The sequence below is a fragment of the Netta rufina genome (genome assembly GCF_964035555.1).
Source record: "Netta rufina genome assembly, chromosome: 17".
Classification (NCBI taxonomy): Eukaryota; Metazoa; Chordata; class Aves; order Anseriformes; family Anatidae; genus Netta; species Netta rufina.
Genome location: NC_140141.1, coordinates 5807145 through 5863943, shown reverse-complemented (window position 1 = coordinate 5863943; position 56799 = coordinate 5807145). Strand labels below are relative to the sequence as shown.

Below are 56799 nucleotides of genomic sequence, written 5' to 3'. Positions count from 1 at the left end.
ACTCAGCCCCACTATGTTTTTAGCATGCACATTAAAAGAAAAAAAAAATCATCTGCAATCATATCATTCACTCCCCCTGGGTAATGGGTAGGGGTGTGATTTTGAGCTTACAGCACAGACCTACAACTCTACTGCCTGCACAGAGTAAGTAGGAGTAATGGAAAAGCATCCTTTCTAAATGTACGTGTCACTAGAATGGGCAGAGATGTTTCTTGTCAGCTGTTAAGATATTTGCTGGCAGCACAGGGATGAGTGTTGAGATGTGGGAATAATGGGTTCATTTCCAAGTTCTACAGCGGATGAATCTAGATGTCCTGCTGCTTTATTCTGTATAACGTTATCACAGTGTATGACTGCTTCCTCTCTCCCTGTCCTGTAGCACAGCTTCCAGCTCCTGGCCTGTGTTCATCTTGATCTCCACAGCATGGTTCCTTACCCCCCAGCTCCTCCCTCCTTGCTGCTTGCCCATCCCTTTTGGCCTGCATCTCTCTTCCCTCTCTCCTGCTGGGGATGGCTGTAATCCCCAGAGGAATGTGGCCCACAGGCCTCTGCAGGACCTGGGCGTGTGACTCCAGAGAGCCTGTGATGGGGAATGCAAAGCAGGAAAAAGCAATCTCGTGTCACCTGGCAGCACAGGGAGGGGAGAGCTGGGGATCTGCAGGCTGCTCAGTGTGCTTGGCTCTCCGGTTGTCTCATCAGACAGAAAAATAGAGGCTAGACTTTTCGGCTGCATGTGTTATTTCCCTATTCATTGTGTCTGGGTGATGTATTCTCTGCCTGTGGTTTTAATAAATGTCTTTCTAAGCTACTTTCTGCTTCAGTCCCCCTTGGGATAGCTCTTTCCAACTCAGCTGCATCAGTATGCTGAAGATGTTAAGTTGAACGTGTGGAACGGGAAAAAGGAGAACTTCCCATAGAGCATCTAAGGAAGCTTTAACTTTAATATCACTATGAAGCTGCTGTATGTTACAAACCTCACCTGAATTTTAAGTTGCACAAAGCTCTCTCAATCATATTAACTCCTCCTCCCTCTCCTTTTTTTTTTATGTATATGTCCACAGAGCACTCAAAAGCATTTGCAAGGAGAATCCCAAACTGCTGTTAGGACGCAAACTTGTGCTGGGTTCTAATAATACCTTGCAGGTAGGATGTTGCTGTGTTTTAGAGCATCCTGAACATTTCAACAGGGATATGGGGGGGGGGGGGGGGGGAAATCATTGTTCTGTGTTTGGAAACTAAGCTTAGTTCCATGTAGTAAGCACCCATCTTAACCCTGCTAGAGCAGAACAACACCCCTTTTCTAGCAGAAACCAGAGTTGTTGTTAATTAATGTCTTGCTGAAAACTAAGTCTTTGCCATCTGTTCCGCCCCCTCACTACGAATGCCACTCTCATTATGTTGATTATGTAATTAAAAATGAAAATATATTTTGGTAGAGTGCTGCATAGGCATCTGTGCTGATTCTTCTGTTCCTATTCGCTGCCCCCTGCCCCCCAGCCCATACAAAAAGGAAAAGACAACAATTGTTTGGCTCGCCAGGAGCTTTATGCTGAAGCTGTGGCACTGGCTGCCAGACTGGTGCACGTCATGGGAGCAGCCACTTGAACCCTGCTGTGTTTGAGCTGCGAATCCTTCGGAAACCCTGGTTATTAGGTTCATGAGAAATCCGTGGCAGGAAGCTGCCCCTTAAACTGAAGCAGCTTTTAGTTCTTGTGATGGGTTAACTTGAATCCAGATCAAGAAAAGTGAAAAGAAAAGAGGCCTGGCTACTTTATAAGTGATAGCGTGACCTCTGAGATCAGCGAGGCTGCTCGTGTTACAAATATGGCCTGTGTCTATCTAAGGGTGGAGGAAGAGAAAAAGAGGAGGGGTAGCTTTCCTGTAAGTGGGTTAGAGCAATTACTGAGGTCTCTTACAGCAAATGAAGTTGTCAGTGTGAGTCACATTCCCTTTTTTTCCTCTCCCTGCCAAGTTTTAAGCAGTAACCAGACAGGGAGGAAAAAAAAGGGAAAAGTAACAATGGAGAAAAGTTGAACTGAAACAACCCTTCATTCAGGGTATTGTTTGACATTTTAGTTCTGATTGTACATAGAGATAAAGGGTCTATAAATATCCTGTCTGCTGAAATTCCTTATCACAACATCGCCTGTCAGCTGAACAAATAGGTTAGGTTCTCCAAATACTACCTAATTACGTATGTAAATACAAAATTACTGATTATATCCCTGCACCACGTGGAGTGAAGGCCTGATCACTGGAAGGGACATTAACCTTGTCTGTTTTACGGAGAGATGCCCCAGTCTCAGGAGAGCAAGCGCCATGTACAGCTGTTGCTGCTGAATTGGTGCAAGCTCCAAGACCAGACTGAACGAAGCAACAAGATATTTATCTGGCTAACGAGACTAGATGAAAGCATATTCTGATGCTTTTGAAAGTATCTTAGCATTTAGTTCTGTTTAACAAATGGCTGGAAGCTTTTCTACTCTGCTTTAGAGCTTTTAATGAAGCATTGTGATTCCCATTGTGGTTGATTGTTTGACACTTTTATTATTACTGGTATGCATAGCGTTTTTTAATGTTTGACAGCTGGAGAAAGAAGTATTTTGTGCATTCAAACTTTTAGTACAAAGCTGCTGTTTTCCATTCTGCCTTTGTCTTTTATTCTTGCTGATGCAAATCAACGAAAGACAGAACTGATGAAATTACGTTTGTTTACTTTTTACTTGATAATAAGACACAGCCAGCCTTTTATAAAAGACAGAAATAGGGGATGTGAATGTTTCTACAGTATTTCTAGAAAGGGTTTTTTTCTTACAATATAAAGGCATTTATTTGTTTTATATGTCTTGATTTATAAGATAATGTGCACTTCCTAATGCATGTGGAATAAGAATGGAGCAATGAATGACAGTTAGCAACGGATTCCATTTGGAAAGCTCATAGCTTGTTGTTTTTCTTAATTCAACAGTATAAATGATCATAGCACATCACAAGATAAACGCACCAAGATACCTCTGTCCTTCACAGTAGGACTGCCTCTGATCATTATTGCTTATTTGTATATAGCTATACAAAAAATCCACTCCATCAGCTTTGGCTTTATATACAGGTAATTGTTATTGGGTACTGGCTTTGATACATTGGTATGATATTGGAAAGAAACAATCACCGAGAGGCAGGGCTGCAGAAATTGGATACCCATGATTGTTTTGGTGAGTAATGCGCATGTCTTGTGGATTGTGTAATACTTTTTTTTTTAAAAAAATGCTTGTTCTGAGAAAGAAGGCTTGCATTTATCTATCTGGCTTGTGAGTGTGCATGCAAGCAAAAAGGTCCTGGATTGGGAGTACATTTCTAGATGTCAGTAGCTGCAGCAGAAAGATTTTGGAAGGAGTAAAAGGCAGAAACAGGAGAGGAAGATAATGAATGGAAAGGAGGTAGCAAGAAAGGCACTATAAAACTGCTCTCATGATCACTGTTTCCTGCATTCTGGCCAGAAAGGACAAAAGGGCAGCAAATGATGGCAAAGGCAACAGAGGTGTCTGAAGGCTTTCCAGTAGTGTAGCCAAATCTCCCTGTTCTGCAGACAAAACTAGACTGACAGAGTGATATCACATGGCAGCTGAGCCAGGTCTAATGAATTGCTGGTATCAAAAAGGGCAGTTCTGCTCCCAGCCTTGCTGCTTTCTTTATACAGATCTGGTGCTTGTCTGGACCCTTTGAGTTTATGCAGCTCAATAAATGGTAAGAAAATGAATTCAGCAAAAATTAGTGAAGTACCAGCCCAGGAGGGAAGGAGGGTTAGACACTGTGAGAAGCAAAACTGGAACTGCAATGAGTGGGAGAAGCGTGGATGTCAGATTTTTGCTGCAGGTGTGGGGTGTTCTGGAGGATGCCTTGCTGCTACCCTACACCTAACTTCCCACTTCATCTCCTAGGTGGTGCCTCACTAAAAAGGGTATGAAATGAGCATGGACTGATCAAGAAAGATGCCTGGACAGGTGAAGGGAGGTAATCCAGCAGTGCCAGGCCACACGGCAGAGAAGGGAATGAATTGCTGCAGGACTGCAGGAGCCCAGGAGGGTGTTGTCATGGGTATGAGTAGTGGAAGAGGAATCAAGAAGGAAACAGGACGTGTTCAGAATGACTGCAGAATGCTGCTGCAACGAGCACTGAGAAAATGCTGGAATATGGGGCAATGGTCCCATCTTGCTTATCCAGCTCTCGAAGGCTTTTTCTCATGTATCCAGGTAGCAGGCCTGGAAAGGGGAGTCCTGTTTATTTCCATTATTTAGGTATACATTTCTCCAAATTGAGATTTGATAAGAGGACAGCTGCTGCATTTTTATTATTTGAGACAAGCGGCAGTAAAAGCTGTTCAGAGTTCACGATGGAAATGTATCCACATATTGGCATTTATCCAGCTGCACTTCACAAAGGTAAATGGGACGTGAGAGTGGTATGCTGCCCCCTTTTAATCCATTTTCTATAGAAGGGGGTACTTTGCTTCTCTGCGGGAAAGGCCAGCATAGCTACTGTGCTAATAAACGCTCGTTTCTCACTGCAGCATATGGGCTTCCCAGACTCATAAATCCAAGCAATTTGTAGTTGAATTACAATTAAATATCCACACACATTTCCATACCGTGGTCTGGTGCACAAGGCACAGGCCTAAGTGGCTGGACATCTGCTGTCTGCTCTCCCATACATAGTGTTTGGCAGAGCATAATTGCTTAATCTTACCCTACCTCCATTACCTGTAAAATTGGACGTAGAGCATCATCCTACAGATGTTTTGGCATATTCTTCAAGAAGAGCAGCGTCTTCTTTCTTGCTCTTTTTTCTTTCCCCCCCCCCCCTTTTTTTTTTTTTTTTTTTTTTTTTTTTTTTAAGCATCCCTTATTGTCAAATAGTCAAAAATACTTTTCAGTGCTGTTGATCTTTCAGTCAAATGATTTCCAGGGCAGGGGTTCAGTTTGGCTCTGTTAATGATGGTGGGAAATGAGACGTCGTATTAAAAAGCTGGTTGAGATGCAGGACACTCAGAGATCCTCTCAACAATTTTGTGTCATTTGTACAAGACCCAGAGACTCAGTAATGCAATAAGATAAACGTGGTGCTTGATTACAATGGATGTATTGCACTTAAAAAGGCATTTTATTGTTAGGCTCTGCATATTTAAAGTAATAACCACTGTATGTCAGGCAAGACAATGGTAAAGTAAGCCGGATAATTTTCCCATTGTTAAAACTTTCAAAATCCAAAAAGCTATAAATGTCTTAATTACATTCAATTTAGCTAGATCTAGTGCTGGTGGCTGGAGGGAACATCTTTCTGAGGTTCAGTCTTTCCTCTGGTCTAACTGATAACATTTAAAACTCTGTCACTTACACTGTTACAGCTATTTAAAGAAGAATTATATGTAGTCATTACCCATCTAGAGTTTCCACGCAGCAGGGTTACTATATAAAACTGCAATTTAGTTGTTTTCATTTGTCCCAGAAAGCTTGAACAAAGATACACAGTCTGCCCTGAGCTCAACCAGCATCCTTCAGTGCTGAAGCTCCATGAGGCACAAGGGCTGTCTTCTGCACTGTTGTATAGTTACCTAACAAAATGCTTATTCCCTGTGGATTTGGTAGAAACTTTGAATTATGCCCCCCTTGACTCCAGCCCCATGTGCCTGTCTGCTTCAGATTAAGTTCTACCTATGATCACAAGAACATCCTAAATCAGTCTCAGTAGTTTGTATTTCCTTGCCAAAGATCATATCTGCTGTGGGTGCAAGTTGCACCATAAAGAGTGCTGGTGTTGAAAATTCTTCACCCTTCTGTTTCACAACCCTACCTTTTCAGGCTAGATTAATTTATCTAGAAGAATTGAGACAAAGCTGTCAAGTGAGAAAGGCCACGCAGCAAGACAGCACTGTTCTGAGCATCTGCACAATTTGTATATTTGATTAGGTTCCTCAGCACTTGCAGATTATTGTTGGTAGAAGCAAATCCTACTTTTGCCATTTTTTTATAAGGCTCTGTGCTGCATCTCTGTGAATGTTCATTCTCTTATGTTCTTTACAAAAATGACAAATGCTGATAGTAAAAATTACATTTGCTCATTAAAACGTATCACTATTTATATATCACAGATATACATGTATATACGTGTGTGTGTGTATATATATATATATATGCATGCAGTGGTCCAATGACCTAATAAGAGATGTGGCATGGATTTCAGTGAGACATGAGCTCTGCCTTGAAATCTGCTTCTCACATGAGTAGTGAGAATATATATATGATATATATCATGAAAACCTTCTCTTGTTTATAATGACAGATGCCACAGGGGGTTGTATATTTGGAAATATGTATTTTTTTCTTAGTGTTTATTATTAAATGCTTGCAAGTTCTATGGTGTGGTAAAAACTCTCTCTCTGGATAAACAGGAAGCACTCAGAGGTATTGCATTACCCACGTAACGCAACACAGATTCCAACAGCCTGGCTCTTTTTTTCAACATGCTGTGACACCACTTCCTTCAGGAAATCTCGTCTGCAGAGCTCATTTCTGCTATAGATATGCAAAACTGCAAAAGAATTGGTTGTTTTAAAACTGCATGTTGATTTGCCAGTTTCAGACTGTGGAAACTGATGTCTAATTGATGTAACGTCTTTAAAAATATGCAATACAAACTCTTTGGGCTCTTCGGTCAGTGGGTTGAACAAAGTGCAAGAAGTGACTGACACCATCCCTCCCACAGCACAGGTACAGCTTAGAGAGCAACGATGCAGATTTTCCCTGAAGGAACCCAAAATGTGTCTCAGCTGTAAATCTGGAGGTGCCTCTTCTGCAGTCCTGCCACGCAGTGTCAGCAGGGCCTGGGTCTGCCCCGTACAGGAGGACCGGCAGTCCTGGTTCCAGTCAGGTCTTGTTATCTGCCAAGACTAGTAGCAGGAAAGCTAAGTATGTCTGTTTGTATGTGGAAACCTGTACTCAGAATAGCTGTGCCAAGGCAGTGTGATGTATCAGTTCAGGCTGAATTTTGAACCCCAGTGGCTTTTATGTGAAAATCTTAGAATGCCATAAGTGTACTGTTTCCTGCACCTTGTTTCTGTTCAGACAGTGCCCATCACTTAGACGAAGCGTAACAACAGCAGACAGTTGGAACTATACTTGTGCCACCACAAAATCATTAGATATGTGTTTGTGACAACAGCATCACTTTAAAGGAAGGCCTAGTAAGGTCTTGTTTGAGGGTTTAATATCATTTCCCAAACTGCTTCTCAGTGAAGGGACTTTTGTGTCTCCAAGTACTTCATTTGCACAAAGCCAGATGCAGTTGGGTGTAGATATCAGGACTGATGCTTTCTCCTCTGCCCTCAGCTATAAGCAAGAAATATTGAAAACAGAGTTGCTGCAACATCTAGACAACATAAAACCTCAGTGATCCTGTTTCTGCATTCTTTGACTTCTGCCTTCGTTGGAGGCATTGCTTGTCCTGCCAACAGCTGAACTGAGAACAAGTGGGGGAAACAGACTGCATATTTTAGTGTTTGTAAATCATGAGACTTCTGAGGTTTTCTAGTAATCTTGTCTCTTTTCTGTATTTTATTGTATTTGCCTAACAATCAATGATTTCAGAAATAGGTCAAGAGACTGATATTACACACTAGCTAAATCAAATTTGTAAAAACTTAAAAGCCTTTCAGTGCATAAAGCTTTGGCGCAAGAAAAACGTTAATGTAGCAGGATTTCAGCAACATCCTCACAAGTCACTCCAATATTCTATCTAAATATTGGCTGCCCATGTGTTTTGTTTTGCCAGTCCTGTAGAATAACTTTATCTTGTTCAGTTATTTTTTCATCTGTAGCTTGTTTACTGAATTTTAAGTCTTGGGCGAGATGAAGCAAGCTCATGAGGAGAAGTCGGTTTTCAAAAGATACAAGCTCCAGATAACTGAGGACAAGTAAAGCACACAGCAATATTGAAATCACTCAGTTTTATTGCAGCTGACTGAGACAGAGCGTGCTTTGAAGCTGGGAAATTTCCATTACTGAAGTGCAGGACAGTGCCTGGATACTGCTGCTACTGCAGTTGAGAAATAAAAGCAACTTAATTTTACTTAGCCGTAAAATGTCGGTATATTAGTTTAAATTGTTATAATTATATAATAAGCTTTTAAAGTTGCTGTAAAATGCATTCCTTCTAGAATATTTATAATATAGTTGTAAACTACTTGTACGAAACTAAAGAACACAAAAATGAGTTGAAATTGTACCTGAGCTTTCAAGCTATATCGTATTTGTGAACAGCAAATCTAACAAGAACATGATAGATAATACATCCCCTACAGTGCTGACAGCGTGACAGTGACAGAATGATATCCAGTGCAAAATCAAGGCTGTTTCTGACAGAACAGTTCTGCGATTAATAATCCTTTGTGCTCCCCTTGTCACGTACAAAACAAACATAGCAATCTGTTTATTAATTTTAAGCCCATAAGGTATAAGCCACCATAAGTTTCCTGCAAATTCAGTCAGAATGCTAAATGGGGGAAAAAAGAAAATACCAGGGCAAAAAGAATTAAATTTGTTTTGTCATCAAGTTATCCAGCACTTTGGGCATGAAACTTTTAACTTCCCAACAGCATAAGATTACAGAGAGATTCTCATTTATGCTAAGGTCACTTCACACAGCCAAAGCAATGGCCAATATTTAAATGGAAATTAATCTGAAGGGATTTTGGCTGTATGTCACCAGTTAAATCAAGCCCAGGTAGATACTGCCTAGAAGTTATTAGCATCTGATGCTCTTTATGAATCTTAGGGTAGTTCCCAGTGGATCAGAGCTCATATCTAAGCAATTTAAGTTTGTGTCTCATACATCACCATGGTTCCTGAGTGCCTGAGAAGTTAAAATATATCTTTATGAAACATCTTACATGTCTTATTTCTCTTTTTTTTTTTTTTTTTTTCTCCCCCACACAGAGGCTTGAGGTCTCTTTAACTAGTGCTGGGAAAAATTGTTTTATATATGTAACACCTGTAATTTGTTTCAATGATGAGGGTGGCAGGTCAGGGTCATACTGAGGTACTCTGAAAGCAAATGCCATACTCCTGCAGCAAATGCTATAAAAGCTGCATCTTCAGTATCTCCACACAAATAATACAACTGTCACAGTGGTGATGATTTTAGGAGATGCAGCTTTAATTAAAAAATAAAAAAATAAAAAATGAACGCCCTTCCACCCCCAAAAAAATATGACACTGTAGGGCAGTTGTGTGTTGTTTGTTCTTTGCCTAAACCTGATCATGCTGTTTCCAGGACTCATAGGGCCTTTCCTAGTATGACATTTGCTTTTCAAGAGACCTATTTACGGAACACGAAGTTAACAGTTAAAGTAGATGTGTATAACTGTACAGAGAATTTGCGGACCCTGATTGTAGAATGAACTCATCCATGTGACTCCTGAACTTGATATGAAGATGGAGATGGTCCAAACCATGGCATATTTAAACTGACCTATTGTATGGCTTAGCTGTTTCCTAACATAGCTTTCAAACAGAAGGGACTGCATTTCTCTTTGGAGAAGCTCTTCTTAGCAGTGTTTTTGTTTCTGTTTGAGGCATGGAGACAGTTTTACCCCCTGCTTTTCATTATCTGCTGTAATTTTGTAGTATCACTTATCCCCACCAACATAACCCATTATTTTGATTGTCAAACTAATAATTTTTGTAAAACACATTTACATTCTTTTCAGAATTGAGGCTCTAATGTCACCTTGCTAAAGTGAAAGACCCAGACCCAACGTTGAAGTGCAGGTAATGGCAGTATATTTAAATAGGCTGAAAAGCAATTGATAACATTTCTATCCAGCCTGCCTGACTCGCTAACTGAAATATGTACGCTAAGTTCTGTCACAAGAGAAATTGTTGGCAAAGTACACCATAGCCTTTTGGTTGCCTATTTGGGTTTAGTTGGCTTGAACATATTTGAATACAGCATTCAAAGGTGCTGATGGTCTTTCCACAATTTCCTGGCCTGCCTGGCTGGTTTTCTTTTTGTTCTGATGCATCTTTGTGAAGGTAGAAAATAATGTAGATACACACCAGTTTTTAATTAAATTTTGCTATGACAGGTTGTGTTTAAACTAGATTCACTATAATCATTTGTTTTGCATTTGCTGATGACAGATTTATTTATGTAAGAAATCAGAACTGTAACCATAATTTCATTTTTGGAGTTGAGAACCTTTTAAATCTTACTTTACTTGTTTTCAGAAAATTTAAACATTTATTCACATTTACTGCTGTCTAAAATTTCTGAGAAAAATAATGCTGGGTTTCTAAAGTGCAGAACGCATCATGAAAAGGATGCAAGGAAAAATAAATGGAAAGCACTCTCCCCCTCAAATACACAACAAAAAAGCTGTGTAGCTCAATGTCTGTTAAATACATGGAGGAGTTTATTAGATTTTGTTGGCCATCCCTGACAGCTTTCACTCCATCAAACCGAAGCCCTGACCTGCGGGGCAGGGCTGCTTTAAGGGGAGACCTTGGGCTGCAGATGGCCAACCAGCTGCGCAATGAAACTGGTGAATTCCCTCGGCTTCTGGTCAAACAGAGCCTGATGCTTTGGAGGATGCTAATAAGTTGTAATTTGGAGAATGTACAGTATCTAGAACCAGCTACAGCAAATTGCAAGTGTTTGGTCAGGAGGTGATGCCTCAGGTGCCCTCTGGTAGCTGGGAGGAGGAGGGCGATGGCTGCACCCACAGGGGTGCCAGAAGGCAGAGAGGTGGGAGATGGCAATGGGAGGAATGTCAGCAGAAAGGGACTGCAGTGTCAGAGCTGAGAGAAACGTTGAAAAAGAGGGCAAAGTACAAGCGGTGAGAACCTCGGAGGAGCTGAACCGTCAGCTAACAGCTGCTGGGCGAGCGCTGTCAGCGGGGAATGCAGAGCTGGTGCCTGGTTATGGGGCAAGGCACCAGGGGGTGGGCGGGTGGGTCCGTGCTGGGCTCCTCAGGCAGGGTTTGGCCCTGGGGATGGTGTGTGTAGGTACAGGCACACCAAGAGGTGTCAAAGTATGTATTTGGGTGAATTTTGGAAGGAGTGGGAGAGAGCACAGCTCGAGCAGCACTGGTTAAATGAAGGAGCTGGGGGATTTCACATCGGGGCTGCTTTTTGGCTCAAAAATCACTGTAAGACGAGCTGGTTACGGAATTGCAGCGTGAAATCAGAGGAGTGAGCACCTCTGCGCGCAACTCTGGTCAACTCCCGGCCCAGGGGAAGGCTGCTGGGGGCGAGGCGAGCCGTGAGGGAGCAGACAGGCGGAGGTCGCGGCGCCTTCCCCGCCCTGCACGGGCAGCCGGCAGCAGCGAGCGCAGCTCGGTGTGAGCACGGCGCTAAGCAGCGCCTGCACAGCCGCGAACCCAGGACAGGAAGCGCCGCACCGAGCTCAGCCCCGCTGCCCCCGGGCCGGGCCGTGCCGGGCTCCATTTCCTGCCCCGCCGCCCCCTCACGCCTCTAATGGCGGCGGGCGGCCCGCAGCGCCGCCGCGCCCACCACGTGACCCGCCCGCCGCGCCCCCTCCCCAGCGGCTGCGGTTACCGCAGTCCTCGGCGCCGCCCCTCCGCCCCGCCCCGTCCCCACCCAGCCCCGCCCCCATCACCTCGAGTTCCCGCCCCCTCAGCGCGAGGCCCCGCCTCCCCTCCCCCCCCACCCCCCCCGCCCCGCTCGATGCGCGCGCGCGCGGCCGGCGGCGTCTCCTCAGAGCGGCCGCGGCGGGCACGGCGCTGACGGGGCCCGGGGCCCGGCGGGCGCTGCTGCGGAGCGGGCGACGCCTCTCGTCCTCCCGGCCGCACTCCGCCTCCTCCCGCGCCTCTTCCCCCGCCGCCTCGCCGCCTCCCGTCCCCCCTCCCGCCTCTCTTCCTCCTCCTCCTCCTCCCGTCCCCCCCCCCGCGCCCGGTGCCCGCGGTTCCCGGCGCGGACACAACATGGCGGCGGTGTCGGGGGCCGCGGCCGCGGGCGGCTCCGCCAACGCCGGGGGCCCGGAGATGGTGCGGGGCCAGGTGTTCGACGTGGGGCCGCGCTACACCAACCTCTCCTACATCGGCGAGGGGGCCTACGGCATGGTGTGGTGAGTGCCGGCGGCGCGGCCCGGCCCGGCGGGGCAGCGCCCGAGCCCTCCCCTCCCCTCCCTTCCCTTCGCCTCCTTCCCTTCCCTTCCCTTCCTTTCCGTTCCCTTCCCGTCCCTCGCGGCCCGCCCTGGCTGCGGGGAGCGGCCCCGGGGCAGCCCCGCGGCCCTGCCCGGCCCCCCCCCCGCCATCGCCCCGCCGCCTCCCCCCGCTCCCCGCCCGCCTCAGCGCGGCCGGGCCCGGCCCCAGCCCCAGCCCCGCGCTCCGGGGCCCGGCTCCGTGAGGGGGCCGTGGGGGTCCTGCACCTCGCCGTGTGCCCGCCCCAAAAAAAAAGCCTGAGCCTCCCCCCCAAAAAAAAATGGGGTCTGGGCGTGCTGCCCCTGTCGGGGCGCGGTGCGTGCTCCGCCCGGGCATTGTGTGCGGGCAGGTGGCACCGCGCCTCGGCCCCGCTGGGTGCCGGCAGGGCTGGTGCCGAGTCCCGCTAACGAGCAGCCGGGCGGTTGCTCCGGCTCACGGCAGCCTTAGGGGGCTAAAGGGATGAGCTGCCAAATTCCGAAGGACGGCGGTGAGATGGTGGCAGTGGTTTTTCCTTTTTTTTTTTTTTTTTTTTTTTTTTTTTTTAGTAGCCTAGATGTGCAAGGGTGAGCTGAGATGCTGCTGCAAGATAGTGTATCTACTGACTGGGTGATGCCTGGCGTGCGCGGTGATCTCGCCTCGGGTTCCTCGTTCCGTCCTCCTCAGTAGTTAAAGAAACTTAATTCTGCAATAACTGGAGGGATTCAGATGGAAAGCTTTTTCAGAGGTTGCTCTACCAACTTTGTTCCGACACTGCTGCTGTTCTTTCGGCACATTTTTTGAGGTGCTAAATGAGGTTTATGGGCCATGACTTCATGAAAGCTGTATCAGCATTAATTTCTCTCTCTGATGTTTAATCTTTTGTACACCAGTACACTTCTCAACAAAGGCTCTTCACAGCCTTCAGCTATATGTTGCGGATTTTTATAGCTATAGGTTTTTGTGTATAGTCGCCGAATTGTGCTGGCCTGTTGAGATGAAGTCATCCTGCCTTTCAGAATGGAAGCTTTCATCTAGGCCCGAGCTTAGCTGAGAGATAAGCCTCTGTTAGAAAGTTCTGAGTCGTGGCCTTCACTTTTCTGCTGTGGGAACAACCTCCAAGGTATTAATCAAAAATGCTGTTAACTGGGTAAAAATAACTTTATTTTTGGTTTAGTGTTAGAAGTCACAACACCCCACATCCAGTCCAAAACTTGCGCTGCTGAAGCTTGTGGTGCAAATGTTGTTATTGTGTGCTTTATCACCCGAGCTAGCACAACTAAGCCAGCGCAGATAACCTCGGCGCTAACTGCGCTGGTTTACACTTGCAGCCTGATTTAGGAAAGTACACGGGAGCTTTCAATATGTGTGCTGTGCACCGTCCCGTTCGTATCAACGGGGTGTTAGAAAGCGGTAACACACAGGCATCATGTGAAAGCTGAAGTATTTCACCACCGATCACAGATTGCAAGAAGCAGCACCACGGCGGTGGATGCCCTTTTTTGGCATCACTATGCTGGTGAGCAGATAGAGGGAAAACAGGGTCACTTTCTTCCCCTCCAAATCATATGTTGCTCTGGTACTGAAACCGTTTTTTCTCCCAAACTGCAGAAGGTTATCTGCTATTTAAAAACTTACTCCCATAAATCATGTCTGCTTTGGATGCTGCATGTAGTTGCTTAAAAAAATACAAATCTCCAGTGTAATTGAAATACGCATTTGGCTCCTGCATTTTCTCCTCTTAAGATACTAATTGGAAATACAAAGCTTGTTATGCTGTGCTCTTGATTATTGATCTCTGCCTTGGGTGTGAAATGACAGGGAACAAAGTCTCAGTTTACGCTGTGTACTCGATAAGGAAAGTGTTGGATGCACATGTTCTAGCTAAATGCCATAGCAACTGTAACGTGCTGTAGTGCATAGCACACAAGCAACTATGATTAAGTAGCTTTACTTACAGATCAGCGGGGTATAGCTTGTGCAGATTAATGCTGCCTGTTTCTTACCTTGCTTTGATTGCTAATGCAGTGAGCATCTGCAGAAGCATCTCCCTTTGGGGTGGGGGGTGGTAGAGGGCAAGCTGTCAGGGTGCAGGTGGAGATATTTCCCGCTAGTGTAAAATCCATTTAAATCTGTACACTTAAGTGAAGGACAGCAAAGCAGGCCTTAATGGCTTTCTTTTAGACCTTCAGCTAATGCGTGTGACTGGGGAGATGCTCGTTACTTACAAGTGCATTGTGCTGTAAGGCACAGGGTGGAAAACAAGTGACTTAACTCTTCAAATCCTTCACTCTCTTTCTTGTTTTTCCTAATGTGCATATTTCTGGATTATTGAATTAGGGAGTTTATAACAAAAATATTTTAATTGTATTACTGCGAAAAGGGCAAATGAAGTATTCTTAGGATGCTGCTGTTACAGTCAGCCTTCCATTTTGATTTTGCAGTACTGAATAATGTTTGACAAATACTGATCAAAACCTAAAATAACAGCACAGGAAACAGGGAAATGTTGACTGAATACACCGCACACGAGCGTTCTCTTATCTTATTTGAAAACCCGTAAAGGCGTTCAAGGATTTCTCTCCATTTTCTCTATTGCATCGTCATTTTTAACCTAATTGGGTTTTCAGTTAGAGAATAAATAAAAAGCCTCAACAGAGCAATGTATTTACTGCTGTGCTGTGGTTGCACTGTGTCAGCAGAACAGCATATTACCAGGCAACCCCCCACCTTAGTGTCCTCCAGTGAAACTCTGCCAAAAATGTTCATCCTTTGGTGGAGGTTTGCATCTTACTCAGCACTTTTGCTGCTGGGCATGAAGTGGTTAATTAGTGCACATCCATGCGAGCATCCCCTTCTGAACTGTTTTTTTCACTTTTGGTGTTTTTGCATGTGGAACTAGGGAATGAGCACAGTGCAAACCAAGCCTCAGCTGAAATCCTCAGCACTTTGTAGGACTGCAGGACATTCTTTGAGCAATTCTTTAGTCATACTGTCATGTTTGTTGCTCTAAATTAATTTATCCACATACATGCAAATGTGTTTGTTTTTTTTTTTTTCTTCTTTTCTTTTGCTTAAAAGTTACTTTCAGGGGTTTTGGTGTGAAGTTCTTGTGACGTTCCCTTTCTTCCAGTGGTAGGGGATTATCGACCTGAAAGTCAGCTAGAAATGACTTTCAGACTGAAAGTTTCAGAACGCGAACACAAACTGAAAGGTTTCTGAAGCTGCCATCTTCCTCCCCATTTTTTTCAAGGAGGCCTGTTAGCAGGCTGTATTTTAAACACATTGAAACAGTGATAAAAATGGGATTGGATTGAGCCTTGTACTTCCAGCGTATATTGTTCTTTGTCTGTTTGGTTGGTGCTATCTTGGCAAGATGACCAGTTGATGGTTTAAAACAAGTCCTTTCTGGAAATAAATGGTTAATGGGAATGCAATAAGGATGTTCTGGTTTATGTTCTGGTTTTTGGAAGCTCTTTTTGTTATCAGGCTTATGTGAGCACAAAGTGTTATCACTGCTGCAAATCCTGTACATAAATAATAAAGGTGAATGCAGACAGAAGAAAATGATCTTGAAGCTCAAATCTTGCCTTTCTCAACCTGAGTTTTACTGTGTTGTGAGATGTGTTTAATATTTTCTTTCAAGACTCAAATTAGACGACAAGGTAGCATTTGCCATCCCTCTGTGAGGGTCAGATTGGTGATTTGGGGGCGACTGCTTAGTGGCAATGGGCAGCCTGTAAATTCTTTTTCTGTTTATTAGTCCTTTGATCTGGAGAGGGTACACTGTAATGATGGAGCAAGGATGGCTTTGTGTCCTGTTTATAAGCACTTTCAGGGAGTGCAGGTTGCACATAGGTGTCGATACCTGTTAATTAGCGCGTTCTGGTCTGCTTGATAAGGCAGACAGAGCTGATACAAGTCCGCCAACCCTAATTCATCCTCGTTAGTGCAAGGATCAGAGTAGAGAATTAGGGAATGTAATTAGTGGCTGGTTATCAGGTTGTTCCCTCTGGGGAGAAGGCAGGTAAGCATTTCCCTTCAGTCACCCCAGCCTCCAGCGCTGGCTTAACCCAGAGACAAGGACAAGAAGGAGCACTGGAGCTGCTCTCCTTGCTCGCCCTGGTGGCACCACGGGCAGGCAGCGGGGCCAGGGCAGCAGCTGCTTGTTCTCTGCTCCTATCAGGGCTGTCGGGAAGGTTTATGGGGAGAGGCTGCAACTTCTCCTCTCTGCCCAAAGTAATGGGATACTGGCCTGAGTTGGGGAGTGCAGCTCAGGGACGCTTGCATTTCATAAATGAATTCACGTTTTCTTAACGTGGCGTGGTTCAGCCTGCAGAAGCAGATAACTTGTGGGTTTTTTAGCGTGATGTATTAAGGAAATAAGCCTTATGTGTTCGCAGTAGCTGCGTGTGGTTGCGTCAGTCTGTCTCCTGCACCCCTACATGTGGCTCTTAAACCTGCTGCCTGCCATCGAGTCTGACAGATGGTAGAGGTCTTCATCTTTGCAAGATGGAAAGGTTCTTCGTGTTTCTTAAACACTGGTATTTTGCTAGTGCTAAGAAATGCTACACGCTGCTCTGCTGGGGAAGAGACGAGGTCAGGAGGTCACACGTGAGAAGAGCCGTGCCAGATGCCCTGGTTTCAGAGATGGGTCTGTTGGTAGCTCTCATGGACAGAAACACGGCCCTGCAGGACAGCGGGGTGGTGGCCTGGTGGAAGGGCTGGTGCTGCTGGCCGAGGTGTGCAGCTCAGCCCAGCTGGAAACCAGTACTTGGCCAACACAGTGCTTTTTTTTTTTTAAATAATGCTTTGTCATAGCTTTCAGCTGTGATCTAGAAAGGAAATTAACTGATCAATTTGATGTTTAATAACATTTGGACATCTTGCTGAGGAATAGTTCACAGAATAGTGCAGGTTGGAGGGGACTTACTGACGTCGTTCAGTTCAACCTCCTGCTTAGAGTGGGGCCGACTTCAGAATCAGCTCAAGCAGCCCGCTCAGTATTTCCAAAATCTCCAGGGATGGGAATTCTGCAAGTTCTCTGGGCAACTCCCCGTGTTTAACCAACTGCCTGGTGAAACTTTTGCCCTTACAAACCTGAGAATTTCCCTTGCTGCACCTTGTGACTGTTCCTGCTTGTCCTTCTTGTCCTTTTTTACTTTCTAACCTCTGAGAAGACTCTGGATCAGTTTTTCTCTGCAGTTTCCCTCTGTGTAGCTTAAGACAGCCCACCACCTTCCCCCCCCTCTTTTTTTTTTTTTTTTTTGTCTTAAACCCAGTTTCCTCATTTTTCTCTTGTATGTCATGTCCTTCAGCCCCTTTGCATCCTAATGGTTTTCTGCTGGACTTGCTCCAGTACTGGGGGAGAGCGAAACGCAGTATTGCAGATGTGGCCTCAGCAGCGACCGTGTTCCTTGACCCGACGGCTGCCTGCCCCACAGCAGCCCCGAACATAGTTAGCCTTGTGCTGAGCTGGAAGCTCATGCTGCTAACAGATGAAGCTGGATGTTGTCTTGCAAGAAAACACTTTTACTTGCACTTAAAGTGAAGTATTTCAGAAATTCTTCAAATAATATCTGAAAAGAAATTACTGGTTTTAATGATACTGCAGTTTAAATTTACCATGTTGCTCAAATGCAGCACATGGTGGCACGTGTGTATTTTAGAATTGTTTTCTTAGCGTGTTGCAAAATGAAATTAACAGTGCTGGTGAAATGGAGCAACACGTAGTTTGTTTTGGGTGATTTGTCTGTGTAAAAGCTACATTCCCTTCATTGTTAGGTCAGTTATTAGAGTTTTCTGCTTCCGAACAAATCCCCTTTTCAGAGGGAGCTAATTTTGGAATCACCGCATGGTTTGGGTGGGAAGGGACCTTACCGCCCACCTTCCCCAGCCCCCTGCCATGGGCACGCCGCCTCCCACCACACCGGGTGTCCCAAAGGCCTGTGCAGCCTGGCCTTGGGCTCTTCAGGGATGGGGCAGCCACAGCTTCTCTGGGCAGCCTGTTGCAGAGCCTCACTGCCACCGAGTGAACAATTCCTTCCTGGTATCTAACCTAAACCCACCGTCTGCGTCTTCGTGGGGCTGGCAGGACGGCTGCAGCAGGAACGCGCCGCTGGGTTTGTGCAGAACCTCCCCGACAGTCCAGCTCTTGGCATGGCTGTACGCGTGTCTCGCCCAGCAGTGCCTGAACTGGGAACAACCCAACTCCTGTTACGGGAAAAGTGGCTTCTCTTGGAAGCTATTCTTTTGTATTTTAACCGAATTTTCATAAGGGTGAAGTACTCGGAGGTGATTAGAATGCAAATGAGAGTTTTTGTTACACGGCAGAAAGTGTTCGTCTCTGTTGTGGGTATGTTTTAACTACCAACAACTTGCAATTAGGCTCACAGTTTATAATATGTAATTACTTCATTTTGCAGTTTTCCTTAAAATTAGCAGCTGTCACTGCAGTACCTTCTTGTTTGTTTGGAGGGCGGGTGGTTCCCCTGCCGAGTATCGCCAGTGTGGGCTGAGCAAAATGGGAAGCCGTCCGAGCACCACGGATCGATACTGCCCAAACTGCCTCCGTCCCGAATTGGCCCAGTGGTGTTGGTATTTGGGTGGTGCAAAGTACCCCAAGCGACATTCAGGCTGACCTTTATATTGGATTTTTTCTGAGTGTTTCATGATTGTGAAATACCTTGGTTTTACTTACAGTATCCAAGACATCTTCCTGCAGATACACTCAACAAAACACAAAGCAATATGTTTGAGGGGTAAGGGTTTACAGCCTGAATGCTTTTTGAAAAAGATGGGGGGAAAAAAAAACATGCAAAAAATGCACAGTAAGGTGTGAAGGGAAGTAATTTCTGGTAGTAGTGACATGCACGCTCAGTGCTGGTGGTTTGGTTTTGTTTTGCAAATGGAGACTGAACTAACCATAGCAGGACAGCAAACATGAGCTTGCTTTATTTAGTGCTTTGTGATTCTTTCATTTCTACAGGTTTAGGAAAACCTGTGCTTCTAGGTATGCATGGATGATTTTGAGTGATTTAAAAACAAATAAAAAACCCAACATTTTTCTTGTTGCTTCTTTCTGAAATGAAGTATTGTGAATTCCTTTCTGAAATCCTATAACATGTGGAATCAAATAAGGTGACTTCTGAAAAATAATTGTGTGAATCTTGCATTGTTTTCCTTCTCCTCAAGCTGATTTTAGGGAGAGTGTTTGAGATCTAAGTCAAATTAGAACCTGGTTAGGCAAAAGAGTAAACCCCGTTGGGGAGTTTGTTGCTACTATCACCACTCCCAGCTGCTTGGTAGTGCCCTCCTTCTCCCTAGGAAGGAGGGGAAATATTTTCTGCAAATATTTATAGTGCCTGCTCTGCGCTGCCTTTGTTGTTGTTGTTCTGGAGGCTCTGGCCCTGTTATGTAACTGACCTGTCTTCTCTCCGTGGCTGCTTTTTGCTGCATCTCCCTGAAGCTGTAAGCACGGATGAGGAAGTCGGCGCCTCACTGGCTGGCGTGTGGAGGCTGGGTTTTTATGACAGCCCTGGCTAGAAGCTGAAGCTGTGGTTTCCATGATTGACTTACGCTGATCTACGGCTGTGCTGCTTCTGAAGGGGCAGCCTTTCCTGCCCTGCCTCAGGTCATGGAATTCCTTCCTCCTCCCTTGTGCTGGTGCTTGCGCAGCTGCTGGGAGCAGTGTTCAAAACCTGATTTGGCTAAAAGTTACTTTAAAAACACCACCACCACCACACACACACACAAAAGCAGCAAGTTAATGTGACAAATGCAAAGCCACGTGAGTGACGGTGCTGGCACAGGAAGGGAATAGAAATATGCTGGTAGAGGACTGCTTTGCTCTTCCTATTCTTAAGCTGCTTGGCTTTGAGGTGCTTTGGGTCTCTGATTTGGCACAAAGAAAGCTACCAGCCCTACTGAAACGGCAAGAAAGGGGCAGCTGCTCTTCGTGCCTGATTGTCAGGCACGAAGAGAGGAGTGAACTGCAGCGGCTCCTTTTAATTCCCTTTGCCTTTAGGTTGTCTGAGATGCTGTCGAGCTCTAACAATTTTATCCAGAACTGATTCCCATGGAAATTGCGTTAACGTTATGTAAGGAGAATATTGGAACTAGGTACAGCAGTGGGGGCTTTCAGGATTGGGGGTTTGTTTCAGGGATAGCCAAAGGGCCTTCAAACAGAACAGTGAGATTTGTGTAAATGTTAAATTTGGCATAGATGCTATCCAAAGCAATAATTGGTAGCAGAGAACCTTTACATCTAAAATGGGAGGATAAGCAGGAAGGCAAAAAGTAGACAAAATAGTAAGGCATGTGAGGCTGTTCAGTGCTTCCATTTTCTGAAGACCAACTTGAGCTAAAGTGATATAAAGCAGCATGGACACACATGGTGATTTGAAGTCTCATGGTACACAGCTAAATGCGTAGAAAGAAAAATATGCACAGGGAGAAACAGGAAACTGAGAGAAGTGATGGGTTTCCTGGAGCAGCTAAGATTCATCAGAACACCATGAAGTTAAATGTCTGCTTTAATGAAACAGCACAGACAGAACCTTGGGTGAAATACAGCTGATATTTTTCTAATGCTAACGTTAAGGTGTAGTTCTAGAATTGCTGCTCTTCATAGTTTAGCTTAATAGGTGGTAACAAAACACAGATCGTCTGGTCTGCCACACCTGGGCTTACGAATTGACTGAGCTTCTGGCTAAAGTAATTTATTGAACAGACTCCATTTTGCAGGACCAGATACTTATTTTTGAGATCCTAGGAGTGAAATAAGGAATTAAGCTATCAAGTCATTATTATGTGCATAGTAAATAGTTTTAAATTATAATGCTTTGAAAGGTTCTGTCAGGTTTTACTTTTCAAATTCTGAAAAATAAATTTGTGCCTTTTTAGCTTAATGGAATTATTTGAATAGATGAATGAAAACAAACCTCTTCCAGGAGGATACAGAAGTGCCTTAAGCATTTGTGAGGTGAAGGGCAATAACCTGTCCTAGGTCAGAAACTGCCAAAGAGTAAATAAAACCTCTCAAGTGTCATCAGTCATTTCTGTCATGGGCAGGGGTGGGGCGAGTTGACATAATTGTGCCAGGAACCCCTAATGCTAGGGTTGCTACTGAAGGATGTAGGGAAGATCGCTGAAAAAGTAGGTGGTAAAACTGCAGGTAATGCAGTTATAGTGTAATCCAGCCAGCTGCAGAGGTTAACAAAAAGCATGACAGGGCAGTCTGTATTGATTGTGGGCACATCTCGTTATACACTCGTGCTAAAATAAAGGACTCTTAGAAATAAGATTCTTCTCCTCCTCTTTGGAAAAGACAAGAGCAGTCAATGTTATGATAGATCTGAGTTAAAGTAGCTTGTTTAAGTTATCCTCTGGAATAAAACATAAAAAGTAGAACTTGGCCATTTTGTGATGAACAACGGATAAAAAAGGGGTAAGAACATGGATCTATTCATGAGGAGTTTATGAAGTATGACCTTGTGTTGCAAAGGAGTCATGCTGAAAGACGTAAATTTGTATTTTCTTAGCTCCAAGACAATAATCTATCCAGTGGCACTAGAATCCAGACAGATCAAAAGATGAGAAAACAAATTTTCTAGTAGCATGGCATTAGGAATGTCCAGGTAAGGCTGAGCTAACGCCAGTGGAAGTTGGGTCACATTTACTAAATAGTTCTTGTAGTGTTCTCTTGGTGCACAGTCTTCCTGTTCTGCCTTGTTCTGTACCACGCGATGTGAGAAAATGGGGAAAAATAGATGGTGACTTCCAGTGCCTGCTGACAGCTGCATGCTACAGCAGTGCGTGTTCTTTGGCTTTTCTTTCCTTGACAAAAAGATGACTTAAGATAAATCTGAGGTCATCCTGTAATTCATTACTTGAGGTAATTTGCTGACACTATAAATGGTGGAGAACTCGGTGATCAGGTACTTGTATAGCTGCATTTAGGAGGACCCACTGTACGTTTCTTCTGGCTTACTCTTGAAAACTGTGTGTCTATTTCATGCTGGTACGAAGGGTGAGAAAAGGTCTGTTTCTTAAACACTCAAATTTATGGCAATTCAGTGTATAATTCTTGTACCCAAACTTACTCTGAAGTAGCTCAGTTCTGAATTCAAGTTTTTGGCATCTTCTTTCTGTATAGGCTGCTAGTGCTCATGGGAGTTTCACAAAGACTGAGAAGACAGGTACAGCTGTTTTTTCATAATCAATGGGGGGTGCCTGTAGCATGCTGACAGATAATTCAGAAGTGCTGAATTCCAGCATATTTGACTTTTTTTTTTTTTTTCCCTCAGTATAGCATGAGAAAGTATGGGATGCTTGTGTTCTTAAAGTTGTATAATCTTTTTGTAGTTCGAAAAGCAGCTAGAGTGTCAAAGCTGGGATTTTTTTTTCCCCCAAGAATTTGATATTTAAGTAGTTCTCCATTTTCATGGCTCTGTTAAATTTCCTCCATGATAGGAATTAAGAGTCTGTCAAACAAAATCTTTAATGGAAGAAGGTAGAAGTATACTGAGATACCCTTGTTGCTGTAGTTCATCAGACTGATGCGTGGTGCAGAAGGAAAAAGTACTCTTTCCTCCCACCTTCATAGAAGAGGGATAATGACTCAAAATTAAAGTGGTTAATTCTGATAATGAGACATTTTATTTTTACTGTTCCTTTAAACATTCAAGATATATCACTGTCCATATTTCCCATGAGAATTGGTGGGAATTCGTAAGATGAATCTTAAGATAAAATTAAGGGAATTCTTAAGACAGAATCTGCAGAAACAGTTTTGAATCCTGGGTTCACTGAGCATCACCCATTTTTTATGTAATGGGAAATAATTATACTTCTTGAATTCACAACTGAGAAGCCTGGAAAATGCTGCATTATTAAGGTCATCTTTTAGAGAAAGCTAATAACTGAAGTGAAAACTCTGAGGATAACTTGGTTGTCTTTTCATAGACTGGTGTGTGCTGAAAGAAGGCAAATACACCTTGATGTACACGTGCATGTTTCTTTTAAAAGCAAGTGATGATTCTGTAAGGTAGTACTAAAAAAAGTTCTAATGAGAAACATGCTTATTTATTTTCAAAAATATTATGAATAAGTGGAACAAAGTGTCAAAGATGTCTCTTTAACCCTGGGTGTTTACAATTGGGGACAAGAAGTGTATTCAGTGTTATAAAAATGACACATGCCTGGATGTCTGGAAACTTGGCTGCTTTTATCCTATTTCTAGTCTTTGCTTTTGGATAAAGAATAACGTACTGTGGCTGCTCCATGTATTTTTTCATCTGAAATAAGAAACTATTTATTCTGAAGAATCTGATTGTTTACAACAAAAAAAAAAGCACAGAGCACCCAACCTGACAGCCCCCTCCAGAAATCTACACCTCGTAACGCTGCCTTCCCTTGCCCCTAGGAATCGTGGTGAGCAGCCTGTTACGGTACTGTTGGTTCTTCTCTACATCACAATATGGTGTTATTTTTCTCACAGCAGTCTTAAAAATAAGTTTAAGCTATTTGCATTGTAACTTGATAAATGTCAGCATGTTGTGGAAATATCTGCGATTGAGCTAAATGTAGACCGAATGAGAAGACTGAAGATCTTCACAGAGCAGTTTGTTTGGGAATTATTTTTTTTCCTTCCCTCTCCTAGCTGCAAGCTACAAAATTCAGTATTTCAGAACGGTTCCTGTCCCTGGGCATGCCCTTGGAATCTTGTTTCCACAGCAACACAAAGCTACTGATAAAACATCCTTTTTAAACTTCAAATCGGCCTTTCATTTAGGGCTGTAATTAGGGCGTTTGCCGGTAGCATTGTGTGTGTACGAACACAGAGCTGAGAGCAGCCTGCAGAACAGCCATAGGTGAACAAGCCTGGAAGTGCTGGAGGAGTAACCCTGGACGGGGTAAGCCTTCGGGCGGCATGGCAGGGATGTGTAATGAGGATGGAGGAAGCTGACGGAGTAGGCAGTTGTTTTCCAATGCTTGTGTGAAGAAACAGCCCTCTGTGGGATGCAGCTATTGCCAGGAGCTGGCTGCTTTCATCCCGGCAGCTGCAGCATGCTCTCACTTGTTCCAGCGCTGCTCCAAAACGAGGCACGTGAAGGATAGAAATGGATGGGAGGATACGCAGCAGCCAGTGAGGGTGCACGGAGCTTGGCTTTGGCACTTGGCCTGTTCTGCCTGGTGAAAAGCTCTCCTCCCTTGAGAAGGAGCTAACGAGAGAGGGGCTGCGTGGCAGCCCTTGGTCTCGGCCTTCGCTTTGCTGCTCCCTGCCAGCGCCCCGGCTGCGGCCGCGCACGCCCAGGCCGTGCCTTTTGGAGGCTGCTCCGCCCTGGGCTCTGCGAGCAGGAAGCCGGAGTCCGAGTCGTAAAGCGATAAGTCGCTGGCGTTCACCCCGGGTGGCACAGCTTCCTGGCTTATACGTGCGCATCGTCCGGGCTGTACAGCTGCGCAGGATGAGTCAAAACTTCGTTACGTATTTGCCAGATGCTTCTTACCAAGCGCTAGGGCTTGTGTTGAGTGTTATAGGGTTTCTTATAAAAGTATTTAGATACTGGTGCGTTACTGAGGGTTGTCAACGGGGTAGTAGCCACAGCTTGAAATAGTAATAATGTGTATGCTAGAGTTGGGCAGTTGCAAAATCTGTATTTAAATTTATCACGTTACAGAGAAACAGCATCCACAGCTGTGGTTGCATCAGCTGGTGAAGCTGCACAGCACAGGGGGGATAAATCCTTCTTTTTGGATAGGTAGTGTTATTAACTAGATTCAGTATCATGTGAATAACCCAGGGGCTGCTGAAGTCCCATGTGCAGTGACTGGTAGATGTTGTGAAGGATTATAAACCGAAAGCTATACAGCAGCACTTGGAAAGTTGTTAGCATGTGAACTGTTATTTTCACTTTACAGATCATCTCTGGAGAAAACTCTTGGTAACAGAAGGTTCGTGTCTTTCGAAGGCAGTGCCATTTAACTGTTTCAATGAAAATATAAACACTTGTGAGGTTCAGTGGAAGCTGAATGTTTACACAGCTAGGTTAGGCTGTGCACACTGGAACAGCACTTCCAGAATGCAGATGATCTAAATTTAGGACGTGCTTGGATGGGATGTGTATGTGAAGCTACTCCTTTTTGGACTGTAGGGGGAGCTCAGGCGATTATTTGTCATAAAATTAGATCCCTAATGCTAGCTAAGGCTAAGCAAGATGAATCCTATGCTAAGTGATAAGTAAGCTGTTTAATAAGCGCAGCAAGGTAGTGCACCAGGGTTTTGGATTTGTGTCGTTTAGAGTCGTTGTTCCATTTGCTAGCGCTGCAGAGGGACTGGGTGTGAGAGCAACGTGTTCCTGCAGCAGTGCTCTGGAGAGCAGCGGGTGCACCTGGTGGTGGTGGTAAAGGTCGGGTGCAGGTTGTGAGGAACAGGAAAAGCTTTGGGAGGTGGCTCAGTCTGACTTGCAGAGACTCGGTTTTATTAGTTTAGTGTTTCCTATGTAGCAAAATAGGTATTTGGCCTATGAAATTGTGTAACAATATGTCTGTAGCGTGTGTGTGACAGCAAACATGACTCTCCGGTTCTAGTGAAGTTCAGCCTAATCTATAGCACAGGTACCACGTCTTCCTTTTAAACGTCAGCAAATGTGGAAACTGTTAGTGGCCAAATTTTTTTCTTGAGTATTTTAGTGTCAGTATCTCCTGGATCTTGGAGCACGTGGCTCCTTGAAAGTGCGCTGGTTTTTAAAGGGTCACGGAGTTTACTCAGATGTATTTTCATTGAGAACTGTAACTCTGAGACTGAAATAATGCTGAATTTATAACATAGGTTTTCTATGTGCCTGTGTTTTTCATGCTATTTAAATAACTGCACAGGCAAATGCATGGTTAGCTTTTTGCTCACAGGAATTCAAGTCATGTTTCATATGTTTAATCAATTTACAAAAAATCTCATTTGAGAAAGTTAGCAGAAATAAATCCCTTTTAATGTTCAACTAGCTTTGGTTTTGCTCTCCTGAGCTGAGTGCAGTGGGAACAGTGATGCATGCCTAGCTACAGTAGTGCGGTGAGATCTTTTGATACGCACAGAAAAATGGCTGTATGCAGAATGTGCACTGGGGAGGAAATTGATTGCATCTTTACTGCAAATACTTTTTTTCCACACTGAATCATGAGTTTCATAGTTGAACCATCTGAAAGGAAAATTGCCCATCATTTTTTAAATAATAGCGTAAAACTTTTGCTAAGAAAATACTTCAAGAACTGTAAGTGAATCTAAGCTACAAGAGAGCAATTCTTCATGTGTTTAATTGATAGATTCAGGTTCACTGCATCTGTGCAAGGAAAGATGCATGTTTTCATCAGTAACCAACCTTTACTTGAGAAGCAGTAACTTAGGCATTTATCCAATATTGCAAGACGTTAGAAGCTTTTATTTAAGCAGCATCAATTGGTAAATATTGGGCATTTTGGAATATTGGGCATTGTGCTCTTCATAGCTGCTGCTGTCCAGTGCTTTAAAAGGAAGTGAGATTTTGCATTGTGGGAGAAAAAATAGGCTTCAGTCAATACAAAGAAGAAGGTAGAAGGTTTGTTTGTTACAGCAAAATGATCTGTTAGATTTCTATTTTTCCCAGATATGGGCTACTCATGCTTAAAGAATTATTTCTATTTTTTTTTCCAGTTTTTGACATACCTTGCTGGCATATTGTAAACACCTCAGGTGACTTGCAAATTAAGAACTAATGAGGAAGTACTCTTGAAGGCTACATTGTGTTTCATTTATGGCATTTTCTTATTATCTGTTTTGGGACTTGTGAACTGCTAATGTGTTATCTATACGTATGTAGTAACAGCAGTCATAATTAACACTTGCTTGGTGTGTGGAATTTCCAAGCACCCTCTGGAGCACTGGAGTTCGTTGTTTCCAGAGGCACATAAAATTTGCATATAGACTTGAGTTAGGGATGCAGACAGGACAATGATTCTGTAGTAAATCGATCAAAAAGGAAGTCACTGCGTAGATAATATTTACACAATGAAGAAAGTTACTGGCAGCACAAATCCTGTATTGCTTATAATAATGAAAATGAGAAATGTGAAGTGATTTTGCATACAGTGGTGGTAGTACTGTCTCAAAAACGTGTTACTGCACCCTAAACCTGCTTTGTGGTAGAAGAACCTTGAAGTGACTAGGCATCAGAATTCTTTTGAGTTGTCCATTTCTGACTGGATTTTCATATTTCATTCTGTTTTACCTGATCATCAGATACCTGGACATCTCAACAGAGTAAGACCAATTAAGAGGGTTTCAGAGAATGTTCTGGGATTTGACTGTAGAAAATCTGTAGAATGTAAAGCCTGTTTAGCTCTTGTGTTTATATTTTCATGTGAAATAGTTGAGGCTAACAGGAATGTCTAAATATAGGCTTGATTATTTTTTTAAATTTCTAAACAATGTAGTAGTGAATAAAAATAAATTTGAAAGGAGCAAGGGAGGCCTATGTATATTAAAAATCATATACATGCATTTAAATTCTAAATATATTAAAAGCCTATGGTAATTTAATTAGATAAGTGATAGTAATGAGATGCTTTGTGATTCATATAAACAAGACTGCAGAGAACATCCTAGAACATCCATTCATAACATTTTTAGGAAATAACTTAAGTCCACATTTTAGAAACATGTCCTTTACCAAGCCTCTTTCTTAGGCTCGGGCTGTGATGTTCTTTATAAATGGGTAGGTGTTCTGGGCAGAACTGCTGAGGCTCCTTCGTTGGTGTAGCTCTGAATGCTGCTCTGAGCGGCTTAAGTCACGGTACTGTTAACGTAGCCGTGGGTGTCTTCATTACTACAGGTCACAGTCCCCACCATACGTCAGTGCACTGCTCTTCGCTTTCGCTTCCTGTGAATATATATCCAGTATATTTCTTTTCTGGAGCTCTCTTATCTTTGGACTTGAACTTGGAGAGGTATTTTCACAAATTCTCCATCCCTTGGTTTGTTAGTGTCTGTTCTTCACAGAGATGCCAGAAATGTAGTTCAGTGGAGGAGTAAAAGGTGGGAGCAATTGGAATTACTCGCGGGAGTTTGGGTGTGGAATTCTGGTGCTTGAAAGATGATTTCTGAAAGCTCTCCTGCATTCCAAAGTGAACGGGTTAACCCAAGATGACTTCGTTGCAAATTTCTTCTTGATTACAGCATATAGGAAAAGACTCAAACTTGTTTATTCCACAGGGTGGTAAAGAAAATGAACGCTACTTTCATTGCTTAGGTACCTGAGCAGGCTTCAAGTTGATTGGAAAAGCTTGTAACTTGCAGATAGCCAAATAAGTTGAAGAACAGACAAAATATTGTTGTACTGTCAGCAAGTTAAAAGATATCTGTCACTGTTGCCTCTCTTCATTTGATAAAATAAACATAAAAACAAATGGATTCACACTCTTGCTTTCTGAACTGAATGAATTTGCTATATGTTCTAAAAATGTTATTCTCTTCTAGTTCTGCCTACGATAACGTCAACAAAGTTCGAGTTGCTATAAAGAAAATCAGTCCTTTTGAGCATCAGACGTACTGCCAGAGAACTCTGAGAGAGATTAAGATCTTACTGCGCTTCAGGCACGAGAATATTATTGGAATAAATGATATTATCAGAGCTCCAACTATTGAACAAATGAAAGATGTGTATCCTTTCTAAGTTTGTTATTCTACTTGGAGGTGGATGCCACCTTCTGTCTTGATTATACCCCCCTTTTCATCCTCTTCCTTACTAAATTCTGATAAAAGTTGGATTTCATTATTGTAAATTAAAATAAAAGTTCATAGTATTTGATAGGTTTAGATGTGCATCGATAGATTTGAACATAGATAAAACACAAGTTTTTTGTTCTTTTTCAAGGAAAAAAAAGTTAATTTCTATTTTTCAAGACAACTCAACGTTTTATAGGTGGATTTAGTTTAGTTGTTTAATCTTAAAACTACATTCCCTCTCAGTAGAGCCTCTTTTAGAACTGTTTGCTTTGAGGAGAAAATGAAAAGCCAGGCTGGCACAGTTGTCTAAAGTTTTCTTAAAGGATATACCTTGGCAAAAAGCAAATAAAGCAAAAGATCCCTCCACCCCCCACTCCAGTCTTGCAGTGCTTCCTGCATATGTGTAGTCTGAAACTACATGTGGGCTGGTAAACATGCTTGATTAATATATGCAAATATGGCATTTTCTTTATACTAATTTTTCTTTAATGGGAAACTTGTTTTCATGTAGATATCCCTTCATGTGGACATCTAACGTATCAAAGCAGTCACAATTGGGAGATACCTGAGATACAAACCCTAGTTTGGAGGCAACCAGCTTTAATTTCCCGAAGTCTGTATACATTGTTTCCTATTAGCTTTCCAGGCTCTTTGCAGATGGCTGCCTAATAAAAACCATAAGGCAGAAATTGAATTGAATCTAGGTCAAATGTTTTCACTTAATAAAATAGCAATATAGTATTTGAGTTCACTCAGTCTTACCTGGGATCCTGAGGTTGCATTTCTTTGGCCACTTTGGCTAAGTGCATGCTGCCTATAAAAAGATGTACTAATTGTGTGGACAAGTCAGCATCCAAAGGAGGCGATGGGAATGCCCAACTGGAGTGGTAGTTATGTTTTTTAGTGAAATCCTATTTTGGTCATGAAACTATAACCCAAAGGTTTTGGAGCCACGTTGAATTAAGGGAGAGGAATTTTTTTTTTTTTTTTTTTTTTTTTTTTTACTGAACTCATTCCTGTCAAAGCAGGGTAGAGCCTTTTCAGTTCATTTCAGTCCTAGGAAAAAATTATCAGATGGAAAATACTAGAATTTAATTTGCTAGGTGAAGGGCTATTTATGTTCAATGTAGCTTGATTAAACATACAGTAAGAGAGAACACTTTTGAAGTGGAGAGGTGGCAGAGACTGATCAGAATTGATTGGATTTTCTACCTTCATGCTTTTATGTAACTGGAAGCAAGTATCTCAAAAGCCTATTACTCCTTAAACTAAAACAGTTTTTATTTCCTGGTAAGCATGTTATGAACACAGTCATATTAAGATGCCAATAAAGATCAGGTTCTAATACAAAGAAATAGTTCGATTAATTTGAGAGGACCATGTGCTGTGCCTCTTAATGCTGTAAAGGTCTGCATCATGTAACAGAATTGATTTGATTCAGAACTTGTAATACAAGAAACAACTACATGGTTCCATAATTGTCATGAAGCAGACAAATTGTTACAGAAGTTTCATCTGGTACTGTATGTTGATACCTAATATGACACCAGGTTTGTTTTGCTGCCTTACATCTGATGCCGTACAGATACATTGTGCAAGATCTCATGGAGACAGATCTTTACAAGCTGTTAAAGACTCAACACCTCAGCAACGACCACATTTGCTACTTCCTTTACCAGATTCTGAGAGGGTTAAAATATATCCATTCAGCCAACGTGCTTCATCGCGACCTCAAACCTTCGAATTTGCTGCTTAACACCACTTGTGATCTCAAGGTTAGTGGAAATTTCTTAAAAATTTTGCTCCTGTGGTCTTCATAAACTACCTGCTGTAACTACAAACACAGGTTTGTTACTGGAGATTAATGTGATTTTTTTTTTATCCTGGAAGGATTGCCAAAACATTATTAGTTTTGATAAAATAATTATTAATGTTTTAGAACGCTACGCTCTGTTATGTTTCAACGAATGCATCACTGATTCCATCTGGAGGCTGGCTTTGAAACAGCCTTTTTGAAAGCTGGTGAAAATACTTAACCTTAAACAGAACTGTGTTCACCTGGGAAGTAAACTGGCAACTGTGTATTTCAAGTCTTGGATTCTTTGTGTTTAAACTGTTAATTTTTCAGTGTTAGAAGAAGACTTCATATTAGTGGACAACTAAAATAATGCATGAAACTCAGTGTTGATTACATGCAGAGAAATCAGTTGGAGAGAGAACACTCCTAATTTACGTTTTCAGTCACAGGTTCTATATTAGTTAATACCACAGAAGGATGATCTTAGAGCTGTTATGATTCTTGAAAAATGTCAGCTTGATGCTTAGTGGCATTCAGTAAAACAAACCAAATGTGAAGAATTAGAACAGAAATAAAGAATAGAACAGAAAACATGCCATTCTATAACTTTGTTTTTCTTGAGTCTTAAGTACTGTGTTATCCTTAACCAGCACTTCTCCCCATGATAGCCTTTTAAAAGGAGATCAGGATTTCAGAGTACTTCTATAATATATGAGAAAGAACTGTTTAGCAGAGGTTTCCCCAGCAGGAAGATACTGTTTGAGGAAAAGAAAGAATATCATAGAAATGGATAAAAATCTTAATGGCCTAGGAGAGATAAATAGAGATCAAGTGTTCACTGTCTTTACCCACTGAAAATAAATTAGGTGGAGGCAAATGAAAGGAGTAGGTGGCATGCTCAGACTAAGAGGACGTAGTAGTTAACTTGCAGCATTTTTAAGCTGGGGAAATTGGTACCACAGAGTAGGTATTAAGATAATGTGAATTAAAAAAATAAACACAGAGCAAGTTAGCAGAAGAAAAAACTTTTTAATGCTACCTCTGCTTTAGAGTCTCATGGTGGCAAATCCATAGAAGATGAGAGACTAGTCGAGAATAACTGGAGTGTGTTCCTTTGTATACTTCAATATTTACTCTTGGCCACTGATGAAGTGAGATTACAGAGTTCACGTGACTTTGATCTGATGTGGTACAACTGTTAGTTACATGCTGTGTTGCACCTAATTATGCTGTTTTTTAAAGCGACTCTAGTGTTCTAATTTAAAACAAAAACAAACGACAAAATCCTCTTCAAAATACAAGCCTGTTGCTGGCCATACACATTTGTCACAATTTCAAAAAACAAAACAAACAAAAAAAAACCCTTGCTGTTCATATGCTGGTTCATTCTAAATACTGGCTGCACTATTAGATTGCTTTATATTCCCACTGCTACTTGCCAGCCTTTTCCAAGGCATAGAACTGCTGGAGCAGCCACTCTGACTCTTGCTATGGGATTTCAGCAGCTGCTGTAACATAGACCCCTCAGGGTCTTAACCCCTTTGTGAAAGAGATGGAGTAAAATCTACAACTGTGGTAGAAACAGGGAAGAGTTTGAGTGTAGTTCTGTGCATGTGCTGCAATTAAAGAGAAAAAAAAAAAGTTGTTTAAGGCAAGTAAGATGGTCCTGAAAAGGAAAGTAAGCTCACTGGATGACAAAGTAATGGAATATGACCTCAGTAAGTACTGCTCCAATTTCTTTCCAAGATATTAACAGCATGGCACTGCGATGTGTGCTTTCCTAGTGCAGCATATGGTAGTCTGTATGACAGCACATGCTTTTTCATAACCTGAAGGGGACTCTAGTGTTGTGTTAACACCACATCTGAAGTACAAATAACAGAATTGGTAAGAAAGTTAGGTCTTGTTGGATGGTTGCAGATTTTTTACTAACTTGTTTCTTTTAGGGCCATTCTGCCCATGTGTGTCTGGTATGTATATGTCCATGACTACAAAGTGATTATTGCACATAAATTCAAAACATAGCGTACTGTGAAAACGGACAACTTTAAATCATGCTTTCAGAGGAACAAAAATAGAAAGTGTGTTCATTTTCAGTGGTTAGCTTCTTTCTTTAATGGTATTGTGAGACAGATCTGTTGATCTCTTCCGAAGCTCAATGTCCTAGAAGTTGTAGTTAAGAGAACCTTCTTTTTTCTCCTTCAAATGTAATCTTGACCTCTCGAACATAGATTCAATTTCTAGGAAAGAAATGTATTCCTAAGTATCCATACACAGACGAACACAGTATTCAGCGATACAATCTGATATTTCAGTGTATTGGTTGCACTGTTGGATTTCATTTAGTGTGCTTAGTAAATGATCATATGTACACAAACCTCATAAATCTTCCCATCTGTTTGATACCTTCGTCCAATTCTAAGCCATATCTGTAAAAAAATAAATTAATAAAATGCTTATGTAGTAAGTGACTACAAAAACATTGTTTTCAAGAATTGGAAGCTAAATATATTAATAGGATGTTGGGTGTTTAAAATTATTTAATGGAGGAATTACTCCTTCTCTCTTAGTAGCATCTGTTCTGTTTCTCCAAAGCACGAAGCACTGACTGGGTCTTTCATTATGTGCGCGTTTTTTATTCTCTTCTATGACTTAGTCAAAATGCCCTAAATGTTCTGCCTGTCATTATATTGCCTTCACACAATTTTTCTTGTTTTGTTTTGCTTCTGATTGAGAAGCCTATTTTCTTATTGTACATTGACTTTACCAATTAATAGTTGAATAGGCATAGTGGATTTGCAACTTTTTTTTTTTTTTTTTTTCCCTAAATAGGGTGGCTGGTCTGCTAAATACGCTTTGTTGCCACAGGGCAAGAACTGCCTGCCCTCGCTGGGCACAGTCGGTCTCTGTTCTTCCTCCCTTGCACTGAGGACTTCAGGCAGAATGCTGACCTCTCCGGCTTCTCTTTTATTTTGTCTGGTTAATACTCCTGGTTAGCTCTGCAGCTGGTGAAAACACTGCTAACAGCCAAAAGCCTTTCTTTCTTACAGCTTCAACCTTGGTGCCTTTCTCACTGATGGTGTTTCTTCTTTTCTGCTTAACCTGCTTCTGCTGTAGTCAGCATGGGCTTTTTGTCATTTTAATGAGCTCTCTTTGTTCATTAATCTTCCTTTCCATCCCATGTGCTACTTTCTTCTACTTGAGTTGAGAGATTCACAGACATCTTCTTAAATTCAGTTCTTTCTTCTCGCAGTGGACTGGATGGAGCCTTTCTTTTGCCTTAATAATAACAAATCATAGCAGTTTGCTTGTGTACTCCTTTAATTCTACGAAATCTGTAGTCTCGTTTGTTTGTTTGTTTGTTTTGGTGAGGCTAGGAGGAAGAGATTGCAAAAAGTTTGCCTGCCTAATTATTTTCTGAAGTCCATAAGGTTGTCCTCTACAGTCTCTTCACCTCTGTTTTTCCAGAAGGCTTTTCTGATTATTTGTGTCAGTTCTCTTTATGCAAACTGCTAATTGCGTACAAGGCAGTTTGCCCTGTCTGCATAGCCTTGGGAAAACCTTGACATGCTTAAAAGGGTTCTTGTTCTTTGTTGTTTTCTAAGGATGCTTTTTAAATTTTATTATTATATGTAGCTGGAGTCAAATATATGAGTCGTCCAATGCAGGCTGGCCTCTGAGTTTCATCACTGCCTTTTCATCAGTCCCTCTGTTTAACGGTCTCCTGCCAAATCTTATATTTCAGATGTAGCTTTTGCTCAGTTGAATCACTTCTTCCTTAACTGAACTATATAAGTTGTTTCGTAGGCTGTCTCTCGAGGAAAATAAAGGAGTAGGTTGTCAGGATGCAGTGAGGCTACTGCATTTTTGGTAGGGTTACCCAGTACATAAACTGTAACATATGATTTCACATTTTTAATACAGTCAGTGTGCACAATTAACTATCAAGTGGTAAACTATTATAAAATATGTTCATCAGAGGAACCTCCTAATTGTTTGCTACTCCTACATCTGATGCTTTGTTTTTCAAAGAGGGCATTTCAAGTAAATACACTTCATGTAGAAATTGGTCATTATCATAATTTGTTTGGTGACAGCAAAAGCATAAAAGTGTATCTGATTTGGCAGTCAACAAGTTTGCATTTACGTATTGGATGATAGAAAGAACAGCTGCCATACTCTAAAACACTATCTTCACATTTTCAGTTTTCTTATTTTCTTAATTTCTCTTCTGAGAGAGTATGGTAAATAGCTCTGAAAGCCATGCATCTTCCTTACCAGAGTATAGACGAAAAAAAGCTCTCCTTTTTGCTGAACTCACTAGTCTAAATCAGGGTGTGTTGTTTTTTTTTTTATTTTTTATTTTATTTTTTTCCTGGTATAGAATCAAAACATGTTTTCTTCTGGGTTGGTGTATTTTTGTTAAGCTTGTGCTTTCTTCAGCAACCTGTATTTTCCAGCCTACCATTATCTCATGATGTTTCTATTGCAAAGATACACTGTTGGGATGGTAGCGGGGTTTTGGGCTATGTTTCAAACGTGTTGGTCATCAATTCTTGCATCTTAAACTCTTGTCATTTTCTGGTAAATGTCTACTAACAAGCTGGAGCAGTATACTTTGCCATCTACCTGTGAGAGAAGCTGTTAAATAAGCCCATAGTAGAACATAAACTGCGCACCAGAACTGTTTTTTCCTCTCAAGTTATTCAGGCTATTTATTCTCCTTGACCCCTGTATGAGGCCCTATCCAATTAATTCTTCATGTATTGCATCCAAAATACTTATCCTAATGTTTGTGCAATAATTTATTTCTAGAAATACAGGCTAGCATTACTGTCTTTAAGTGTTGCATCACAGATTGGGGAAAGGTGAATTAGTAATAATGTAGTACTGGAAGCTCTATGTCTAATATGCTTTTTTTTTCCTTTTTAATTTAAACCAGATTTGTGACTTTGGACTGGCTCGTGTTGCAGATCCAGACCATGATCACACAGGATTCCTGACAGAGTATGTGGCCACACGTTGGTACAGGGCTCCTGAAATCATGCTGAATTCTAAGGTAAGAACCATAGTGTGTTGCTGTGATGCTTCTGTTGCTGGTTATTCACTTCTGAGGATCAAATTCTTCTCTGCCCTCCTGTCCCTTCTGTGCTGTTTTTTTTTGTTTTTATTTTTTTTAAGAATCAGAATGCATGCATAGTCTTGAGAAAACAGGATGATGGATTTACAGCATAACTACTCTTTTGTAATAAATTTGTGATTCCAGATACAATTATTGGATACTACAACTGAGTAAACATGTGCATGAGTTCCCATATGCCCAGTTCCTTGCTATTCATGAGACTTCTTTCTGTCAGATGCTTTCTTTTATAGAGCAGGACAGAACTATTAGTAATGACAGCGTTTTAGTGCTGTGTTCAACAATGCTTGCAATTGTTGCCTTGGTGTTATCTTGATGTCTTAACTTAGGTTTAGAATGCATAATGAGGGTGAGTCTGATTCTGAAGGCATGTGATCTTTGCTGTGTGTCAATCTTACTTGCATTCACATAATCTTAATCAAGTCATACTTTTTTTTTTTTTTTCCTTTTACGTGGAGTTATTCTTATATTTACCTCTGTTAAGGTGAATCCAATTTCTGTATGGTGTGACTAATGGGTATCTTTCATAAACTTTGCATTAGTTTCTACAACCACATACTTGATAGTAAAATACCAATGTGACACCTGTGTCTGTATCTTAAGTTCCCCGAAGACTTTGCCTCCATAGGGTAACTGGTAGTTGGGTTTGATTTCTTGTGGCAATAGTGTGTTTAATGCGCTTTTTAGAAAATAAGTATCTGCTCAGTGGAGGGGTTTTTTAGGCTTCTTTGTGTTTTAAACTTCCACTGAGGCCTTAAAAGTGAGGCAACTTAATCTTATTTCTGTATATTTGCATACATCTATCAGCAACTTTTACAAGAACATATTTTGTGTGTTTCTTAAGAGGTGGTCAGCTCATAACATTCCTTGTCTATAATGAGACTTTTCAGAATTAGTGCATTGAAAACACTGTTGAATGATCACACCATGAGGAGCTGGTGCTGAGTCAGCTGTGGATTCAGCAGTCACTAGCTTTTGTTGGAAGGTCCCTGCTACTGGGAGGGGATGTAGTGCGCAGCAGGCTATGGGAGAATAGGGCAAGGGAGTTTATAGGGCCAAGGGTTCCTGAGGTAAAGTTGCCCTTGCGTTATTACCCAAGCAGTAGTGTAAATACACTTCTGAATCAGAGCCTTTCCTTATGTATAACATAGGTTATACACTTGAAAATAGTTCATTTAGTTCTTCTCAGCATAGTATTGTTTCCTGCAGTCGGCCTTCTCACATCATCTTTACTACTTCCTTACCTATTGTGTTTACAAGGTCTCCTTACCAAAAATCCATTTTGTCCTTTCACCTCTTTGATGCTGAAGGTTTCCTACTGACTTGTGTGGTGTTTAGATCCTGTACTATTAGGAAGTGTGGCTTTTTTCCCTATGTGTTTAGCATGCTGTTAGGAGCTATAGACTAAACAATACTCTAAAGGTTTCTGAACTTTTAAAGTTTCTTAAGTTAGTATAAGGCCCATTTCTGAAATTTGTTACTGTCAATTAGCTATAGAACTAGGGAGTCTCAGAGATTTGTGGATGGCAGTATGTACAGCTAAACTTACAGAATCCTTTTGGAAAAACATATCTTGCGTGTTTCGGTTCTTGCTACACCTTCAAAGCAGTGTTTTTGATACACAATACTGAATTATTTCATTCATGGAAAGGATTGTGAACTATTGGAACAGGCTGCCCAGGGAAGTACTGGAGTCACTATCCCTGGAGGTCTCCAGGAAAAGTGTAGTTGTAGAGCTTAGTGACATGGTTTAATGGTGGACTTGGCAGTGCTAGATTAAAGGTTGGAAGATATGATCATAGAGGTCTTTTCCAACCTAGATGATTCTGTGATTCTGTACAAGAAAAATAAAACAGCATGAATGAGCATGACTCATCTAAAAAAAATTGCATCATTGTACTTTCAAAATTTACTGAAGTATGAAGTATATTACGTTACTGCAATTATGCAAAAATACATTTGAACAAAAATCTTGCTTTGCTTTACTTGCAGGGTTACACCAAGTCTATTGACATCTGGTCAGTAGGCTGTATTCTGGCAGAGATGCTCTCCAACAGACCTATCTTTCCAGGAAAACACTACCTTGACCAACTTAACCATATCCTTGGTAAGCTTTATATAATGAAGTGGCATTTCCATATCTGTCTCTCTCCATCTTTTCTACCACTACACTAGCTTTGGTCAGCCATTTCTCTTTCTCTTGGTTTTGTAGTTCCTTTAACCTATGCTACTATGTATGCATGAAGTATCTTCAAAAATATATAATGTATGGGTTTATAGCTGCATCTTCTGTTTCCTGTAGTTATTTCTGTAGTGATTTCTGTAGTAAATCATTGATTTGAGGGGCAGCAAGAGGATACTTATATATCAATAGATGCTTTTTTAAAAGGTAAAAAAGCTCAAATACACCAATAGGTCCAAGTTAATTTTTTAAAATTTCTATACATGAGCCACTTACACCAACTGGATCTTGTAAACTAAGTACTGATAATTGGAAAACTCAAATGCAGTTGCTTATTTATGAGAAAAATTATCTTAAATCTTTTCAGTAAAGGTAAGGTTTCTAAAAATACTAGAGCATTCTCTGCAGTTAAGACATTTAGTGTGGAATCTTCTTCCTAGCAGTTTTAATGTTGAGTTTTAGCAAGTATGACGTGACTGTTTTTAATGTACTTTTTCACTGAAATGCAGTAGTTTATTTCTTTATTTTTTTTAATAGGCATACTTGGATCCCCTTCCCAAGAAGATTTGAATTGTATAATAAATTTAAAGGCCAGAAACTATTTGCTTTCCCTACCACACAAAAACAAGGTACCATGGAACAGGCTGTTTCCAAATGCTGACCCCAAAGGTATTTTATACTCTATTACATTGTAATAGATATTCAAAAGTGGAAATGAATACCAAAATGGAACATCCAGGTCCCTTAAAACAGCTGTATAAGTCAGGTGTAAAATCATAAATAAGCATGAAACTCTTCTACCAACTTATCTTTTAAAATAATTTTAAAAATATGTCTAAAGTTATGTGGTATGGTGTTTGATCATTAACTTCTTTATAACAAAAAAAAAGAAGGAAATCCTAGCTATTGTTGTCTTTGAAAGTGTAGTTCATTGAAGTACTGAATGTTGGCATTGGACGTTTGCTGGTTTTGTATGTAACTATTATTTCTTTCTAACATCTATGTATAATTTAAGGATTGCTGTATTCATGGTACAGCGCTCTTACTTGCTCTGACACAGTTCATGTCACATGAGTTTTTTGAGCTGATAGCATAATTCACTTTTAGTGAACGTGAACAGGTACTGAACTGTCATGAAAAAGCTGATTTCTGCAGATGGAACTGTAGAGCTGATCATCCCCATCACTGGGAAAAACAGCTGTGATTTATTCTGCTTTTGTAGTGCTCATCAGTGTGAGAATTTTTTTCTGTGAGCTTCTGACAGCAAATTGCAGCCATGCCGACATGCTCAGCTGCTAGGGGAACATGCAGTTAGCGTGACTTCCATAACACCTTTTCATCTAAATCTTCAGAGTAGCTTTGACAGCAGTCTTTCAAAAAGCTGTTTGCCATCATTTCAGTAAAAAGCAATCTGCACAACATGGAGCAAGCATGTGAGTTTCCAGTGTTGGGGAAACTGCATGAAAATATTTAATGCTGATTGTTATGCAAGCCTTGTAGCTTTTTAAAGCTGCCATTGAATGTGCTGTTAAATTTCTGCATGTTCTGCAGTGCTTTGTATCTGTCCAGGCATCTTAACCTGATACAAAGCTAGCACTGCCTCGATGCAGTGAGAAATTTGAGTTTTGCTGTAAATAATGTGACAAGGAGGAGAAACGGAATGTCTTTGGTCATCTTGCTTTTATAATCATTTTGTTTCCATTTCCAAGAAAAGAAAAATGTGTTACAGCCGAAGTAGCTGAACAATTGCAGTAACTCTGATTTGTAACATTCATCCAGAGTTTCATCAGACCTCATGCTCTGTCTTACAGGATCTTCAGGTTCTCTATGGGTTCTTTACAAGTTGTCTTCTACAGATTTTGCCTAAATCTCACAAATGTGAACATATTTGCATCTTTAGCTGGAGAGTGTATTCTGGGTTTCTTATAGTGTACTACGAAGATATAATATTCTTTAACTTCTGGATGACATTTTCATCGTTAAATAGTTCAGTTTTCTTTTCAAAATGAGAATATACTTGTGATTGCTTCTTCATTTCAGACAAGGTCTATCTTGTTTTGGATTTCTATGCCAAAAATTCAAAGCATATTTTTGAGTGAAGAAAAAAATCAATTCGATTTCTGTTGTAGTTGAAAGCAGTTTGTGCCATAGAGGTCTGTGCAGTTCTTTCCCTTAACGTTATTTCTGACACTGTACAGCCTTCGAAAGGGTATATGTTCTGTAGGCTTGCTCCTAAAACCTACCAGATCGTGCCAAAGGCAGTTGTAACTTAGGAACACTGATAGGGTGAGCAGAGGAAAGGCATACTGACCAAGTCAAAGGAAGCATTCTGCTGTTTCTGTTGCAGCTGGTACAGCTGGGGAATTCCAGCTGTGAATTGAAATTAACACAAAACTTAGGGAAGCCTGTCTTTTCTATGTAGCCTGTCTTTAACATCGCTTGTGCTTTGCGGTTTGTAGTGAATATTAAACTCTTGCTTACTTTTGTTCTTCTTAGCACTTGATTTGTTGGATAAAATGTTGACCTTTAATCCTCATAAGCGAATTGAAGTGGAGCAAGCTTTAGCCCATCCATATCTGGAGCAGTATTATGATCCAAGTGATGAGGTAAAGACATTGTTAAAATGTAAATGTTGTTGATTAAATGATACGTTATTTTTTCATTAGATTAAGGACAATATACTGTCATAATGGAGTTGAAGAATTAATTTTGTCAGTTTACCAGAATGGTTAGAAATGTGTTCACATAGCATGTGTTTATGTACTTACCATAATTACACAAGACAAGTATTTGCATTCTGGTTCCCCATGGACATTTAGAATAGTGATTTGCATATTGATAGATTTCAGAAGAATATATTGCACCTGAAGTGTTACAACTTGAGATACAAATAGTATGCAGTTAAAGACTTGCAGGTGCTCTTTACATCACAAAATTATGTTATTTCTTTTTAGGCATCTCAAGAAATTTTACAGTGTTAATCTTGCATTGCAATATTTAAACTCTGCAACTCTTAAATGGTTTATTGCTCAGTTTACTCAGACATATCTATCAAAAAGGTAGCTATGCATTTGTTCTTTGGAAACCATAATTTATATTAATCAGGCCTTATAATACAGATCTAGGAAAAAATAAACTTCAGTGTATCATTTAGTTGGGTGCCTACAAGTTAATTGTATTATTACCCTTCTAAGCAAACATATGTATGTATTCTCCTTTGAACCATACAACTGCAAAAACAATGGAATTCCAAACATTTTTAAAACGATGAACAGTTGAACAGCGTAATTGCTAGGCTTTACTTGATGTCTGTTTTTTTGCATTCTGAATTTTCTTTGAGATTAAAAAGACTTGGTTGTGTGTAGAGATGTACAGTAGTAGTTTAAACATGCATCATTTAATAAAAAGAAAAATAAGGGAAGAAAATCAGTCTGCTTAACTTCACTCCTAACTTGAAATTGATGTTCTTCCTTTATTTTATATTTCTTATTTTAGTATTACATTTTAGAAACTCATCAAAAAATGAATAGATGCTAAGGGAGTACTCCCTGAAAATGGAACTTCTCAGTTCACTGTGGTTTTGTTTCATAATGGCCGATATAAAGTCAGGAGAATGAAATTTGCCATCAGTTTATACACTTAACAGCCCCCAAAACTGAACTTGCTGTAGTTCATATTATGCTGGTGGGATTTTTGGTTACTTCTGGTGAAGAAGGAGGGGAGGAAGAAATAAGGAGGGGGACAGTACAATATTTCAGATCATTTTTTCTTCAGGTAGTTACTAAGTTACTTTTTCAAATATTTTACCTTGTGTTTTAAATTTTGCTATTTATTCAATTTATGATTCAATTTGGTAAACTGAGCTAATAAAACACGTAAGGGACTAACAGAAGGAGTTGTTCGTTGAAGATGGCACAATATTAGACATTTCTGTGAAGCACATTATTTTCAGATTGTTTTCCCATACAGGGACTGCATGAAATTTAATAGACCAGTGATACTAAAAATAAATAAATAACAAAGTCTCTCTATATTATTAAGCCTGTAGCTGAAGCACCCTTCAAGTTTGATATGGAGTTGGATGACTTGCCGAAGGAAAAGCTGAAAGAACTGATTTTTGAGGAAACTGCTAGATTCCAGCCAGGATATCCATCTTAAATTGTGCATAGGTAAAGTCACAGCAATAAGAAACCATTTGGGAAGGGGGAAAGAATTCTGGAACTCTCTGGTTACCACTAGGGAAATGTATAACCGACTGTTTCTATTGATATGCTAACAAGCTCCTGAAGTAAAAACTTTCTGCTTATTCCTTTGACATCAGTCCTATTCTGTTACTGAAGAAATGAGTTTATTTTACTTTGCAACACTGAAGTGTCTACAGGGAATCCAGGCAATTGTCTTGAGATGTTTACCTACTTTTTAGGTTACATTTAAGGAATAAGAATTACATTTAATTAGTGCTTCTCAGAATAAAAGCTATGTGAACGCTTTGAAATGCAAATCTTACTTAAAAAAAAAAAAAAAAAAGCTAAAAAACTAAAAAACTTGTCAAAGGGACAGTGATCTTCCTTCAAGATACTAGAGTATTTTGTCATATGGCTTCAAATGCTTTTTAAAAAATTCTTCCTTAAATGTAATGTGCAGAGGAGAAGCCTTTTAAACTATTTAAAAACAAACAACAATCCCAGAACCGTAAAACTTCAGTGTAACTTCCAGTACTTCTGAAATAATTGTATGAGTAAATAGCTGTCTACCTTTTCTTAAATTAATTATGATTATACTTGCTAATATTTTGAAGATTTAAACTTTCTTAATTTAAAATGTACTGATATTTGCTGTCTCTGACACTTTTATTTTTTCAAATCAATAAACTTAACTGGTCTTCATATACCATGAGGCTTGCAGGTCTCACTAGTTTTGTACAAAATTTGTCAAATACTTACCTGAATAATATTTCTAACACTTGAGAAACTTCAGTGATACTGCTAGTGGTTTAAAGTATGTAAGCTTTGTGGCTAGACAAGAAAAACAACCCAAAGATGACAGCCTAATATGCGTTGCCTATTTTGTGGGCTTAAAAATGGATCCTGTGCTATTCTCTATGAACATTCTACAAGTATCATCTCTGCCTGGCAGTTCTAGCAGAAAGGTTAAGTTTAGCCTGTGAGTGTCTCCATTGCAGGAAATCTTAAGACCTTGACAGCACTGTGTAGAAACTTCATTGCTTTGCTATAACCAGTAATTTTTCTGCACTAAAAATGGGATTTCAGTTTCTGTATTGCTTATTCCTCCAGTTTCAATGTTGCACTGGTAGAAAGGAAAAAAAGTTGAGGAAACTGTTGAAAATAGTTTTTACTTTAACAGGAATAACTTCTGTTGTCACTAGTTTGAATACTGAATATAATTGTGTTGAATAGCAAAGTTCACAACAGAAGTAATTTTGATTTTCAGAAAGGGTTTCATTTGTGAAGCTTACTAGCTAACATTCAAAGCTATGTTAATAATTAAAATTTAGATAAACCTGAGGTTCATACTCTTGGCTTTTATTATTAGTTGGGCATTACCAATAGAATTAGAACTGGGGTGCAAAAACATGGCTGGTACCTGTTTCTCTTCTGTGTTTTCTAAAGTGAATTCTGTACAAGAGCCACTAGGAGTACATGCACAAATTTGGAAGAAAATAACATAAATGGAGTAAGATGAAACCTGTTATTAAAAGGCCATAGAATCAAGGAGGGAGAACAAACAGCTAACATTGTAGCAAATCAGTTTATGATCTCTGCTCCTTTCCTCTTTGCCCAGACCACACTTACCTAGGTTGTATTAGGGATTAAGGGATAAAAGGATCAGGGATAAAGATACCTATTGGTGATCCAGTGCTAAGGGAAATTTCTTTGAGTGCTATTATGAAAAATTGATTTGGTTGATATGATGCTGAAAGTGAAGTATTTTACTTAACTTGATAATGATATGCTGGTAAATTGTACAAATCTGTGGTTAGAATTATTAGATATTCTGTTTCACAGCAGTTTAAATATAAGCAGCCCTCATAGTGAAAACCTGTCCTTAGCAGTTGGCTTGGACTGCACAGTAACAAGTCCCTTCCTGTGCACTTGTACTCTCCTCCCCAGCCCCACGCTTTATCAGCTAGCTCTGCTCAGTGTGTTATTTCCTGTCATAGTTTTTGATTGTAGTTTTTGGAATTAAGAAGCAATGTGAAAATAAGCAATTATTCAAATAAATAACGAGTTCACTCATTTGGAGAAAGGTAGAAATATCTTCCTGTTTAATAGTCATGTTTCTATATCCTGTCACTTAGGAGTTTAAACGGATTTACACAGGGAACAGCCTGTGTTTGGAGGGTTAGAACCCATGTGGATAATGAAGCTAACATTTTAAATAGCTGGTCTCCTGGCTACTTGCTAGGTTAAGGAGTTTCTCAGGGAAAGCTTTTTTAAAAATAATGTGCATTGATACTGCTGACTCATGTTTTTATACACTATGTTTTACCATAAATAGGAAAATGTATCTGTTTTGAAAGACAATGTTAAAACTTTCTTCACTTAAATGTGTCTCTGCTCTTTTTTGTAGGACAAGGACTTAAAGGACTGGGCATGCTCAAACGTTGCTGTTCCTCTTCCCAGTTCTTTATTGTTGGTCATGTCTTGTGGCCTCTCTCAGCTTATCCACTAACTCCTTTGAGCCATTCAGGAGGGCAGTTCCTGGTAGTTTTGGCTTTTCATGCTTTCAATGAATCTTTTAAGCCTGAAGAATTGTAATTGACACTCCTATGCGTAATGCCCATTGTTGACCTGTTGCAGTACTGTACTGTAAGTGCACCTACTGCTGGCCGTGTTTTAACTGCTTGCTTTCTGGTTTGAAAGATGCAGTGGTTCCTTTCACTCCTGGATCAATATCCAAGAAGATAATTCATTAACCGATAAGAAGTTTACACCATGAACTATGTTTTTCTGACTTTACTGAAGTCGCTGGCATTTTTTTTAGAAAAGCTACTATTCAGGGCACTTTAAGTCAGTGACATCCCAGATTTTTTTTGCACTTCCTTTTTAAATAGAAATGGTTAGCATCCAGTGGGGTTTATACCATTATGCTATGGATTACAGCATAAGTCGTGTTCATGTTAATCTTGCTTATGCACTTGTTTGGGTGTCCTGTGCTGTACATATAGGTATTCTATACAGCGTAATAGCCACATAGGAACCCATCTTAATTGAGTTCATCTAAGGAACATTTTTCCATGTATTGACGAAACTTTTACTTTTTCTCCCTGCCTTTTTTAAGAGATCATTTAAAGTTTAACCATGTTGGAGGCGTAGTACTTCCAAAGTTCATACCATATAGTAGTGTTTATAAGACTTGTGCAAAGAGAATGAGTGGCAGCTCGCCAACTTATATTTATTCACCGTGTGGTGGAAGATTAGCAAAGAACATAATGGCATGATGACCTACAGGTGAATGCTTTTCTTTGTGGAAGGCATCTGAATGTTGTGGTAAGCGAGAAACCAAAATATGATGTTAATAAACTCAGTCTACATACTGCATACCAATGAAATGCTTCAAATGAGGATTGATAGTTTTACATTTTAATCTAATCATTGACATTCAGAATTCTTGCAGAGAGGAACACTGCATCTTTAAATGAGAAAGTCTGAATTTACTTTTGCTCCTACAGCATGTCAGCATCTCAAGTTCATTTCTTGCAACCTACACTATGGTGATTTGTAATCAAGCCTCCATGAGCTCGTGACATGAAGTACTGTTCTGTTGTCAAGTACTATCAAACTTTTCTGATAATGCTGAGTTAGGACAACCAAACAAAGCTAGCACTAAATAATGTTTAAAATTGTATACCTTTTAATGATCTTTTCAAGTATTTGTTACTGAAATTGTATAATGTGGAGTTTACTAGGTGTTATGTTCCAGTGCAGTGCCTCCTTTTCTTTCCCCACTGCTCTCTGTGGTGAGAAATTTGCCTTGTTTAAAATAATTACTGTGCCCTCGCATGACTGTTAAAGCTTTCTGTGCAAAGATGATTGTCTAAGTGCCACATGCCTATGATTGAGAGAAAAAAAAATCTATTGTTACCTCTGAGTTGTGTTCAACTGAAATGCTATTCAACAAATAACTTAGGAAAAATAGTTCTATTTTTAGCTTTTCATATCTCTGCTGTCTTTTTCTCATTTTATTTTGGCAGCAGTGAAGAATGGATTGTATAGACTGCTTGCTAATATGAACAAAATGCACTTGTAATTCCTGGAAATAAATTTAAATCTTATATCTTCACATTAACATAAAGAATTAGTTTTTGGTTTCCTCTTGGGTAATGTGTTCGAATGGAAATCAGGTTCAATTGCTACTGTAGTATACAAGGATGCTTGCTGGTTAATAACTCCAGGCTTCCTCATACCACTTAAGTCTGTTTTTCAAAGAAAAGAAAGCCATTAACTTAGATTTCAATAGATAAGGGTGCTTACAAGATTCCATTTCAAAATTTTCCTTTTCTTATAGTTTGAGTGTTAGTCTACCAAAACTAATTTTTAATGAGCAAGGGTTCATCTTAAAGGGCATTTTTGATTAGGAAGTTCCTGTGGTACACAAATCTCTGTTGCGTGGAACGTATTAGGAGCATTATCAGGACACTGCACAAGTAATCATTGAATTGTGGTATGGAACCTATGCTAAAAAACATTTCTCCAGAAGAAATATGCACTTGACTGTTGATACTAGTGTAGAAATTTCTTTTGACGTTTCTACACATCTTTACCAAAATGCTTTCCTCACTTGGTTTGGAGAAGCTGAAATATTTCTAGAATCTCTGCTACTTGTACCGTTGTCATTACTACAGGAATCATGGTTGGAAAGATGACTGTTACTGAAATTAGTTTGTAACACCTCAGTTTTAATTTATTAAGGAAGAATTTTGGCAGCTTGTTTCATCATTGTTTCCCAGTAATATTTTAATATTTTCTTTAATTTTGGATTTTGGGGGCGTTGGAGATTTACTTTTGTAATCTGTCTCTCGGGATGAGAAGCCAAGGGTTTGCTTTACCTAACATCTGGTGCTTTCAGGCTTTCTTCCTTAGCTATCCTGCTGAATCAAATTGGCATCCATCAGTATCAGTAACTGCATTCATCTATCTTCTACTGAATTCAGTACACATTGTTAAGCAGAATTTGTTAAAGCATCAAGTGCAGAAGCATGATTTTTTTGTCAGATTTTGAAAACGGTTTAAAAGAAGGTGCCTAAAACACTGTTAGGTCAGCTATTTCATCATTTTACATTGATTTTTTTTCCTTTATCTACTTTTTGTATTTTTAGAGCAGAGAACTGAAACTCATAATTGAAGTTACATGTATTTCATGGTAAAGATGTTTTGGGAATAAGGAATGGAAACAGTTGATTGTCGAAACATTCCAACTTTATAGCTGAAGAAAAATATGCAAACATGAACTTCTTATGGATGCTTTGGCAAAGGAGCATCTTACTCTGCTATCCTGACTGTCACCAGAATCTTCCTCATCAATATTACATATATATATAGTCTGAAGTGTACAACACACTACATGGGCTGAGCGGTGTGGTGCACTATGAGCTTTCAGGAGTAGCAGGTGGTGACATAACTCAGCAGTGGCCAAATGAAACCCAAGGTGTTTAGCATGGTTTTCCTTACAGAATGGGAGAAAAAGAAAAACCTGTTGTTGCTGCCCACTGTAATACGCTATGTTATATTTATACCATGTCGAAGTTGTTTGCTGAGCAACTGTACTATAGATTTAAACTTTATTAATATATATTTGCTTATGTTAGTGTAGTTTATATAGTCCTTGGTTATTGATAAATTTATTGTGTTGTTACAGCACAGTGATATGGTATAAATATAGGTCTATACATACACACAACATACTCATGAATTTGGTCCCTTGCATAGTACTTTTATATTTGTACAGCAATGTCTTCAAGTAAACCCGGATTTTAGGGGAAGTATTTTTGTAAATGCAGTGGTTTAAACAGAAAATCCAAACAATCCTTTTACTAAGTTTTAAATTCATTTGTGGTTCAAAATGGTTTAGTTAACAATTGAAATCAAGACACTAAATTAGTGAAAAGTGCACATTAGTAAAGTGAAGCTTACAATGTTTTTTTTTTTTTTTTTTTTTTTTTGTAGCATGTGCTGTGATCAAACTAAGTGAAACATTGGAGGAAATGTAAAAGTTGGGCTACCTTTGTAAATCTAGAACAAATTTCTAAAGGTTGCAGCTGGATTACTTACTATTGTTGCCTTTTCTTGTGTTGTATCAGTGTAGAGCACTCTTAAAATACTCAAACTGCTTTGTCTTTGCTTTGTACTGTTGGTGCCTTCTTAGTCATGTACCCCACAAGTCATGCATAGCTAATTTAGTTAATGGTAAGTTTAAAATTTAAGAAAAAGGCAAAGGAAGATTTTATATAAAAAACTAAAAAAATAAATCATTTTCTGTATGTTCTTATTCATTGTAACAATTAAACGTTTATATTGTGACAGATTTGTGATTTGGTTAATCTGTATAGATCAATTGTAAGTAGCAAAGGTTTATATTTCGTCTTATTCTTTTAATGTTGTAAACGTTTGTGATTTTCTTTTTTAAATCAGATAACTTAATGTTCTGTTTTGTTTTTGGCATCTGAATCTTGTAAAAACAAATGCAAAGAAAATCATTAAATTGTGTCCCTGTATTACCAAATCAGCATAGTACTGTGCATATATAAAAATGAATTGAATTTCGCTTTAACATGAGCTGTTTTATAAATTATACACTGTGTATTACATTAGCATGTCTAAAAAATGACTGTCACTTGAACAGTGTAGTAGCAAGTAGCCTACATGAATATTTTAAAATACACAATTGTGTTTGTTTTAGTGTATGACTATACCAGCTTGAAATTAAATTAGGGAAGCTGTCCAAAAAAATCACAGGTAAAGTTTACAGACGGGCAGAAGTGTTGTATCTTTGTGGCAAGAAAAGTCTTGAAAGCCATTGGTATTGAATTATTGAGCACAGATTGTTTTGGCTGTCTTGATATTAATATAGCTATAGCCCATTTCCCAGGAATTCTTGAATGATTTGAGCAATCCTTATAGACCAACCAAATGTTTTCACTTAGCTATGAAAAAGGTTCTTCTCAGGCCAAGGTTTGAAACTTTCTGTGATGTCTGGGAGCAGTGCACTGTTACATCACTGTAATGGGCTTTATCTGGGTTTTATTTTTATTTTTGTATTTTTAAGCCTAAAATCAAGCTGTGCTAAAGAACTGAGGTCTTAAAAGATGTAATTGGATGATGGCAGCTAAAAACTTCTGTAATTAATATGAAAACAGAAAAAACGTGACCTGAAACTAACAAGTGTTTATCCGTAACTGACAGGTCTGTGACAACTCTGAAAACTGGCTCGTTAAAATTCATCTCTCTGTCCCCTCTCTGGCTTTCACAGCAGCAAATGCCTTTTCTTCCGGAATATTACAGAATTTAATTTGGCTATAGATAGGGTTATGCATGTTCTTTTTCACTGACTGAGCTGCCTTTGTCTTTTTGTTCCTGCCAGCAGTACATTGGATTGCAACATACGTATTTCAGTGAGTTACTTCAAGATGTAACAAAACTGCAGCTTGTCATGCTGGAGGTTTTGACAAGCTGCTGATTAGCACTCTTGTAATGCTTGTTTAAGTGGGGTTAGTTAAAATACACATATTTTCTGTGTTCCACCAGAATCTGACGTTGATCCTTTGAGCCTTTTTATCCCTGAGCTTGAAGTGTAATGGGCAGTCTTACACTCCTGGGGTCAAAGACTGTATAGGTGGGTACTCAGGTCTGTTCTTGTGGGCTGGGCTGTTGTAGTTAGAGTGCCCTGGAAGCTGGGCCCCCAGAGCTGGGGGAGATGGTGCACTCAAATACAAAGGCATGTGAGGAACTGCTTTCAAGTATAAGCCATGTCTCTGATGCCAGTACTTTCTCTGCAGACCAAAGATGCGCGCTTCTGTGTTCTGTACATTTTATTTTGCTATTCTTGTTACTAATTTGCATATACATAACACTTGACAAGCTTAAAAAATAAGTGTAGGAGACTTAAAAACTTTCATAACATCGCTACATGCCATTTCTGTTGATGGTTATCTTGCTCTGTCGCACATGAAACTCAGCTTCAGAAGAGTTCTGCAGCTTGAACTCTGGTTTCTCAGAAGGCTTTGGTTACTCTGCAAAACTACATTCAGTCACTCGTACAAGTGCAAGAGGTGACCAGTGTTCAAATGTAGCTCTGCTCATGCTGTGTTCATGTGAATGCTAATCTTGGAAGTTAGATATGAGAATTGTTCTGTAAACTCTTTTATCTTTCAATTTTATGAATTACTCACACAGCTTCAGGTATCTTTCACAACTCTTTCACAACTTGTCCATTTTTTCAGTATGTCTTGCTATTTCACCAATTTACTTTTCTCTGTCATCTTCATTCAAAGTGAAGTGGAATTCTCAGTTGTTTGAAAAATCTGTGGGATTCATGAGGTTCTGGTGATAACAGCTTACTGGTTGTATTAATTAAACTGATGTAAATCCATTGAAGAGGTAAGCATAAAAACTGGAAGGTCTCCTGAGATTCTTCCTGTTGAAAGTATAGCATGTGACCTGGTAACTGTGTTGATTTCTGGGAAGGCAATATAAAAACATACAAGGAACAGAAAGGGACAATGCATTTATGTAAGATGTGATGTGAAACCCCATTCCACTGGGTTTCTTTATTGCTGTTAGGAACTTCAGCCTGAGATTCAACAGACTGGTTCAAATTTTTCCCTTTTTGACTCCAAAGTTTTTTTAATACCTTGTGAATACTAGAAACCTCTTGCTAGTTTTCTAAAATTGCCTCTCATTTTCCTTGTAACACACACGCTTACAAGTAGCTTATTATTTGTGAAGGAAAGCTGGTCAAAGGAATCTTATTTTTTTCTCCGATTCTGTGGAAAAGAGCAAGAAATACCTTGACAGCATGTTGGGTTTCCAGCATTTTCTCATCTAAATTTTCTCATCTAAAAACACTGAGTTAAATACTCTTGTTTATCTTGTGAGTCTTCATTTGTATGACACTCAACTGTATTAGCTTGTCAACTGAAATACTACTACTCTGTTTCCTTCCATTGCTGCTTGGACTGAGCTGACCTTTAATCTTGCAGAGTTTTTACTGTCTTCCAGCAATGCTTCTCTTCCTCAGGGTTTATAGGTTCCATGATGCCATTTTTCTCCCAAGTACTTCAACCGCTACGACTTACGTTCTTTTCTTTCTTTTGCTGGCTGTAGTTCGCGTACAGTCTCACAACTCCACTTTTTTTTTTTTTTTTTTTTTCTTTTCTGTAAAGCTGAGCCACAGACCCAGGTGTGCTTCATGGAGCTGGGCCCTGGGTACAGGCAGCTGACTTATGGCCTGTTGGTAACACACCAACCACTGGCTTTAGGGAGAAAACTTGCACAGCACAATGCAGTCCCCCTCCTGCGGACACTGTAGTGCCTGGGGTAGCACCAGCGAAGGTGTTGCACAGTACAGTAATGTGTTAATTCCACCTTACAATTTTAATGCCAAACTTGAACACACAACCCAGAAAAAACAATGGAAAACTGTTTTAGTCTCTCTAATAGGATGCGTTCTTTCACACTTCTATTTCAAAATTTCTAGCAAAAAAATAGTAAAACCCAAAGCTGTAAGAGAATAGCATACTTAAAATAATAATAATAATAATAATAAGCTATTACTGAAAAAGACTTAAGATGTACCTTCTACTTTTGTTCTTATATCTAAAACTAAATGGCTTCTTCCGAAGATGTTTTTCTGCCTTAAAACTGCAAATGCAAAAATGCTGAATGTTCAGAATTTTGGCTTGAGACTTAGTGAATTGATTATATCACAAGTGAGTGGAACAATTCAGGGGAAGGTTTTTTAGTCAAGCCTTTCTCCTAGCTCACCTTTAGTTTTAATAGCTAGCACTTGAGAGAAAATTTTGGCTAAAAAAAAAACCTTTCTATATTCCTAGAAGTGTTAAAACTCACAAATATTCTAGCTTTTAGTTGACACATCTTAGAGTCAAGTTCAAAACAGATTTTTTAACATGTTCTGTTTTTTTTTAAAGCTTTGCTAGTTCTTGTATACACTTTTACAGGTTCATTGAATAGGTAGGCCTCAAATGTGGAGGGAACAAACTTTTGCAGGCCAGTTCACACATTCAAAAGTACGTACATGAATGTTGTTGGTGTCACTGTAGCTGTGTTTAATTCTGTTTGCTCTCATGTGCAGTGTATATGCAGTCCTCAGGACAAAGGTGGGGATTAAGGAAAAAACAAATGGTCATTTCTTAAGTATTCTTTTGTAGCTTAAGCTTAATTTATAAACTTGTTTTTGAGGGTGGTTTGGTATGCTGGGAGAACTGTATTAAGCTGTTTTTACAGCTGACTTGATGACATTTCTCTAACTATAATATGCTGTTATTCCAGCATGGCAAAGGTCTGCATAATTCATATGTGCCCAGCGTAATCACTGGTTTTCTTCTTGTGACAATAAATGGCATTGTACCAAAAGCAATATATCCTGTGTGTAGTTAGTAGTGGAAATAATTATTACTGTGCAGCTTTTATTTCATTGTTTTTCCAGCAGTTGCCACTAGCATGGATTTTGTGCATTGACAGTTGCACCAGGCTATTAAAGATAGTTGGTTTTTTGTTTTGCTTTTTTTTGTGTGCGTTTTTGCTTTTTTTTTTTTTTTTTTTTTTTTGGGGGGGTGGGGTGGGGTGGGAGGTGGGTGGGGTAAGGGGGGCAGGGCAGGATGCATCCTGAATACCGTGTTTGCTTTCTGGAAGCTGCTGCTGTACTTTGAAGCAGAAAAGGGTTGCATCTGATGCTGCAATAAGGTTATTTTCTTATCATCAGAATACATCTAGAACTAGAGAGTTTCTTCAGAAATGCTTCTCCACGTTTTTCCTCTTGAGAAAGGCCCAGGCTCAACACCAGCATCGTTAGAGCCAAGGATTATAAAGCAGCAGAAGGGCTTTTTTCTCTGCTCGATTTTGGGATTCTGCTAAGCTACGCTCAGCCTTATTAGATCATGGCACTGTAAAAAGACTTGTGGAATGCTGCAACTGGTTTTGCTCACCAACTACTTAACTCCAGACCAGATGAGAATTCACAGGCAATATGCAATGCATGGGAACTCTCTAGTCTTAAGTTCTGTCCCTCCTCACCCCTCAGTAGCGATTTTGTACTACTGGCTCTGCAAGTAAATCTGCCCTGGATAACTTTCCTTTAAAAGAGGGAAGGTTTGCTTTCCCTTTCTGGGTGCTCAAAAGGACAAGGTATTAAGATAGTTATCTCCCCACCACTTGCATCTGACTACTAGTGTGTAGTACTCATCATACTGAAGTATTGCTGTAAAAAATAAATAAATAAATAATTGTAGAAATAACAGGGGTGAAGAACTTGCTCTTTTCAACACGTATATTCCTCCTTGCTTTCAGAGTCTGTAGAAAAATACCTACTTTCAGTCATAACTGAATAGCTTTTCTGCATTGTGTGCACATTTTTCTCTGCTGTCTCCTACTCTTTAGATGTGACTTATTTTACTGCTAATGGTGTTACAAAAACTGTAGTACTACAGGTGTCATGTGGTAACTTGTAAATAAAATTACTGTAAACACATGGTCAAGTTATTTGTGGTGCTGCTCTGTAAATGTGTGACGTTACCTTAGCTCTAAATCTTAACTGCACTTTCCTGAAGGACCTGCACATTGCACTTAAAGCAGTCTGGTTCTAGTAACAAGTTCCAGGAAACTATGGCATGACAGCAATTATTTCTACACAGTAGCTTTGCAACATAATTTTCTAGAAGACAATAAATCAACACTTATGTCAAGCTGATTGTCAGTGGAGCAATAATACATTTTAGGTAAATATCTCTAATAATTCACAAAGCAAGTGGAAAACAAAATTATTTATGGTTGGAAGCAGATGGGAAACTTGCTGTTGTAGGATTTTGTCCTTGGAGCTTATCAGCTCCAGTAAAGGACTCTTTTCCTATCCAACTGAGAGACTGGTGGAAAAAGTGGTAGCGTTCTGAGCTGTGTAGAGAAGACAAAGTGCTATGCTTTAGTTAAAAACATAAAAGATCTGCTCCCCTGCTGCATTTTGTTCATGTTTGGTATGCAACAGTCAGAAATGGAGCACCAAGTGCTGGGTGGCTGGGTCCAGAGGTTTGCAGGAAGGAGGAAAGGTGTGGCAGGCACTGCTAGGAGCCGATGGGGATGTGTTTATGAACAATATCCCCTTCTTCTTCTAGAAAGCAGTCCTGAGGTGATCTAATCAGCAGTCAGATGTTAAGCATTTCCAAGCAATTTGCCTTCCTGTATGCATGTGTTGTGGATGGCCTGTCCTTAGTGCAGCAGTAGATAATATTTAAGGATTTTTGTGCCATTTCTTTGGGGGATGGATGCATCCCTTAGTCAATCCTACAGCATGCTTTAAGAAAATATTAAAATGGCTGAATTTCCTGGAGTGCTGCAGAGGTAAGAGATTTGCTGTTCCCAAATACCTGAGGCTGCAGTCAGTTGTCTTTTACATATGCAGGTAAAAAGTGTCTTTCTAATCCTTACCAGGGAAATAGGCCTTTTTAGAAAGGTATACCTGAGTTGGAAGGGAAAGCAGAGAGATCAGCTCTTTGAAATACATGGTCCTTGAAGCTGTTCCTTCCATCACAGCATCCCTATGGAATCATCCCCTGCAGTTTTCTCTTCCATTTCCTTATTGCTTCATCCTTTTTTTTTTTTTTTTTTTTTTCTTTTTTTCTTTTCCTGTCAGTGCAGACTGAATGCTGTTTCTTTGTCTGTGAGTAATTAGATTTTCCTCTCTGTCACTATTTGCATTCACCTGGAAGCAGTATTCACTCCAGCTTTGATTTTGTAATCAATTATTATTATTTTCCTCTGAGGACAGTCAATAGCTGATTTTCTTGTAAGGTAAAATGATGCTTCCTTGTGAGATGATACTAGCCAAGGTTTTTAGTACCTTTGGCTATGCAGGCTGTGTTTTGTACAATGGACTTGTCAGAGAGAGATATCAAGAAGGGTTTTGCCTTCCTTGTGTATTGTGGTGATGGTCATTGAGTGTATTAATTTGAAAAAAAAAAGTTTTTTTTAGCAAAATTAAGGTTTAGAAAATGTTTGGTGCATTCATTTTGAAAAAATAATTGTGCTAATGCTCTGCAGTGTAAGCACAGTTATTTGAAGGAATGGGCAACAGAGCTCCAGTGGCAATCATGCAGCACTTGCACAGCATGTAGTTTGGAGTTGTTTTGGAACTGCTCAGGAGGGGAGAAGCAGAAAAGAGTTGCAACTCTGGTGAGCCAAAAAACACAATGTGATGCTGTCTAATACTGTTAGCTATATTCAGAATGTAAATAGCACTAAGCATATGAGCAAAGAACAAGTAATTTCAAGATGTGGATATCCAATACTTTGGGCCAGACTTAAGACACTGCCAGCCATATTCTGTTGAAAGTGACTGTATTAATGCATTTATTTTAGACTATAGCTTCCCTTCATGTTTTTATTAAGTAATTAAGAATATTGCTTTCCTTTTACATCAGTCATTTAAAGTAGAGAGAAAGAAATCACCTTTCAGTGTTGCTCATGTCTTCGAATGACTGGATATGCCAACGTTCCTGTTCCTTAGCTTTCTACTGCTCTTCACCTAATTCTTCACCTTATTCTTCCCTCTAAATATGCTTCTCTGCAGCTGTGACATACAGTCCTTGAGAACCTGATTCTTTTTAAGGGATTTAGATTAATTAAGAGGCAAATACTTACGATGTGGAAACATTTCTCTGGAAACTGTTCCACTTAAGATAGATCAAACTGTTTCTCAAAGCAGGAGCTGTGACACTGTAGCTTGTGGCCTTTTACCTTGAGGGGCAATTGAGCCTATTTACAGCAAGCATATCAAACTAAATATTTAGTTCAGAGAATAAACATGCTCAAAATAAATGCAGTACTTCTCAGAATAAAATATTATGCCCATGACAGCTGTTGAATGGAATCTCTGACACATAAAAAGCAACCAAACTACAAACAAACAGGTACTAGAAAACAGAAATGTCTTAGGAGTAATGCTCTTGATTGAATGAAGTCCTTGTGTGTAACAGAGTTTGTCTGAAGGTGCTGATTATAACCCAAGTGTTTTTGTGGGTAGAGGTGGGCAGCAACAATGAAGCTTGTGGCATTTCTTGTATAAACATTGCTATCTGCAAATTGCCACACACCTCCTCAAACAAAGATAGCAATTAATTAACCAAGAGAGGCTATTTCAGCTCTTAAATTGCTTATTCCAGATATTCGAGTATTACCGTGGCATTCATTTGCACTAAGAATGGATTCATGATGACATTTTTGTGTTAAAGCACTGAAATTTTGCATGTGTGTATTTTGTTTTTACTTAAATGTATGAATCACTTGAATGCCTAGTCATTTTCAATGTAGGAAAAAAAAAAACAAAACACATTTCAGTGATCCTACATTGCTATTGTCTGCTAACCGTACTTGAATTTGGAGGAGGGAAAACCTTATTTGCTTTTCTCTTCAAGTGCACGCTTCTATGCCCTGGATTATTTTTAGAATCTTCAAGTAAACTAGTAATAATGACAAAATCACTATGG

At 40.0% G+C, this 56799-nt stretch overlaps 1 protein-coding gene across 1 annotated transcript; it reads left to right on the top strand.

The window, feature by feature from the left end:
- The first annotated feature begins 11745 nt into the window (after positions 1-11745).
- MAPK1 (mitogen-activated protein kinase 1) lies at positions 11746-48809 on the top strand. The gene is made up of 9 exons (XM_084296973.1): positions 11746-12138; positions 28698-28880; positions 30532-30721; positions 35687-35803; positions 37877-37991; positions 38604-38735; positions 40563-40672; positions 42108-42235; positions 44658-48809. Exons 1-8 carry the CDS (start codon positions 11996-11998, stop codon positions 42222-42224), a joined length of 1107 nt encoding a protein of 368 aa, XP_084153099.1. The 5' UTR covers positions 11746-11995; the 3' UTR covers positions 42225-42235; positions 44658-48809.
- The last annotated feature ends 7990 nt before the right edge of the window (positions 48810-56799 follow it).

Coding starts and splice junctions, on each gene's coding strand:
- MAPK1 (XM_084296973.1), top strand. CDS start 11,996: ATGGCGGCGGTGTCGGGGGCCGCGGCCGCGGGCGGCTCCGCCAACGCC. Junction 12,139..28,697: donor GGGGCCTACGGCATGGTGTG/GTGAGTGCCGGC, acceptor ATTCTCTTCTAG/TTCTGCCTACGATAACGTCA. Junction 28,881..30,531: donor ATTGAACAAATGAAAGATGT/GTATCCTTTCTA, acceptor GATGCCGTACAG/ATACATTGTGCAAGATCTCA.